Source organism: Epinephelus fuscoguttatus, linkage group LG13 (genome assembly GCF_011397635.1).
Source record: "Epinephelus fuscoguttatus linkage group LG13, E.fuscoguttatus.final_Chr_v1".
Classification (NCBI taxonomy): Eukaryota; Metazoa; Chordata; class Actinopteri; order Perciformes; family Serranidae; genus Epinephelus; species Epinephelus fuscoguttatus.
Window position 1 is genome coordinate 3,622,797 of NC_064764.1, and position 72,089 is coordinate 3,694,885.

The window sequence follows — 72,089 nt, forward strand, 5'->3', positions numbered from 1 at the left end:
CAAAACCCACGCGGTTATTTTGCGTGCGGTATTTATGTAATTTCGCCTATTCTATTTTATTATTCCTGTATATTGGGGTCCTTAAACAGTATTAGAGTTGGATAATTTGGGGCTGACTGGAAAGCTGTGACTCTTGTGGAGTCAGTGAGCCCCTTGTATTCATGTGTGTGCCATGTGTTTACACTCTTGCCCCATAATAGGCATATCATTGCAGTAATTTCACTGTGTAAGGTGAGCTGTTTTTGATATTTTATACAGGTGAATTGAATCGAATGCCTGCTACTGACGACACAATAAAACATCCATTACTTAAAAATAATTAATACTCTGAGTAGTTTTTGAGAAGAGTACTTTGTACTTTTACTTAAGTATTTTTTAAACACCAGTACTTTTACTTGTAATTGAGTACAATTTAAGCAATGTAACAGTACTTGTACTTCAGTACAAATTTTCAGTACTCTTTCCACCTCTGCCTATTTTTAATAACTTCCAGTGCTTGTTTTTTTGTTTGTTCTGAATATGTGAAGCACTTTATGTTACATTGCGATATATGAAAAGTGCTATACAAATAAAGTTGGATTGATTGATCATATTTCTGTATGTCTGTCTGTTGGGTTTACATGGCCTCGACATACAAGCTTGGGCTTGTTACTTAGAATACATTATATAACATATAGATAGCAAGAATTAGATGTTTTACTGCACACAATAAAACATTATTTTGCATCAGTACTCAACCCCTGTTGCTTGGAATGGCCAACAAAAAAAGTTATATTCCATAAATAGCACTGGAGCCATCAGCTCCTGGGCTGTAGGTAGAGGAGCTACAAGCTACAGATGTAAGGGAGGATGGTGTTCCTGAGGAGCCAGCTGCATTAATGGTTGAAAGGGTTAAACTGGTTGTTGTACTGGTTTGTGAGGTGCCAGAAGTGTCGTCTTCTCTTTCTTCTAAAATAGGCCCAGTAGGCTGCCTTTAAACGAACGAGGACCATTTAAATCAGTCTTGGGTTGAGGCCAATGGTGCATTCAGGTGCTCCTCGGATGCTCATTCTTCCGAGTTCAGGGTGTAAATGAGTTTTGAGTTGTAATGTGGAAATACCATGGACGTTTCAAAGACAATATGCTGTATTTCATTGCTCAGAGCGTTTTAACAACACTTGGATAATGAGGAGTAAAGGACACAGATGAGGTTTGACATGAAATATGATGGGGGACTAATTTTTCAGATTTTTCTGACATCACATGAATGTAGCACAAGGCTGCGGAGATTACTGAGACGTCTGCAGTGCTACTTAACCTCAAAGAAGCTTGCGTGGGCTACTTGGGATACAGAAATGCATTACTGATATAAACTTACATGACTGATACTGCACTGAAGTTTTGTGGGGCAGGCAGCACAAGCTGTCGGACATGCATGCACTAACAAAGTGTCACAGAGAAATTGTCACAATGTTTTGCAAAGTGTAACAAAACTCACAAGGTTTGAAAGCTTCAATACATTTACATGCATCAGCTCGAAGGAATCGGAACTAGAAAAAGAGTTGGACCACCCATCACTGCTGCCTAATTTGACAGTTTGTAGCAGTTCACGAATGGCAATTGACAGTACTGACAGCTGCTTTGGAGACTCCTTGGCTTTGATTGGTTGTTGCTGACTGTGCCCCCATCTGATTCTAGCAAATGCCATTATAAGCTTTTTTTTTTTTTTTTTTTTTTTTTTTATAGATTATCTTTCTTGTGTACTTCTTTCAGAGTAAAGTGACATTTTCTAAAAAAATATGATACAAAGTTATTTTCATAAAAGTCACAAGTTATAGCTTTAATAAGGACACAGTTTTACAGGCTTGGATTGATGACAGGGAGTATCTCCCATAATTTGGTCAGCAACAGCCTAAAATCATACAGTGTAGAGGGATGTTAACGGATGCTTAAAAAAAAAAAATTCTACTGCAATAAATCTGAGATCCAATTACTGAAGCTAACTCCCTCACCATCACAACCCAGAAGTTTTCCCTCAACATCATCTCCCTCCCTCCCATTTTTCCACAATCTCAACTGGCTTCCATGAACATTAGAAAATCCTCCTCATGACCTACAAGGCCTTCAATAACTTAGCTTCTCTACTCCTTCTCATAGCCTCAAATCCAATTATGCAAAGCTCTTAAATATTCTCAGGACCAAGTGCCAAACCTGGGTGACAAGGCATTTTCCTTTCTGCTCCCTTGCACTGGATATCCTACAGTAAAGAAGCCACCCTTTCAACATTTAAAAGATACCTCAAAACTTACTGTTTCAGCCTTGCCTTCCCTGCCTCTCTTTGTGTTGTAAAGCTTCCTTAAGCTCTAGAAATCTGATTTATCATTTCTCATATTAAGATGTGCCTTTTGAGCAACAGGCACAGAACTTCAATTAAGCATCTCGTTACACATTCAGTATGCACTACCAAACTACTACCAGCCTGGTCCCATCCTCCTGGCACCTGAGAGCTAACTGGGAGTTGCGTGTCATTGGGAATCATGTGAAGTTGTTAGAGGTCGTTTTGTCTGGTTGGTTGGTTGTGGGTTGGTATTTGCTGGGCGGTCACGGTGGCGATGTAATCTGGTCTCTCAGTGTGTGGGAGCGAGTGATTTATGGCCTCCGTGTTTGTCTGTGGAATTACCGTTTGATTGCTTCATTCCTTCCAGAGCCCTTGAATCCATGCTAATGAGTAAAGTGCTTATCTATCAGAGCATTAGGGGGTAAATCCAATTGAGCCTGTTATAAAAAAGCCAAGGGATGCACAGAAGTACAGTTTCAGCAACTCTGCTCAACTCATTAAAAATGATGGTACATGATGTATCTGGAAATATCTTGTTACATCTTTATTATACTGAAAGTATGCCTGCGCATGTGCACATTTCTATGGACCTGACCTCTCTGTAGATTCTGGTAATGCTATTTGAACAAGCTGTTTTCATTACCCCACATACAGTGTTTGTTCGATCAACAGAGAGGACAAGAGAGCAAGCCAGTGGAGAGATGAGGTAGGAGAGAAAGTCAAAGAGCAGCGTGCAGGACATGGATCGTTAGTCCCTTAAAGAAGAGAAGCTGTCTCACTGTTTGTAAGAAGCATTACCCTTCAATTACATTTAATCTGGACAGCAGGACATCAGCCTCTCACTGCAAAGACAGGGTCAATATCAAGGCTAGCTGCCGAGATGAGCCTGTGACTGACTGATAGTCAAGTTTGAAGACAGACCCCTCTGCTTTAAATTCCTCATCATGTCAGATACAATCACATATGTATCCTAATGCTGTTTTCTATACTGAACGAAATTTAAACTTGATTCCAACACCTGTAAACTTTCATTTGGAGTGTTTTTTTATATCTATTTTTTATTGTGCTTTCATATTTTGAGTCTCCAAAAGACTTAATTACAGACACTCCTCAAATTAAAGTGCAACAGAGCCTCACCAAAATGTTGCAGGCCAAGGCATTAATCTTTTTTAATCAGGGATAACTAGCTATAATCACTAGCACTTGTTCAGGGCACGTCTTCAGAGGAACCATGCCAAGAATCACTGCACCAGCACTGTGTGCTGACTGTCGGTGTTCCTTGGGCAAATTGCTTTTCCACTTTGGAACCTTTCCAGAACTCATGCAGGGAAAGAAAAGAAGTAGAGAATGGAACTTGAATGGAAATTTCAGATAAGGATATCAAGACATTCTTTAAGAGCATTGCTGCTCCTGTTTCACTGACACCCTCTGTGTTCTGTGGACAGCTCCAGGTGTTAAGGCCTAGCTGTCAGTCAGGATTAGCAGGTGTTGGCTGACAGGTACTGCTGTCGGAGAGAGGCCCTGCGTATGTATTCAACCTCAGATCCTTGTTATCATTGTCTCTGGGCAAAGGCATGGAGAATTATTAAATTCACTTGTTGGACATAATAATTCCTAATTAGTCATTTTTTAGAGACATATCACACCCTTGTTTCCTTACCAACAGATTTAGGGGAGAACTCTTGGGTTGATCTGATCACTGCGGTTGATGTGGAAAATATAATTAAAGTAGGTAACACTGGTAAAAACCTGGGCACCCACCATTCTGTAATTTCAGCAGAAAACTTTGTTGGCAAACACTGTTCGCCCAATGGTCTGCAAAGCAAAAATGTACACACTGGACATGCAAAGTGCTCCCCTGGTTGACAGTTTGTCTTTGTTTGACCCATCCACCTTGCCTCCCTCCCCCATATGCAGAATTTCACTCTATATTCTGGGTGTCAAATATTTCCGCAGATGGGTTTACATTGGAGTAAGCTGAAAGCCTGGGACATAGGGACACAAAAAGATGCCTTTGGTGTCCATATCACATGCTGAGGGTTATGACAAAACATTGGTATTTGACAACCTGGGAATGAGAACAGGCTCAAAATCTTAATTAAACACAAGCAGCCCTACAAGAAATCCTAATTAACTTGATATCCCAAATGAAATATAGTCTGAAATGAAGTAGCATTTACATGTTGTTGTTTTGTTGTTGTTATTACCATACTACAACTACAAGTACTACTACTGAAAAAAAAATAGCATTAATAATAATAATAATAATAATAAAAATAATAATGATGATGATAATAATAATAATAATAATAATAATAATAACAATAGTAAACTGAATCAGAAGTAAGATGATTCTGGAAACTGATCTTTTCAAAATCAATGAACTCAAAAGCCAAAGTGGTGCCACGGTGTGGTGCGTCATTTGACGCATGTTACATGCCACCCCTAGCCCACAGTGGATGCATCGCGCTACAGCTTGTCAACAGATGACCACACAAAGTTATTACTACTCTTACTGAAAGATCTGTACTTCCTTCACCTCTGCACTGGCTTTAAATCATGTGTGGAGAGCCCCTAATTAAACTTGATTTTTTCACCTGAAGAGCTGATCTCCAGAGCTATGACTCGCTAGGCAATATCTAAGTATGTATATTAATACATACTTTCAACATATTGTACCGCAGTAGTCAGAACTATTGTTGTTGTAAGCTACTGTCATTACCTGCATCTCTATCTCTCTATCTCTCTCTCTCTCTCTCTCTCTCTCTCTCTTTCTCTGTCTCATTGTGTCATGTGGATTACTGTTAATTTGTTATGCTGATCTGTTCTGTACGACATCTATTGCACGTCTGTCCATCCTGGAAGAGGGATCCCTCCTCAGTTGCTCTTCCTGAGGTTTCTACCGTTTTTTCCCCGTTAAAGGGTTTTTTTGGGGGGAGTTTTTCCTTATCCGCTGTGAGGGTCATAAGGACAGAGGGATGTCGTATGCTGTAAAGCCCTGTGAGGCAAATTGTGATTTGTGATATTGGGCTTTATAAATAAAATTGAATTGAATTGAATTGAATTGAATTGAATATTTCTCGACAACAAGAAGTCTCCGCTCATCCATTCTTTGTCACACACAAGACACAGCAACAGCAACAGCATTCTCTTATACATCAGTGGTGAGGAGAGGAGTCGAGCTGCCATAGGACCAGAGAAAACGAGCTGCTGCGGGAGCTGGTATGTACAAGCAGAGAGCAGGTGAGTGAAAAATGCATTTAAATCTAGGCAAGAGGCTAGAAATAGGACAGTGGTGTGATGTGTCACAGGGCAGCGCATCCAGGAGCACCAACGTGCATATAGCTGGCGCCAGTGTGGGCTGGTACATTGAAAATAATAGGGGTGTATTTTTTGACGTGTGGTGCAGCAGGTCTGTTTTGGTCTTGAGGCCCAATTTTTATGCCAGTATGGGTAAACTCCATCAGCTGCTGTAGATTATGTGATAGGCCTATAATAAGCTTCAGGGCAGTTACTAAATGGACCTTGATGTGAGTAGGGTTGCAGCGATATACTGATTTTAAGGTATACCATGATATAAAAGGTGATGGTTATCGCACCGTGTATGTTTGCTTAACTACAATATTAGGGGAAAAAGTAACTGGATCAACTGGATGGAGAATCTTCTTTTCTAAAGGGAGGCTTTGCATATACTTCCATTGACAAAATGGTTTCAGGTTTCAGTTATAGTAATAAAACATTTGTTCAATCAACAATGACCCCTCTGTTTCCATTCCTGTAAGGGTTATTCTGATTGATGATAGTATAAATCCTGTACTACCATGATACCCTGAAACCACAATATTTACTGAGACTGTTATTGCACTGTGAAAATTTCATACCATTGCAACCCTAGATGTGAAGCATTCAATTGTTAAATATTGATATAAATCAGATCAGACATTCAGTTGTACCTTACTTTGCTGATCACTTTTTAATACTCCATGCTAAGGCTTTGATTTCTTCTGAAAACCGAATCGAAGATAATTCTAAAAAAAAAAAAAAAAAAAAAATAGAACATAAATAGCCAACATTAATTGCTGATCTGTGAGAAGACAAACTCTAACGCACTGTGAACATAACTAAGATTGTACTGAATATTTTTTGGTGTGTTTCTGAAGCCTTGTGTAGCCTTTCATGCTTGTACTGCTTTCTCCTTTTCAAAAGAACAGCATGTACATGTTATTTTTAAACATGCATTTCATGTAACCTATGGCAACTGGTACTACGAAGGGAAGCAGGGATGAAGAGCTGCCACATAGGTCATACAGTGAACAAAATACCCTCACTGTGTGACACAAGAGCAACACTGGAGGAGTCTCGGCCTGGAATTTGGGTCTGGGTCCATTGCGTGACAGCCAGAGAAAGATAAGGGAGAAAATGCTTAACCTTGTCTGTGCGGCTGGAGCATTTATCAGCGAGGCTAATCACTGTGATTAAACCTCAACATTCGACCGGCATGTAAGGGAAATGGTCCAAAATTTCAGCCAAGCTATTACAAGCACACGTGTGCTCTGAGGTGCACAGGAGGGGACGCGTGAACCTGCTATCTTGTTTTTCCCACTGATTTTTTAATTTCCTGATCAACTCTATCTCTGGGGTGAGATTTTTGACTAAGCTGGTAGACTGTCCTGCAGTTTGGGAGCCCATCAAAAGCTGGATCTCCATATGGCTGTAGTAACTCAGATTGTGACACAGACAGCTGGGGCAGATGTTTCCATCCATGGCTGAGTAACTGAGATAAATCAAATGCTGACACTACATTGGGCCATTGTGGATGAGGGGTCTACCTCAATTCCAGAGTGTGAAGAAATGTTTGTTACAGTGGTGTAGCAGTGCTGAAAGTGACACCACAGATATACAAAACCAGCACAGAATATCTTACAGATCACAATGCAACGCTGCATAGTCTGATTCTAGTTAAATCAACGTATATATGATTCATAAAGCAAAAAAAAAAAAAAAAAGGTGTGATAATATTGCCTCTTTCCATGTTTTTCAGTGACACATTACACCCACATTTGTTAATATGTTTTATGCATTTTCTTACAGCAGTACTGATCAATATTTCTATATGTACAATGGATCACATGAAAGAAAGTTTATGATGTCCAACATGTCACTGTGTAGTCATGAACCCACAGAGAACTCTGCAGTTCCCTTTAGCTAGCGTTTTAGCATCACTCAGCTAACTGTTTTGGTTTTACATTGAACAACTTTACTGTTTGGTTTAGTTTCACCTCATCAAATTCAATTCATCAAAGCTACAAAAAAAGTAATAATAAACCCTCTGTGCACTATTTATTAATCACCAAACAGCAGCGAGACACAGTTAGCCAACAGCTGGTGAGCATAGTGGAGTATGTGTAAGCTAATGGCCCAAATATTGTTCTCTGAAGTTGGTGGAGACCAAATCAGAGCTAAAAGAAGAGTAAATATTGGACATTCAGCATATCTGCAAATTAGTATGATGTTCACATACTGTAACAACCTTCAGTGACAACATATTTCTTTTGCTTTCCGTACAATATCTGTTTGTAGAAACTATACTATCATAAACAATTTAATGGTTACTTTTGAGTAACTCAAAATACTTAAGGCCATGTGTCCACATAGAGTTTTTTTTCTTAGTAACAGCATCTTTTTTCAATTGTTTTCAATGAGGACAAACATATGCGGCAACCTAAAGAACAAGCGCTGCATCCAGTTTCTTTTTCCAGAGCACTGTGTCTTTTTTATGTGGTCGCTTCTACCACTTTAAGTTGAAAATATCTGAACTCCTCAGAAATGTCCCAGTGATGTCACTGCCACTTCTTGAGATAGACTGCTGTATACTGTAACAATAAAGACAGAAAAGGCTAATTTTTGGGGGGCAGATTGTAGGTGAGTGATAAGTGTTTCTTTATTTTTTGTCTGAGAGAAGTGTTTATTGAACCTCCTGTGGTGGTTATATCTTGAAATGGTCAGCATTAATGGCATGAGGAGTATAGCTTTTGAACAATATGTCCTATGAGTAAACCACTTTAACAACAACAGATACAGCTGTTACATATCATAATCATCAAAAACAAGTAAAGAGGGCCCTCATACAGGCCGTTGGCTTTCCAAGGGGAGCATGACAGAGTATCAGTATTTAACCACCTGGAAATGAGAACGGGGGCGGCACGGTGGTGTGGTGGTTAGCACTCTCACCTCACAGCAAGAGGGTTGCTGGTTCGATCCCGAGCGTGGGAGCCCTTCTGTGTGGAGTTTGCATGTTCTCCCCGTGTCAGCGTGGGTTCTCTCCGGGCACTCCGGCTTCCTCCCACAGTCCAAAGACATGCAGATTGGGGACTAGGTTAATTGGTAACTCTAAATTGTCCGTAGGTGTGAATGTGAGCGTGAATGGTTGTTTGTCTCTATGTGTCAGCCCTGCGATAGACTGGCGACCTGTCCAGGGTGTACCCTGCCTCTCGCCCGATGTCAGCTGGGATAGGCTCCAGCCCCCCCGCGACCCTCAAGAGGATGAAGCGGTTAGAAGATGAATGAATGAATGAATGAAATGAGAACGGGCTGTAATATTTAAGAGGAAGGCTTAAGCCAATTCTCCATTTGTTGCTCTCATACCAGGTTGCAAAAAGAAATAAATGAATGTCATGTTAAAACTGTTTCGATATTGAATATGCTATATAATGCATATTTATTAAATATGTTCTATACTGCATTTTTTTTTCTATCAACTTTTTGTGTTGTGTTCTTTTAAATATGACCCACAAAGTTAAATAACCTGACGGGTGAGCAGAGTTGATTCTGATTGTAGTTGTTTTATATTCTATTTGTGTTGAATCCTATTATTTCTGTCGCAGCCCAATTTCTCCACGGGGATCAGTAAAGCTTCATCTCTTTTACATATGCCATTTGGTGGATACTTTTATCTAAGCCGCCTTTTATTTCCATGAGTGCGTACATTTTTAGCATCAAGGCCGCTGTAACCTGGTAGTTCAAGCTGGGCCGCATTAGTCTGTTGTTAAATTCTCTGTGGATTTTTGTGTCGGTCCGTGTTTTGATTTTCTATCTGACTGACTGAAAAGTTTGCCTGGAAACCTCTTTAGATTCAGATGGTGTAGCAGGCAGACAGGAGGGGATATCCAACAGGTGGAAGTGAGATGGAACGGTAAACAGAGAGCCCGCAGAGACAGCCTGAGGCTCACCAACATTCCTCAACACTAAAGGCCCAGATCGGGAGGTTTTGCGGAGGAGCTGGTAGGGAATGGAAACAAGGGCTCAACTTTGAAATTATTCAACATTTTGACTGCTTCTCTTGCTGTTTTTACACCAAGCTGCTGCAAGAAATGCTGTGATTTTCCTTCAGTATGCTGGGAATCTAAGGGGATGTCATTCATGAGGACTAATGCAGTTCGCCTCAACAGTTTTGGTGAATTCTCTCCCTCATGATGCTCTGCTTTGGCGAGAAGAATTTCATCAGCTCTGTTCAGTCTGTTAGTGCTGTTAACAACAATGGATTTTACTGTATAGAAACCAGCGCAATTGCTTTTGACAGCTGATGCAAAACATGAATCATCATGTTTGAAATTTTGTCCCGCTTTGCTTTTAATCCCTAGTGACGCTGCAGTGCAGAGAATTCTTGTCCGAGTGCTGTTTCTCCTCCCCTGAGCTTGAACTTTCAGATTCCATTTTAACAAAAACATTTCCCAGACAAATCAAATCCTCTCATAATTCAGACTCGTGTAGACTCCCCGGTGTATCAAACCTAATGTAACCATTGCCAAGACAATGCTTTTGCCTATTTATCACCAGTAATGACGAACCAAAATGCAAAATGGCGCTACAAAATGAACATAAAAAAATGAAACAACGTGATTGATGTCGGATCCTCTGCAAGCTGGCACGCTGGGGAGCAGAATAAATGAACGTCAAAGATTCCTTCTGGGCAGAAGCACAGAGGGAAGAAATCTAAAGTACTTTAATGTCTCCGTCTCCATTTTTCACTAACATCAAGATATGCACACACACATGCGGACACACACTCATCTCCTCCGCCTTATCCCACACTCTTGCTCCCGCTCCTGCTCTCTGTAAAGCTTCAGACTTTAATGTCTGTGCTCGTCATTTGATTTGCAAGCCAAATTCATTCCTCTCCCTTACAATGTGCTGGAGGGTTCACCACCCTCCTCCTCCCCCGACCCTGCCTCCCCCCGCCACGAGCTGCACATGGAAGCAGCTCCAGTAATGCTGTTGGCAGACATCTGGAAATGTTTTGGCCCCATGCTGGAGGTCACTGTCTGGACCAATAGAGACCATACCTCAACCTTTGCAATGTGACAAGCCGTCATATATCTCCCCGACCTTGTGGACTGTATGGAAACACCCCCCACCAATGAACCCCGTCCCATTTACACGCCACCACAACCTTTTACCTCCCCTATCCCTCCTTTTTTTCCTCTCTGCTCATTTCCTACCTCCCACATCCACTGCTCTAAATCTTCTCTATCTCCTCTCCTCCACCTCTTGGTGTAAAACACAGTATTTTCTTTGTCTCTCTTTGTCTACACCTGGCTCTGCGAGCTACGCATAGAGACACAGTAGACAACTACAAACTCTAACCAGGCCAGATCAATTTAGTCCAATCAAGAGTCAAAACCAAGATCAAAGGGAATCAAGATCATTCCAGTCATAACTTTCCTGAGTTAGTCTGACATGAATGATGAGGTCCATTCTGTCACACTAACAAAGCAATATTAAACCAGCTCTTATGTGGTGAATTCATTTGTTTTCATTGTATGTTTTGTACTGTGGTTTGCTTACAAAACCTCACAGTGACTCATCACCCAGAACTTAACTAAATGTAATACTTAATTACATAATATTTTTGCAGTACAAATTACACATTACATAATTTAGTAGTATATCTTTAGACATGCACATTCATATGTCAGCTGAGGTACACGCTCTGGCTACCCGCCTAAAGAGATACACAAGAGAAGCAGAAGCCAGGAGAATACAAAGGATGTTCTCCATCGAACAATCCTAAGTGTACTCTCAGTGGCAAGGTAACAACACGAGAATAGATTCACCCAGGGCTGAAACTGAACATTGTCAGAGCACATGGGAAAGGGAGGCATTACACAACACTGATGCTAAGTGGCTGATTACCATTACAATGGCAGACATTCAAGAAAGAGTATCAGGTATGAAGAACTGGACAGCACCAGGCCCTTACATGATCCACACCTACTGGCTAAATAACTCCATGAACACCTGGCAGCACAAATGCCATTCAGAGTGGATGACCCAGGGATGGACAGTCCTGATCATGAAGGATCCCCAGAAGGGCGTTGTCCCATCCAACTACCGACCAATAACCTGCCTCTGTGCAACATGGAATCTCTGTCAGGCATCATAGCGGCTAAGATGACTAGGCATATGGCCCAATACATAAGCAAGGCCCAGAAAGGAACTGGTAGAAATACCAGGTAAGCCAAACACCAGCTACTTGTCAATAGAGCAGTCACCCAAGACTGAAAGACCAGGCAGACCAACCTGTGCACCACCTGGATTGCTGACAAGAAAGCCTACGACTCCATGCCACACATGGATACTGGAATGCCTGGAAATGTACAACATCAACAGGGCACTAAGAGCCTTCATCAAGAACTCAATGGGGCTGTGTAAAACGACTCTGGAGGCCAACTCAAAGCCAGTTGCACAAGTTACCATCAAGTGCGGTATATACCACTGTCCCCAAAGTGGAGGAACCATTAGTCACCTCGTCTACGTAGATGACATCAAGCTGTATGCCAGCAGTGAGCAAGACATTGACTCACTGATCCATCTCACCAGGATCTACAGCAATGACATCCGAATGTCATTCGGACTAGATAAGTGTGGTCGGATGGTGTACGAGAGAGAAGACAATCAGAACCAAGGGGGTTGAACTACCAGAGGGCAGCACTGCAGATGTTCAGGACAGCTATAAATACCTTGGGATCCCGCAGGCAAATGGGAACCATGAGGAGGCAGCAAGGAAGTCAGCCACAGCCAAAAACCTAAACAAAGTAAGGCAGGTCCTGAAAAGTCAGCTGAATGAAAAAAACAAGGTCCGAGTCATCAACACGTACGCCAGTCACAAGATACCCCGCTGGTATTATAAGCTGGCCAAAGGAGGAGAAAGAGGCCACTGATATCAAGACAAGGAAGCTTCTCACAATGCATGGAGGGTTTCATCCCAAGTCCAGCACCCTGAGACCGTACACTAAGCGTAGTGAAGGGGGCCAAGGACTGGTGAGAGTCAGAGCCACTGTCCAGGACAAAACAACCAAGATCCAGGAATACATCAGGAAGATGGCCCCCAAAGATGAGCTGCTAAGTGAACGCCTCAGGCAGCAGGAACCAGAGAATGCAGAAGAGGAGGACAAACCATCATGTAAGGACAAGCCCCTGCATGGCATGTACCACGGATTGAAGAAGTGGCCGACATCAAGAAATCCCACCAGTGGCTGAAAAAGGTTGGACTGGCACTAGTTGCGGCACCACAGAACATCAACGGAAGATGCAGGAATATACCCATCACGCAATATGTCAATGTGAAAGGCCACTGACAAAGCAGCAATAAGTGATGACTTGGGATGAGAATTTTTTTTTTTTTTTTTTTTTTTTTTTATAAAGTTGCAAATATTTTAGAAAAGCAATTTCTGTACACACCTGCACACTTTAGTTTTTAGCAAATCTAATCCAGCAGGAGAAATAATGAATTTGTTTGGGGCTATTTGTATCCATGGGTTAACACATGTAGGGCTGTAGTGAGAATTTATGGCGCCAGAACAGTAGTGGGATGGACTTAAAATAAACTACAATGGCCGTGCTCATCTGCTTTGTTGCTGAGAGTTAGATGTTGTCGATACCACCCTCATTACTGTCCATTAATTTTAAAGCCCCAGGCAGGAGACAGTGAGCTTAGTATAAAGACTGAGAAGAAGGGTTAACAGTTAGCCTGAATTTATCCAATGGCTTAAAAAAATTACTTCTACACCTCTGAAGCTCACCAGACATCGTGGTCCATGTTGTATGTTCAGGAAAAAAAAATGTACAAAAACAAAAGTGTATGAGTCAGATGGTTTCTGCAGGACTACTTTTGTTTTGCTGGTTACAGGGGCTTCTGGAATCAGGTTGGGAGAAGAGGGAGTAAGTAACAGTGTGCATCCCTTGCCTCCCATGTGTTTGGTGAATATTATGACCAGGCCCAATGCAGACATTCTCAACTAATGGGCTTATTGGTTTAAAGGTCCAGTGTGTAGGGTTTGTGGGGGTATATTGGCAGAAAAAAAAACTAGGTTTTCATTTATGTTTGATCACCTGAAACCAGGGCAGAAATTTCACGAGGGCCATGGCCCTTGTGCCCTCCTAAGTTGGTGCTGTGCCCTTGAAAACAATACCTGCCCTAAGGCCAGAGTGGCCTTGATGCCCCACCCGCACTGCCCCAGGTGATTTTGCGGTTTTCTCCTCTGCCTCTTTCCTGTCAACGCAGCTTTGACACCTGCGTCTTTTGAGAAAAAAAATGTATCTTTTGATGACATTCTGGATTCTTATTTGGCAACATCAAATGAGACGATGTGTACATCACCAGGCAGTGGTGCATTTGATTCAAGCCTGGCATGAACCGCTCGGACGGGCTATAACGACAGTTTGACACCAATCTACCAGGAGACTTCATTAAACGCCCGGGCAGGGATCGGTACCGAGACCCGGTATTAAAGAAACCCAAGGCAAGTTTAATCAAGACTGTAATAATAGTAAGTTCTGCCATTATCGGTGTTACTCTTTAAAGTTTTGGTTTCATCATCATTCTGCAGCCTCTCTCCTGCTCTCTGCATGTCAGGGCTGACCTCCTCCTCACAGTGGGTGCGCGCACACACACACACACACACACACACACACACACACACACACACAAAAACTCAACAGAGTGAAGTCAGACAACAGCAGAGAGGCCGCGGTGCAGATGAAGGGAATATAACTTCAAGATCACTCTAGTTAACGACAACTACGCTTGTTACTGTAAGTGTGATAAAACATCAGCCAGCCAAGCCAATACTTTATCAATACATGTGATCAGCATGTAGAAAGCTATATTTCAATCTGCACTGTCCGCAGTCTCTCATTCACTGCTATCATGATTTATGATCGCGGTCGACACAAGCACATCGCACAAATGAAAGCTGTCTGTATGTAAGCTAACACTTCATCTGAACATGTACCTGAGACAGCCAACCTGCAGACAGTGAGAGTCCTCAGTAGAGGGGGGACAGAGAGCAGGATGAATGACTGATACTGATGTTTGTCTTCATGCTGAGATAATGTGACTTTCTTCACTCAGTATTGTGATGTCAGGAGGAATATTTATATTCCAGTGAGATATTATTGGGTTTAATAGTGACATTGTTGTAGTAAACATTACTGTTGCTGCCATGGACTGTATAAAACTATATCCTGTGTAACTGACCTATAAGGAAAGCATCAGGAGGTGAGGTGTGTGCATGTGTGTGTTATTAGATACTGTTAATGTCACTTATTATGCTTCTGTGCATTGATAGCTCTTTTTAGTCTGTTTCTGCATTATGTTGAGGAGGGCCATGCCCGTATATGTGTGTGTGTGTATATATATATATATACATATATATATACATATATATATATATATATATCGACATTATCTGGTTTTACAATGCGGCCCAGTTGAAATAGTAATTGAATAGCCCTGCTGTCGTTTGTTTGTATGTTAGCTATCTAACAACACATCAGAAATAATTGTAAGCCAGTCTTGTTCAGTGAATCAGTTTATCATGTACAGTCAAAAAATATTTATGATAGTAAATAAATAATATTTAAGATTGTTTGTTTATAAATACATAAACCTGGTTGTTCTATTTTTAAAACACATTGGGTTTATTAGTGCTATTAAATAAATCACATTATTACTTATTATACCCATTACTCTTACTTGAGCTTGTTTTATTTATTCATTTCACAGATAGTTATACATCCTTAGTCCTTAAATTAAATTCATTATGGACGTGGACTTAAAATCATTGTTTTGTTTTTTGGCCTTGCTGCCCTGGCTATTGGCCTTTGTGCCCTCAAAAAATTGACAGCATGAAAGGCCAAGTGGCCTTGCCCCTAAAATGACGAAATTCGAGGCCTGCTTGAAATTATATACATATATATATATATATATATATATAATTTCTGCTTGAAATTATATACATACATACATATATATATATATATATATATATATATATATATATATATAATTTCAAGCATTTTTTTTTTTTTTTTTTTTTTTTTTCTTTCCTCAGAGTGAGCCCTTTATATCTACATACAGAGCAGGTTGTGAATTTGTGTTTTCTAAGATAGGGAAGGCATGGCCCGTCCTACTTTCCCTCTGATTGGCTAGTGCTCATTGCCTTTGTTGGTTGGGTGGGTTAGATTTAGGCAAGAGGAGTGAGATAGGTTAGGGTTAGGGTAAGAATGTCAGGGTAAACCAATCAGAGGCAGAGTACGGTGGAGCATGGCAGTCATGTCTTTACTTTCTCAGGAAACACAAATTGAGAGCAAGTCTTCTTTCATGGAGTCCACCATGTTGTTTCTACAGTAGTCCAGAACAGACAAACCAAACACTGGCTCTATTTGGGTTTTCACATTTTCACGTCAGCTGCCATAGTTCACCTATATGCTTGGCACATGGGAGTTTCAGCTGGTTCTAATCTGCAACCTTGCTGCTAGATGCCACTTTATCGTACACAATAGACCTTAAAGGGATAGTGCACCCAAAAATTAAAATTCAGCCATTATCTTCTCACCCATATGCCGAGGGAGGCTCTGGTGAAGTTCTGGTGAAGAGTCCTCACGACACTTGCGGAGATCCCAGGGGAGAGGGGGTAGCAACACAACTGCACACCTAATGGCTGACAGCGACCCAGATTAAAACGTCCAAGAACACATAATTGAAACCACAAAGTATCTCCATACTGCTTGTCCGTAGTGATCTAAGTGTCCTGAAGCCCCGACATAAAAAGTTCTTTGGAAAAACGTCATCTGAACTCTGTTTTTATCCTCATTGTAGCCTGTAGCTCTAACTGCTTCTGTGTACACTGAGCTCATGTGTGCGTGCTTACGCTGGGCTTCAGGACACTTAGATCACTACGGACAAGCAGTATGGAGATATTTTGTGGTTTCAATTCTGTGTTCTTAGACGTTTTAATCTGGGTCGCCGTCAGCCATTAGGTGTGCAGTTGTGCTGCTACCCACTCCCCCCTCTGATCTCTGCAAGTGTTGTGAGGACTCTAAAACTTCACCAGAGCCTCCCTCGGCATGTGGGTGAGTAGATAATGGCTGAATTTTCATTTTTGGGTGCACTATCCCTTTAAAATCTCTGTGAAAATGAAACAACAATTACTGCGCTTATGACCATGCCATTTGAGCGAGTTTGGAAGTTACTTTTGTAACAAATAAACAAATAAAAAAGCTCCTGAGAAAACAGGAGACCTAATTATAATTATTTTACTTTATTTTAGAGACAACTTTTATTCTCAAAGCCTCAGTGTTTAATGCTCATCTAGGTATAATCAAATACATCAACTTTAAAATTGATTTTTAAACACTAAACAGAATAGATATGTAGATAGCTATACAGTGATGATCCACTGAGATGATTTTTTTCTTTCATGCATATGATTTCATTTAATTTAACTATTTGTTGTTTTTACTTCAATGCATAATGGTGTATTTGTTCTGATAAGCTCCTAGGAATTAGTCTTAGTAATGGGACATTGTTTTAAGATCTTTACAGCTTGGTGTATGTATAATATTTGTATTTACTTTCTTCTTTAAGTTTGTGATACATTTAAAATTAACAATGGAGGCAGAACAATTCCATGTGGCGTCTTTCATTTAGGAAAAAGGAAAGTGGATGGATTTATTATAATCATAGACTATTCCGATCCACCACTTAGACTTCAAAGTGAGATCTGACTTGACCGTCTCTGGTCCCTTTCCTCCTTGTATTTGTCCATCATGGCTGCCTCCATCACCTCCCACCTCATCCAGATCTCCCCTTCTCTCCCCTTCAGAAAGCATGCCAATGTCATATTTTAAGAGGCCATTTACACTAAGCTATTTATCTGCACACCCTTGGAGGAGCGAGGCAGGGTGGCATCAGAGATTAGCGGGCAGAAGTAGACATATTTATTTGGCTGTAACAGCATGTGGGAAGCAAGAATGTTGATGGCGCCACGGTTCGTTAAAAAAAACAAAACAAAAAAAAAAACAAAACAAAACACTGACCTTGTGCAAAAGAAAGTGTGTTCTGTGTGTCATGTATCAGCCTTCAGTGCTGATATCAGCCTGAAAAAGCTTATTTTGTCACATTACATGTGATTTCATGCATCACATTTGCATAGGCATGTTATTTTTCACTTTCTGTGCACAGGGAATTACAAAATATGTATGTTGCATGTAAAGAGAGAGACAGAGTGAGCAATAGAGAGGATGTGAGAGACCTCCAAACTATTTCCCTCAGCTGTTGGTGTAGCAGGCATATTTTTCAGGATGTAGCAGCATGTGGGCCCAGGCTCTGTTTGTCCAGGATGACACCCTTCACATTCATTCATCAGCGTCCCGCCAGACCTCCACTGACCTTGGGTCCCTGCCTGTGTGTGTCTGTGTGAGGGAGAAAATGAGGGACTGACAGGTTCGAAAGGAGTGATGGAATGTAATCAGTTGTATGCTCTTGGGTGGTATTTTTAATTTCTGTGTGTTCGTGTGTCTCAGCAGAATGGCAACCCCTGCCAGCTGCACACTCATGAAAAAATAAAATCCATTGGCAGGATTCAGGACAAAGGATCATTCCGATCAAAGATGACTAGAGGAAAACCATGTCTTAAGTGATGCATCTTTATCTGCTAATTTAGTTGAGCAAGAGGTAGTGACACAGGAATGTTCATCACCTTGTAAGACGTGTGAACCCAGACCTGGTCTGTGTGATTGAGAGCCAAACATAGCCAGACATTTGTTATTCCAACATCTTAATGATTTCGCCTTTTAAGCTATACAAGACTCAAGTCCCTACAGGTGCCCAGGTGACAGATGGCTGGCCCGGGCGGGGGTCCCTCCTTCTGTAAGTTATAGATGGACACCTTGTCTGAGGCACACACACACACACACACACACACACACACACACACACACACACACACACACACACACACAAGGAGAAAAAGGCAATTAGGGCCAGTACGGATGGGAAAAAAAGCTTGATGAAGATAGAGTCCTACGTTCTACACCTTGTGTCCTGAACTTGTTGGTGCACAAAGGGACAAGCTTTGATTTTTTTCAAGGGCAAACATGGGGAAGATAAATTAGACCAATTTGTATGTATCACCAGAAATCAGTTGATTTAAAGGATTTGGAGCATTTGATTCTATATGTATAGGTCATGCAGACACATGGTTTTGATTTATGGATATATATCAAAAGCCTACAACAGGAAATGATAAACCCACAATTCCATTAGAAAAACAGCTGTTTGTAGGATTCTGGACAAAAAAATGTATGACACATGATCATGCTGGAAAAGACGTCAGCTGAGAGACTGGGGAGTTCAGTGATACTGGAAACACAGCAAGCTGATATTTTGCTGGAGGTCTGTTGAATCAACACCTAAAGCATTTTGTTCTTTTTGTCTCCCAGCTCAGTGTCCACTTTATGTTATCAGCGTCAATCTCTTGGATAGTAGGCTAATTCAAGAGCAACACGATCTCACAGAAAAACATGGCACGACAATGACTTCTGAACACATGACATCATGGTAACACCGGATGTGTTAATTACGTGGTGGCAGCACTGTTGTGTTTAAACACCAGGGGCCGTATTCACAAAGCTTCCCAGTGCTAAGAGTTGCTCCTAGTGACTAAGTGACTCCTAGTAAGTTAAGACTAGGTCCTTGTAAAGATAAAAGTTTCTGTCCCTTCCTTGCTCAGAGTTGATCTTAGAACTTTCCTAAATCACTCCAAAGCTAAGACTCCTTACTAAAAGTTTTTAGTCTAAATTAGGAGCTCTCTTAGAGTACTCTCAGAATGTTTATGAATATGTCCCTAGAACTATTTGGTTAGGTTTAGAAAAAGATTAGAAACTACGTTTGTTACGCACAGGAAGTAAGTATGCCATAAAACAATATTTCCTTAAATTTAGGCAACTAAAGTCCCTGATAGGTTTAAATTAAGTATGATTCTTACTCATGTAATGCCACTAGTATGAATGCTACACACATATAAGCCCACTACAATGAGATTAATATGACTCCACTGACTTTTGTTTTCACATGAGAAATTAACAGTGGTTCCCAGTTGAAAGTCTGGTGTGGCAAATTGTGGCAATTTTTGTGTTAATTTGTCTATTCAGGCACTCTAGCAGCAATACTCCAAAGGCTGCTAATGTTGGTCAGTCAGTCCACAACTTTGTTCCAGATGGAAATGTCAAAAACTGTTGGATGGATTGCTGTAAACGTTGGTACATTCTTTTTTCTTGTAGCTCCATCATCAGGTTTTTAATTTTTGTAACTATTTGGTTACGTCGGAACACATGTAAAACAAAATCCCATCAGCCTCAGCTGGACATTGTGCTTGCCTCAAATAAACAATAGCAAACATTAGCATGCTAACACGCTCATCTATGATGGTGAACATGATAACCATTGTACCTGCTAAATACATACACATTACCATTGTCGCAGTGAGCATGTTTCCACATTGACATTTGCATTTTGCTAAGAGCAATACTGGGAAAGTTTGCAAATTTGCATGTTTAGAGAAATGTTTAATTGTTATGTAGTAAAAAAGAAAGATAGCTCAGGTGGCTTTGCATTTCACTTAAATATATTTGCTGTTGCATTTTAGTACATAAATGTGATGTCTGGGATATAGAAATGAGCCTTTCGCTATGAAAAGTCAATTCCTTGATGTAAGGAATTTATGACCTGAGTATGCTTATATTTTTATACATGGGAGAAAGAAATACATGTGGGACTTGTTCTTGAGCATGCTGGATTCTTTGAGTATTTCCTTCAACTCCTAAAATATCATGGTTTTAACAGTCATCAGAGAATCAAGCTCTGACCTAACATGGCCTGCTCCTTCTAGTGCTCATCGGAAAACTGAAGTGGAACAGGTTTAAAAATCCCATGAAAAGAAGATGAGAAAAATAACAGACTACAATCCAACTTGCAAATCATTCATGGTTTGCTTTCTCCGAGCAAATAGACATCCTGATTACCTAATGGACTGAGTTATTTTGATAATCAAGACTTCACTTGAAGAGGATATCTTGGATGTTTTCACAGTGTGCTGTCCGACGCGTGTCTCTCTTCTTTCTCTTGCTCCTCTCATCTCTCTGTCATTACCGGAGCTGCTCTCAATTCAACACAGAAACACAGATACATTGGTCTCCGAGCCTGAGCCTGATTGATTAAAAGTCCCAGCCCACAAACAAATTAAAAGACTTTCTAAATCTCAATCTTGATCTTGGATTGTCTTGAATCTTTGAAGTTTATCAGCAAAACCCTTAAAGCGATAATCTACCAAAACCCTTTCATTTTAGATATCAAATACCCACCCTGAGTTGAACGTATAAAGTTTGTTAAATCAAACATTTCATCAAATGAATCTAAAAAATCTAGTTCAACAAAAACTTAACTTTGCAGGGAAAGCTGCACGTAAGTCAAGAGAAGGGAAATGCTTTGATGAAGTTTTTAAGCCTCCTGGGGGTGTAAATCACGCTGGTGCTGACCTGTATATTAGCTCTTTATGCCGTGTTTACGACCATAGACAAATCAGTTAGCCCGCAGGATATTTACACCAGGTCCCTGACAGCCTCTCAGCTTCAGCGGTGCTTAAGCTCACTGCAGGACTGCATGATGGTTAACCCTCTTCGCCCCACCCCCTGCTCACCCCCCGTCACACACATACACTCTCACTGGGCCCAGTTATTTATGGTATGAGTGTATAGCCACCTTCCATCCAATTAAAGCTGAGTGCTGGCTTTGTGCAGCCCCATGTTCATCACTTTCCTCACGGGGGCTGTTGGAGGGGTGGGAGGACTGTACTCTTGCTTTCCCTCTAACCTGTTCTGCGGGGTCTGGAGAGTCTGGGTTTAAGGGAAATGCCACTGGATTTCATCCTTCAAATATATTATCCCCATGCTGCTCGACAGTTCAATTTGTAGAGTGTGAAGTTGAAAGGAAAATCAACCCGATGCATTATTTGCCTGTGTATGTCAACCAGTTATTGATTGTGAGCTTCAACAGAGTAAACAGACACATGACCACAATATTAGAATAAAAATAATTAACACATGCGTTTGGTGATGTTGTTGAGTTGTAGCTGTTACTCACAAACTTTACAGCAGGAAACAACACTTCAAAATAAAAGCTGTAAGCCAGAAATTTACTTTACTTAAAAATAAAGTGTGTTTTTTACAAATTTGACACATTTGAGAGTCACTTGTGGTCCATGAAGAATGGCCCCGTGACCCATTTTTGGACCATGACTCACCAGTTGGGAATCACTGATCTAGAACATCTTTCACCATTCATTGTCTGTGGAGCAGCTCCAGACTTCATGCCATATGACATCATAGATTTGGGTTTTAGCATTCTAATATTTGGATTTGGGGAGAGAGTTGTTCATGTTTACTAATATTTTTGGACTTTCTTAGACCATGAAAACAAAATGTATGAAATATGAATTTCCAAAAGCTAAAAAAAAAAAAAAAAAAAAAGAAGAAAGAAAATGTTTTGAATAGGCTGCTTGCTACTGAAAATGTCTGGCCTATCTATATTTCCTGGTTTTAAAATTTGGTCCAGATAAATTTGTAATTGAATAACCCTGATTTAAAGCTGTTTTTGAGAAATGACCATGCCGTTTACAAAACAATCCCACCTCAAGGTCCATTTAGTAGCCAGATGATCTGTGAGCTTGTTAAGGTTAGAATGTGCCAACTGCTCTTTCCAGGAATGAACTTTCAACATATGAACTTCTCAGCCAACATAGATGAGAAATTCCTAAAGTGCACAGGAAATATATGGAGATTTGAACATTTCCGTGAGAAGTATGCATACTGCATCTGCTGATGACTGTCATGTGATATGGCTGAAAGCTCCAGAAGAGGCAGTAAATACACCTCATGGTTTGACTGTTTTGTCCATTGCTGTTTCCAAGGTCAAGGATACATTGTGAAACTCAACTACCATGCCATTTTCTTTCCAAAGAGGACTCTGGCTGTGCCAGGTCATGCTGTGGCTCACTTTTGTCCAGGTTCTAATGTCCCGTGGAGGTGTTTCAGAAGGAGAACACTGCCTTCAGCCGAGGTCCCTAATAATAGTAATAAAAAGTTATTATTGTATTATTGTTATTATTAACAATACCCATTTTTAAAGATTTACCAAAAAATTTGTTAAAATCAAAAAATTAACCCCAAAACTGCCAAAATGGGCTCTCTAGCGCCACCTAGACACACTAAAATGGCCGCTGTGGCATGTAGGAATGATGTAGAAAGATCAAACCAAAACTGGCTTGTTCGTCTCATCGAGACCTATGAATCATGTGCTGACATCCCTGACCTAAATCCAAGAGGCCAACTCCTGCTGAACAGATCTTCAGTATAACTTTGTCATTACTCGAACGGTTTGGATTTTATGGGTCTTTAAAGGACAGCCTAAAGCAGCACAATCTTCATTTGAAACAGCATCTACACATTATATATCAGTGTTTTCCATCTCTCACATACTACTATAGTCTTTATTACTGATAATACTGGTGCTACTTTTTGTGATTATGACTGTTAAATACATATTGTTACGTACTTTAATATAAAGTCCCTCTATTGCCAAAAATGACCTTGCGTACCCTTGACATTGCTTGTTTTCTCGACATTTCCACTCTTACGAATATTTCGCACTGTCTGCGTGAGCTGGAGGCCAAAACGGTGAGAGTCTGAGGTCCCACCCAATGCTGCTTGCAGCTTTAATTATTATTATTGTTATTAGTATTTCCAAAAACCCCACACTGCTGGGAACTGTATTTTTTTTTTTTTTTTGTAAATATATCTCAAACAGGGAGAAATAGTGTGTGTATTAAGGACTATTTTCAGCAGCAGATGAATTCACATTTAAGGAACCTCTGGTAAATATTTGGGGCAGCAGAATAATGTTTGTTTTTTTCAGACTGAGTCAAAATAAACTACAGTGTGTGTGATCATGGCAATGAAGGAACATGTCACACTCTGGCATCTACTGAAAGTGTATATGAGCTGCAGACCTTCTGTTTTAATCCCATTGGTTTTGTTTTTATATGGATGATATCAGAGAATTATTTTGTCTTATACAGGTCTATTGGCTCTACTTGTACAGCTTTGTAAAGCCAGTGTATAAACAAACAAGAAAAACATAACAAATAAAATGAATTAAATGCATCATTAAATTTATATTTAATGTAACTTATCAATAAATAAATTTATGTGAATGTTATGCTCCAGAGACATGAGCTGCTCCAGCAAAAACAGACCCATGTAAAGATAACTGAACAGAGAAACAAGCCACGTCACTGGCAGACATTGGCACACTGGCTTGAATGGCAGCAGATTCTCTGAAGCAGGAGCTGGAACACAGTGCAGCCGTATTCATTGAATTAATAATCAAGGACAGAAATTGTTGTCTTTCTGCCCATACACCTACCAGCTCACATTACTACAGGCCCAGACTGGCATCATGGCAAAAATGTCTATGGAGCATCATATTTTCCTATAAAGTCTCAAATAATACCTTTTCCACATGATTTCTAGTTCCATTAGCTCATCCTGTTGTGCTACTGTTCCCTTGGATGTGTGCACTGGCACTTTGTTTACACACAGTCTGTCTGTCTCCTTGTAGTTGCATTACTGAAGGAGATACTCTAAAATAGAACAAGGCTTCTTGTGGTGTGTGGGTGTGGACATACAGTTTTGCACTTTAATCTCATTTACCGATCCAAACATTTAAATCCAACACTTTTGTTTTTGCTCATTTGTCACAGGTTTAAATTGAGGACTTTTTCCACACACAAGATTGTCATGACATGTCAGCTTCATTAAAAGCATAGCTGTAAATTAAAGCAACAATACAGGTAAAAACATAGAGAGACAATACATTTGTGATCAGTTCCCTAATTTAATTTTTTTCAATCTTTTCCTCTTTTCCAATTTCTCGTTTTATTTACTTTTTGTTTCTTGTCCTTTAAATTCAATAAAAAATAAAAGCTAACAAAATAAAGGACGCCTGTTACATTCATTACAGGCGTATCAGTTTGTAGAACAAGTTTGTAGAACAGTTTTGAACAGTTAGAACAAGAGGCTGCACTGTAACGTGCAAATCACTGCTGCAGCCAATGTGCGGCCGGTGGGAGCTGCAGGACGACTCAACCACCATGATCAGTTTTTAATGTTTTATCAGGCAATAACTACTCCAGACTCTGTTCTAGTGTAATTTTTGGGACAATTAGGGCAGGATTCGGGACAACTGCTTGGATTTCAGGACTGTCCCAAATTTTTCAGGATGTCTGGTCACCCTACATATCAAGATGCAGATTACACAGCATCATTACTTCACAGGTGTGCTTTGAGATGGTCACAATTAAAGGCAGCTCTAAAATATGCAGTTTGATGTTGAGGTAAGATATTTATTTGGATTTTTCATGACTGCATTTGTTTTGTCACATACTCCAAAGAATCCCTCAGTATCTGGTGTGACACCCATTTTTTTTCTTCCTTCAACAACAAACTCAAATGGTTATGTTTTACCAAGACACACACGGTTGGGCTTAGGCAACAAAAGCATGTGGCTGTGTTTAGAAAGAAAGATCAGGGTTTGGCTTTACAATCTTACGGGAAGCAAACACCGGCCTCCAGGGTGAAAGTCAGTGGTTCATGGACCCATCCACCACCCCTCCTGCCCGCCCTACTTGGATTTTCCCCCTCATGCCACCTGGTAGCCTACTGTTAAACAATAATAGCAACTGGACGCATATCATGCCGATGTGAAAGGACCACTCTTTTCATTGTTATTTGATGCCGGAAGTGACTGACCAAGCACCAGATTTTAACGGCTTAGAATTAGAACATGTTTGGAGTAAAAATGGGCTGGATTTCCCATACTCATACAACATTACAGCTAACTGTGACAACTAAATGGATAAAAATAGAAATAACTCTTATTTAGGTAAACAAAGACTTTTAGGAGATGAAGATAAAGTTTGTGTGGAACTGGATTTTCACTTTGAGGAGCTTTGTGTAGTACTTATTTCAAGGTTGGAGGAACATGTAAAAGTTAGCGGTAGATCAGGAAGTGCCTTCACTGAAACCTTGACATTTACAATATCTCATTCTTACTTGTGTTTCTTTAACATACACTGTAGACCACTGATTTCACCACCCTTGAGTATCACTCACTATCTAGAGAACAATTCCCCTCTTGTTTGGAGCAGGCAGACATTTTGGAGGTGAATGCAGCTGGTCAAGCCTTAGACCATTAAAATCAGCATGCTGTCTGGTTTATGCTTTAGCGAATGGATATCCACATAAACAATGTAAGGCCTGCCTCACCCTGATGGCCTGTTATATCAAGGACAACTGTCTAAACTGACAAAATCTATTAAATACTGCAGAAGAGCGCACTAAAACAAAAAAGCTTGATGATGATGATGATGATGATGATGCACACAGGAGCCTGTCAGAGCCTAGAGGATCAGAGACCAGCACGGAAAACCTGACTCTCGGGTTCAACTTTTTAATGACAATTAATGGATGGATGGCTCGTCCAATAGGTTTCCTGGCAGTGTTGAGGTGAGAAGTCGCTTCCCTTCATGGAGTGAAGGGGATAGCCAGAGCTAATGCTGAGTACCGTTACCACGTGCACATATATCACAGTGACATGCTAAACCAGAGCTGTAGAGCCCCCGGAGGGCACGACCCACACTGGGAGGATGCATCAGAGCACTGAGCATGTCAGCACCATAACCTGGACTCTGGAGGCTTGTGATGGATCTGTATTTTCCTTCTCCTTTGACTCGTGCTCCTTTTCCCAGGCTTCTTTTCAGATTCTTGTTTCTCATGCCTTCTCTGCATCATTGTCTTTGCAAGCCGCAGAGAGCACATGGAAGTTTAAAATAGATGGATCCCAATCTTTCCTCCAGAGCTGTATTCACTGTTTGCTTTCTCACAAATATAGCTGGACAATTTTGTATATCAGGAAATAGAATAAATATCCAGATTATTAGCATTCCCCGTGTCACTTACACCCGCACACATAAACAGGGCTTTTCCGTTAAACCCTCAAACTGCAACACACATTTACACAGACCATAAAGAAAATACACAGTGTTCGTTGGGCCCACTGTTTGTCAAACAATCCCCCGGTAATCCCCCTGAGAAGGCACCAAACATTTCTGTTCCTCCAGGGGCAAGTTAAAACTTTCAGCCAGCTAAACTCTTGTGGTCTTGGGTGTCAGAGTCAGAGAGGTGATTACTGCGAGAGCCAGATGAGCCACAAGCCATCCAAGCTTTTGGGCGGGCTTAAAAGCCTGCTCGATGATGCACTGGAGCCATTCTTCACATAGTCTTAAGACTGGAAAGGTGCTATACAATTTGGCCCAGCTGCAGAAAATGTTCACATTACTTGACTAAAAAATATATATGCATTTTAACATCAGTTTAGACCACTCTAGCTAGTAGCTACTTCATAGTAGGCTGTACATAATCCTATACAGTAAGGTGATCGTTTTTCTATGACATCCTACCTTGTACTAGTAGGTTCTCTTCTCTCTCTTCTCCACTGTGATCTCTTTGCTCTCCTGTCTTTCCACACAGTTCTCTGCTCTGTCCTCTTCATTCTCCACACTTATTTCTATCCTCTTCTCTCTTCTGTCCATTCTCATGCTCTCTGTCCTCATTGTCACATGGCTTAGGTTTTTTAAACAAATGAATCTGATGTATTCTGGAGAAAATGTTTTCTTTTGGACATCTTTCTTTCCCTCTTTCTGACTTGTTTTTTTTTCGGGGGGTGGGGGGGGGTCAAGGAGGTTGATTAGGCCTTATTGATTACATTACATTATATTGCTTGAAGACAATTTGGAATGAAGGGTTTGAATTATTGCATGTGATTACTATCAAATTCTAGGCTAGCAAGAGTAAAGTGCAACACACACCGCCGCCGGTGCGATGCTGTGGCTGTCAAGGGCCGCCCCCCAACACACACTGGCAGCGGCGCGCAGCGGCACCGTCAACATGTATTTCCCACCCCAGCCCGCTAGGTGGCTGTACCTACACTAGTTGCCAACGGTTGTCAACTGCTAGTAACAGGAGAAGAAGAGGAAAAACTTTGAGGCAACAACAACTTGAATTTCACGGGTGACTTTCTTATCAAAGTCGTCTTATTAAAAATTTGAAACAACCGGAGTTGATCCTATGAGACGAGACGTACATAAAAGGCTTTTCCTGCAGCACTGCCATGAGCACCAGCCACGCTGGAAATAGAGCAGTGGGCTGAAGCAGAGCAGGCGCAGCGCGTCGGCCAGCGCCAGTGTGGGTTGGTTCATAGAATATAATGGAGGCGGGCGTTTTGACGCGCGCCGTATGGCAGCGGTGTGTGTTGCACTTAATGCAACAACAACACATAAATAGTAGATGACACAAACATGTGAGGACATGTACTCTTCATATAAGTGAATAAAGCGCTACATAATGTAACAACATTATTTGATGTGGTTTAAGGCTTCAAGCCACTGAATAGTGTTCAGATAGATAGAGGGATGCTCTTATTGCCAAGTGCATTATATATGAAATACCCACCTCAATACATACATGCAGGTGCATCACCATAAGTTCAGTATTTTTTGTCATAAATATATATATATATATATATATATATATATAGTTTCTACACCACCTAAACTCTTGTAATTTTATTGGGTCACCTGCATAATGTTAAATAACGTTACCTTTGGGAGCATGGCACTGTCTGAATGAGCTCACATCACACATGATTAGCCAGTAGCTTTCAACTCATTGTGTCACAAGTAAAGCTTCTAACATTAACGTTACTTAGCAAGAACTTAACTTTTTCTTAAACTTTAACTTACACTGCGCTGCTTGGTCATCGCTAAAATAAAAAAAAAAAAAAAAAAAATGTCATTCACTCACCGTGTTTGTCAGCTAGCAGTATCATTGTCTTCCTGTCAACTGAATTCAAGTTTTCCGCGTTCCATCGATACATCAGATAACTTCCTGCGTATTGTTTCAAAATAAAAGCTGTCCGGTGTGTTAATATGTTTACCATGCTGTTTGGGGCTTCTTCTATTTTTTCTCTTTGAAATTTTTACCGAGGTCCGGACCTCAGTGACCTCATAACTGGCTACAGCCATGGTTACTATGCTACTAGGGTTGCTGGTAAGGAAAGTCTCTTGCTACAGAGTGGCTTGTTTTTCAGTTTGGGGGTCATGTATGTTACTGTGCTATTGTTTTGCCTCCTTTCAAGTGTCTGTTTTTCACAGCAACTATATCTTTATTTCTAATCTTTATTTCCTATCCCAAGTTGTCAGATATCACCACATATACAATCTTGCAAATAGTAACTCTGCAAGATACCCAGTTTTTGCAAAATCATATTTTGCAACTAAAATGTCTCTGACTTCTAAGTATTCTAGTGTATGATAGACATTTATCACTTTTGAAGCAGCTTTCTTTGAAATACATTAAACAGTGTTGCCAACTTTGTGACTTGGTTGCTATATTTAGCGAGTATTCAGACCCCTCTAACGGCTCTTTTTCAAAAAAGCGACAAATGTAGCGACTTTTTCTGGGGTTACTGGAGACTTTTGGAGACTCTGACGTGAAAGCACATGGAACGTTCTTACTCTTCTTAACAAACAGTGGGTGCTGCCGTGGGCCCCTCCCCCATCCCAAAGCACTCACAGGTAGCCCAGTCTTCATACAGCACTCCCTCCAGAGCAGGATATGTTCACCCCTCTGTGTCCAGACTGCAAATGAATTGTGCATATGTTAAGCCTCTTTCCTCACTGAGGAGTTGGCAACACTGACATGAAAATGCATCACTTAGCACCAATAATGAAACCTTATGATGAAGCATGTATTATTACATCAATAAGTACACAAACAATGACATCTTAGGATTAGGCTAGTGACAAACTGCCAAAAAGGGCTTTAGTTTTTGACATACCCCTACCGGAGTTATAACCAATCGCCACAATGTTTTTCCTCATCACAAAGGTCTCCTATATGAAATGGAGTATGGCATTTGAATATTTTACTGCAAACCTTGTTAAATTTACACATATTGTTATGCACCCCAAAACAAAAAAGGACCAAAATAGAGCCTGGCCGTCTGGGACTTAAGACATATAAACTGATGTAGGCCAGTAACCCAAGCCTGAAAGGCACTATGTGTAACAATTTCAGTTGTTCTTTGAGACAAACAAATTTTGCAGTCAAAAGTGTGTCCTAGCACATGTGTATTTACCTCCATCTAAGTATGTCTGTAAGCTCCAAAATTCTCATTTACACATACATTGCGACCTGTGTCTCATCATGTATGTGCGCCATCTTGAAAATACAGGTACGTACAGGGACATACTTAGAAATATGGAATCGCCTTTCGCATTTTCACTTGTTTGTTTCCAGTTTCCACCTGCAGGTAGAGTGACGAAAAGCAGCAGCAAGCGGGCTAGTCACAAGTGCCGGTGCATTTGAAAAAAGGCGAAAAGGCGAAAAGGCAAAAAGGCAACGTGACCTGCGATTTCAAAAACAAGGGTCAACATCGGGTTAGCCTTTCCCAGGTGGAGAGAGCTGCTGAAGGAGAATCACAGTTAACAGCGGCTGCTAACAGCGCCGCTAACAGCAGTGTTGCGAGGAGAGGGATGAGGTGTGTGAGGTTGAGCCACTTGTCAGTTGTCAGAAGACAAGACATGATTGGTTTGTTTTGATTTACACCCACCCCAACAGTCCTACGTTGTAAACACAGCCAGCATGGTGAGGAGGGGGTTTGTCAACTTGCGTCGTGTGTGTCTGTGTAGGAGCCTGAATGAATACTCCATTAAGTATCGGATGACATGGTTTCATCAATGTTATCGTAGCTTTTTGGTACACAGCAGCTACCGTTGTTGCAATACGCGTTTGAAACAGTGAGGCGCTAGAGTGCGCCATCTGTTTCAATGCAATATACAATTTCAACACTGTATGGGAGAAATTCCTACACAGTGCCCGTTTAAGGAAAGATTTCTCCCAGTCTGTTCAATCGCTGAGATGAGAGCTTAGTGTCACTTTTTGTGCGTGTTTACCAGCATACCATGCCATTACAGGTTGCGATACGACAAGCAACTTCTACAGGATTGGGAAGACCACTGCCATCACAAGACTGAAGACCCATCTTAGTAACTTGAAGGATATGGTCAAGTTTGGACTATCTGAATCCCTAGAGGAAGCTTTGCCTGTGGCCAGAAAGTATGCTCTCCTGCTGTTTGGCCAAAAGAAAAATGAGAATGGCCGTCCCTGCACCACCCTGGATGAGCTGAGGTACACACTAGCATGTACAACAGATTTATCAGCAGCAAATCTACCCCCACAGAAGATGCCTTCCAACAACATGTCTTGAGAGCCTTATACCAAACTGCTTTATGGTGTCAGTGCGACCTGACCAGGCCTCACCTCTGGGACCCAGATGGTAGGGGGTGGAAGCTCAAAGAAGACGGATCCATTGAACCTGTGATGTTCCTGAAGGCACCAGCACATAAAGAAGTTCGAGACATCATCCACCTGTATTGTAAGGATGGAAACTGCAATGATAACAGCAAATGCCAGTGTCTTTCAGTGGGCTTGACTTGCACTGAGTTTTGCTCTTGCTCTTTCCCAGACTGCCCAAATGTGACCCACTTTGTCACTGATGATAACGTGGATGAGTGACATTGATAATTAGCAAAAGTAGCCAATGAAAACCCCAGCCAAAGAGATGGCGAGTGCTAGGGGAGTTTTTACTGAGTGATGTAAATAGTTTTATGAGAAGGATCAACAAGAACAAGCTGAAATGGGTGAGGGCATTGAGGATTGAAATGGAGGAACTAGAGGCCATTATGTCAAGTGGATATGGAAGAATATCAGACCAAGAAGTGGAAGGAGATGGAGGAGGACAAATGGAAGGAACTGGAATCCCTCTGAGGACACTGATGACTTCAATGCCAAACATAGCTCAGCCAATAAAAAGCCAGTAAATAAATGATTAATTAATATCATTAAAATTGCTGTTCAAAGTTCTTGAAAAAAGAGAAAAACATCATTAAGGCCAAACCGCAACCCTGTCCCCTGGTGCTATTGCTGAGCCTCAAGCTTTAGCTAGACTCACTCACTGTTTCTATGACATTAGGCTATTCATAAGGTATCTATTAATATCTATTAGTTTCCTATCAGTTTCAATCAGTTCACATTGGAACCGTACAGCAAAATGTGTCACATGAAATGTATCAAATGTGTCATATATGGCAGACCATACTTAAAGTAACTTACTTTATAGTCACATTTAACTGGTCAATATTCTTCTCACCACTGATAATGAGCTTTTAGACAGAACACTTGAGTAAGCCTATACATAAATCATTTTCATTCATTTGGGACTCCTCATACATTGAGTTATGTAAGATTATTAACATACATGCTGTACATACAAATGTGGTATTGCTGGATTCAGCACAACTCTACCTTTCCAACAAGCTATATAGGTCTTTCTATGACAATCTTTGGCTAAGCAATTACAAAGTAAATGAGAACATTCTGCAAATATATTATTATTATATATCGTTTTTTTGCAAGTCTGCCTATTTTAGGTATATGTTTTAAGGCCTATACATTACATACACCAAGATACTCACTTCCAGTTTTTTCCAATAGGTAAAGCAACTTCTTGGCTGTAGGCACGCCAAGTTTCAAAGCTCTCAGAGCTTGGGTTATTGGCCTACATCAGTTTATATGTCTTAACTCCCAGGCGGCCAGGCTCTATTTTGATTCATATTTTGTTTTGGGGTGCATAACAATATGTGTAACTTTAACAATGTTTGCAGTAAAATTTTCAAATGCCATACACCATTTCATATATAGGAGACCTTAGTGATGAGGAAAAACTTTGTGGCGATTGGTTATACCTTCGGTAGGGGTGACTCCAATTTTGGGGGGCATTGTCACTAGCCTAGATACTGCATGGACTGTTATACCATGAGTCCTTGCTACAGCTGATTGTCGAAGCGTGTATAAGTGAGTTTAGGTATTCATAATGCATCATAAGCTCCATCAGTGAACGTCTAATCAACACATGCACATGGTTGAGTTTAGGAAAAAAGAACAGGGTTTGGCTTTCTAATCTTACGGGAAGTGAACACCGGCCTCCCAGGTGAAAGTCGGTGGTTGTTGGACCCATCCACCACCCTTCCCACTGCCCTGCTCAGACTTCCACCATCTTAATAACCCCTTTATGATGATAATTATATTCAGGTTTTAGTTCTCAATTGTTTTGCCTGTATTCATAATAAAAGTCAAGGTGTTTTTTGTCTCTGGTGGTATTCTGTGAAGCAGTTCCTCTCCAGCTGCAGACAGAGCCCCGCATTGCACCCCTCACACTGGGGTGCTCCTCTTGCACAGAGTGCACTGCCTTGGCCTGTGGTAACAGGGAAGTGATTTTCAGAGGGGGTCCTCTGTGGCCTGCCGTCCAATAGGACTCCAGGGAGAAATGCAGGAAGATCCTCCTAGATTTGCTGGCGTGTTTTGGGCCTTTGCTGCTGTCTGGCACACTTGTGAAGGATGTAGCTGTTCGTGACAGCAATGTCCAGAAAATGCTGGGAAACCGTGATACTCTCCATTGTCGATAAGTCCCATAGGCCCCAAGTCCCTACTGGCCCAGGTGACAGAAGAGGAGGGGGCTTGTGTAAAAGTTGTTACAGTAAATAATGTATCCAGACCCCAGGAAGTCTTTATTTGCTAGTGACGCCACCATGTCTTAAGAGAGCCCCTTCCCTGATGCTGTTGTTGACTTCCCTGTGTACAGAGAGAACAGGGGTAGCCATTCACATCAGCCAGCACGAAGAATTTCAGCCCCCACTTGGTTGGCTTGGCCTTCATGAATTGTTTGATGGCAATCCTGGCTTTTGTGGCAACCATCCTCTCATCCACTGAGATGTGCTACTTTGGTTGGTAAACTGACATGCAGCAATTCCTCAACATGTCCAGGAGAGGTCTAAACTGGTGGGGACAGTCATACTCCCCTGTGCCCTTCTTCTGGTCATTGATTGCATCCTCTATTGGATCACTCATATGCAGATTGGACAAAACTGCCATGAACCTGTCCCTGGACATGACGGTGGAGGGGAAGGCCACATGGTAAACTGAATTTGTCCTCCAAAAGTCTGACATCTTCAGTAGGTCCAGCAGGGAATTTTCTCCCTCTCTGCAGATTTCTGGCTGCATTTTTATTGGTGTTGGTGCATATCATTTTCAAAATTTCACCTGGAGTTGAGAGGTAGCTGAACTCCAGGAGCTCTTTTGGGATTGACCTTCAGTGGGCAAGGGATGATGTTCGGGTTGACCACGGTTTTCCACGCTGTTGCTGCAGGACGACATGGTGACCGGCTTCGGACAGCATCTCCTCCACCTCGATGACTGCGCACATGACTGTGGCCTCGTCTGTGACCATGGCTGGGACTGGTCTCTGGTGCACTGGATGGACTAAAAGTAAAAGAAATATAAGATAAGATAGAAATTCACACATCCCAGTGGAAATTTTTTGTACCAAATGAAGTATGTAAATGAATAAGCCAGATAAAAATAGCAAAAAACAGATAAAAAACAGCATTCGAATAAAATGTGAAAGTAATAATATTGCATTACACATATTAATGAAAAATAATGTTGCAGTGAAGTTGAATGTAACTTTTAGCCAAGTAAACATCTACTATTCATTGATAAAACAATAAAAAATAAAAAGTTAGCATGTACAAACTTTTCTACATACCCTGGTTCGCATGAAGTCTCTTCCTCTTCATGGTCACTGTCATCAGCAATGAGCTTCCTGGGAAGTTTGCTCACTCTGGCTGACTTCCTTGACATGTTGTTTTGAGACTCAGAAACTGCTCTCCAAAACTTTAATAAAGCTCCAAAATGTCCGCTGTTCCTCTCCTCTCTCCTTTGCTCCCTTTCGCTCAACTCAAAGCGGCAGGTCAGTTTATCCCTCGCTCAGCATATCTTTATGTCTAGTGTCTAGTGTTTCATACCATACACCAGGAAAGCTCACGTTCTCTACTTTCAGAAACCGTTTGAATTTTTTTAAATTGTGCCAACCATTCAGGAGTTTCGGTACTGAGAAGCTCATGTTACAAATGTGCGACACACTGGTGAATCTTGTCAGTGATTGGACGGTCTGCGGAAGTCCTGGGGGCCATCGTAATGACTAGTATATGGTTTCTCTGCTTTCCGGTAGTGTTTTGAATTTTACAGATATCATAAGCAGTCTAGGAGTTATAGTTATGAGAAGTACATATGCCAAATCCTGTCGGCGGCGACAGGATAGTTGTTGTACCACCGCATTTCCCCCTGAGATTGACGGGCACTGTTCAACAATAACAGTGATCATGCAGATGTCTTTTTTGTTGATGTCTGACACCAGAAGTCACTGACCAAGCACCAGTATTTTACTAAACCTGGAGTTTAGGAATTTTCATGTATATTTTCCATTGTTTCAGTGCACTCTCTGTGTGTGTATTTGTGTGTGTGTGTGTGTGTGTGTGTGTGTCAGTGAAGTTAGGACAGGCCATCTGACACCTCTCTGGGACACACATTATCCATCAATCATATCTGGGAAATGAAATGTCTTTTTTTGCCGCTGTGGTTTAATTTGACACAGTAAGCAAACACACAGTGCGCACTCACACACACACACACACACACACACACACACACACACATTTGACCTCAGTTTCATCATGCTTCAATGCTATCTCCTCTCTCACCCTGCCTGTCAGCAGCCTGTATCCCACAATTATTCTCTCTATTTTCTCTCTCTCTGGTGTATTACACTGACTGACAACATTCTCTCCATCCCTTCTCTCACTTCACTCCCTCTCCCTCCTTTCCATGTCTCCCTCTTTCATTTTTTAGGCACCAATGTCCCCTCCCTTTTTTTCTCATTCCTCACTACTCTTTCACCTCTCTTTCACTTACCCCATCTCCCATCTCTTCTTGTTCTCCTTTATCTCTTTCCTGTCTTTTACCAACTTTCCCCCTTTTCTTTACTTTTCTTTAGTTTTAATTTATTGCCTCACTTGTCTTCTTACTCTCCATCTTTTTCTCTCCATTCCTTCTCCCCTCTCTTCTTTTCACTCCTCTCTCTCCATTCCTTCTCCCCTCTCTTCTTTTCACTCCTCTCTTCTCCTATCTTCTCCATTTCTCCTTTCATCTCCTCTCTCCTTCTCTCTACATTACTCCTCCCCTCTCCTCTTCTTTCCTTTCCTGTCTTTTCCCTCTCAGTTCCTTCTCTTCTTCCTTGTCCTTTTCTCTCCTCTCTTCTCCATTTGTCATTTCCTCTCCCCTCTCCTTCTCTTCTCTCCTTTTCTCTACATTACTTGTCTCCTCTTCTGTCATTTCTTTTTCTGTCCTCTGCTCTCCATTCTTCCTCTCTGTTTAGGTTCTGAACCAGCGCTCTCTGGCAGGGCTGAAGGAGTCAAGGTGGGCTGAGTTCTTTGGCCCAAAGGCCAAAGGCAGCTGGCAGTACCTGTACAAGATCCCTTTGGAGAAGCACACAGCTGACCCCCAGTGGATCGTACATGGGGCAATAGCTACGAACAGATACAGAGCACTCCTTGATCTGGAGCTAGGGGAGGTGTGTAGTTTCTGTTTGCACACAGAGACTCTTTTTCATTTGTTTGTTGAGTGTCCTCGGCTGTCACAGCTCTTTGACCTCTTAAGGAATTGGTTGCATGGTTTGGGGGATGCCTTTTCTTTTCCACTGTTCATTTTTGGTCCAAAATACAGTGCTAAAAACAAAAAAGTACACACTTTGATAAACTTTCTGCTGGGGTCTGCCAAGTTGGCTATCTGGCTGACTTGGAGGGTGCTGGCAGCATGGAGCCGGTGCCGGTCTTAAGCTGCATTCACACCAAACATCGTCAACATCAAGATTACATACAAAGTCAATGCAAAGACGCGATTAGACGCGAATTTGGATGTGTCTAGCGCGACGCAATGGACGCGACAGATGTGACAGACGCGACAGACGCAAAATTCCCGTCCAACGCCTCATCGCTCAAGTTGAAAATATTGAACTTTTGAGGTGAATTCACGTGACGCTGTGCCGCGAAAGCTAATCAGCGTTGAGATTCTCCCGACGTCACTGGCGTGTGTCAACAACGTCCAGTTGTGCAATGGAGCGCCTGTAGTTGGTGTCCTGCTGGGAGATCCTGGCATCAACCCTCACCAACAGGTCCTCAGACTGGGCCCCAGTCAGCCTAAAGTACCGCTGAAAGCGGCTTTCATCCAGACGGAGTTCCTGGAGGAGGTGGTCTACTTGGTAAGTTCTGTAAATATGTGTCTTTAATTAGTTTGCAGAATGGTTGTACTATGAACGTTAGCACTAGCTTAGCTCCAGTTAGCACAGCCGGCTTCTCCGCACGCAATAACACAAATTAACAAAAGGGTCCAGCATCCAAACTAATTCGCTTCACTCGTGCCCAGTGTGAACGCTACATTAGAAGGACTCTTGAGATCCTGGCTCAGAGTGGAACATTGTTACTGTCAAACTGTGGACAATTTACAGGACTTAAAGAAAGATGGACAGTTGACGGTGTCCTGTATCTGTGTTTGCCCTCTACTGCAAATCAAATTTCCCATCGAGGGACAATAAAGGTCTGAACTGAACTGAACTGAACTGAACTGTGCTCTGTGTGGGACTCATAGTAATGTGGGCAATATAAGCGGACACCCCCCATTCTTAGTTTGTATTATGTGTGTACTATTTTCTCATTATTTGGCTGTCATTATTTGTATTTATTTGTAATCTTATTTTTGTGCATAAGATCAGCTAATATTTGCAGTGGGTTAGAATGTGTATAAAATGAGTAAAGCTCTTCACAGGCACTTTGAGGCAGCCTAAGGGTCCTTTAAGTGAGGTGCAAGCTAGCGCTAATTAATCAGTGTACCCCCCAGCCAGCCTGCATGTCGCGATGTGGTCGTGCTGATGTGCTTGTGTTTCTGTGTTTACAGAAGTAAAGGATCTTAAACTCATGCACGCCTGAGAGTCTTCTTTGTGCTCAAGTGTGCAACATCTGTAACGGGATGGAGAGCTGGTGTATAATTTCTGAGTAGTTGTTAAACGTTTACTGTGTCTGGCAGACTGTTTATTCATTAGCAGCTTTTGTCTGTTTTTGTTTGTTTGTTTTGTTTTTCATTTTTCTTGATGGTTTGAACTTAATAAGTTTTCAGTCATTGCTGAAATGATTTAATAACGGAACTTGAAAACCAAACCAAACCTCTTTCCTTCTCTTCTCTTGTTTTCTCTCCATTACTCCTCTTCTCTCCTGTCCTTTCCTTTTGATTCCTCTCCTGTCTTTTCCCTCTGCATTACTTCTTTCCTCTCTCCTCCTTTACTCTCTTCTCCCCTCCTATCTTGACCATTTCTTCTTTACTCTGCTCTCTACTTATCCACTCTCTATCTCTTTCCATTTTCTCTTTCTCCTGTCTTTTCCTCCTGTCTTATTCCTTTCCATTCTTCCTATCTTCTCTTCTCCATTTCTCCTTTCCTTTCCTCTTTCCTTCCTCCTCTCCTTTTCTCTCAATTTAGCCCCTCCTGTCCCCTCCTCTCCTCTTTTTCCTCTCTCTCCTCTCCTCTCCTCTCCTCTCCTCTCCTCTCCTCTCCTCTCAGTTCTTCCTCTCCTTTCTTTCTCCTCTCCATTTCTTCCCTCCTCCCCTTGTCAGTGAAATGAGCTGTCAAAGCCACAGATGATTGACGAGTCAAGGTGGACTGGACTCTTTCCCCTGGTTGTCACTCAAACAGTGCGATTGTGTGTCTGTTTGTGTGTGTGTCAGCAGAGCGGTGGGTAATAGCACTGACACAGCAGTCTAAGTATGAGAGGGGAATATCGTCTCAGCGACAGCTGATGATTAGATTGCCTCGACTCAATCAAAAAGCGGATGTTGTCCTCAGCAGTTGAGGAAATGATTCTGCCTCTTGTGTATCTCCAAAAGAAACTCTTTGGAATGAGAATATAAAAGCGAGCCAATAATTAATTGAGGAAGTAGAGATAGAGGGTAGTGGTGGGGAGGAGGGGGGGATTACAACCAAATGTCACTGACAATTAATTTTCCATTGCACAAAGGCAGAAAATGAAGAGAGGCATAATCTGTTCAAGTCAATCAGATCCTAAATCCCTGTGACAAGCGCTATCTATGATTAAGTGGCTGCCTCGACGCCGAAGTACCTTAATTAATCTATTTTACCTTGTCATCAGTTTTGCTTCCTGCAAGTCGTTAAGAAGGTACCTTTAATGGAATAACGAGCCGCCGTTTAGGAGATCCGTGCTTTCCATCACCATCAATGTCAGTCACATCAGAGGGAAACCAAGGAGAGAAGTCGCCTCAGTCCAATCTATCTGCTGGAGTTGGAGAAACACGCAGTAACTCATCCTTCACTTCACACCACATCACTTTGTCACCGTTCTTCATCTTGACTTTTATAAAAGATGTATCTTTAGTCTCTTGGGAATGTCATTTTCCTAAAAACTATTACTCAAGTTATGTGGTACTTGTTGCAAGGTGTTTGCCCAAGATAAGTCATCACACACACACACACACACACACACACACACTCACACACACAGCTCACACAGAAAACTTCCCTCCAATGGTGATGAATACTCCATTGTGACTGTGTGTCATTATTCTTATACATGGCATGCACACTACAGGGGCTCAAAATCTGGAATGCATTGCAAAAAGCAGACTGACCTGCACACACATTCACCACTTTCTATATCTAAATACACACTGATGGGTCTTTTTGTGTAAGAGAACGTGAGAAAGTGATTCAACAAATCTCCTGTCACTCCCATCTGGAGGCATTTAAACGATAAAACAGTTGAGCAGCAACGAAAGGAAACCTTTTCCACTCTGAGTTCAGCTTTATTTACCCTGCTTATCTCCCCTCAAGTATCAACACAGCCAGGCCCAGAGCAGCACTGTTTATTCAAATGGAGCAAAGAAAAATACAGCTCCAGCCATCAAATCCAGAAGCCTGAAGTCATTTGTGTGTGTGTGTGTGTGTGTGTGTGTGTGTTGGGTGTTTCTAATGGCTTTTCAGTTCAAAACCACATGCTTCACTTTTGCTCAATCTCTCATCTTCCAAAATCAGGTAGTGTAGCCCCCTCCCCCATCCTCACCATTTCCTTCACTGACGCTCTCTCTTCGCACATACACACAGAGATTTCAGGTGACCTAATCCTCTGGCAGGTATTTTGGACTTCTTACTTCTTTTGCTGTTAACTTTTGTGAAGTACGAACTATAGCCCCTTTTACACTGCCTCTTCAAGGCCGAGATTTCACGCCATTGTTCCACCTCACCATACTGTGAAAAAGGTTTGTACCTTGTGCCACAGAACAGGGGGACAGAGTTGTCTCACCTTTAAGCTGGCATCAGAGGTAGTAACAGTGCCAAAATGAAATCTGTATAAGTGGGACAGCCGGCAGGACAGGATCATTGCGATCCCAATAAGCTGGGCAGCCAAATGTTAGCTGCCAATTTATAGCATGCTGTGCAAAGCTACCCACGTGACTGACTGATAGTGTTTACCCACACACCGTTACCTCCTTCTTTCTCTCTGGTGTCATCTCTCGGTACCTCCTCCTGCCACAGCTCCCCCTACAGGCCCCAGCTGTCACTGTCCCCTCCTGCTGCTGCTCTGTCAATGTCCCCACCTGCTGCTGCTCTCCCCATTCAGTCTATCATCTCAGTCAGACCCCTCCGTCCCTACAACAGGTTCAGCTCTGTGAACAAATGAAACCTCTCAACAAAACACATCAAACGGTCCAATCCCAACCTCCGCCAACTCCCCCATTCCTCACAGCCAATCACACAGCAGCATTTCCTCAAACTGGCACTGCTAAACACCCATTCACTCAACAACAAAGCACTCATCTTAAATGAATTCATTACTGACAACAACCTAGACTTCCTCTGCATCACAGAAACCTGGCACAAACATCTGGACTATTTTTCACTCAACCAAGCCACCCCCTCGGGATACACTTACATTGACCAGCCCCGTCTCACTGGAAGAGGCGGCGGTGTGGCCTCAGTCCATAAGAGAGATCTGAGAATCACCATCATATCCACTCCCTTCTTTCAGTCGTTCAAACATATTGCTTTTAAACTCCCCGGCCCCACTCCCCTGGTCACTTCTGTTATTTACCGCCCTCCCAAGCCCATTCCATCTTTTCTCTCTGACTTCTCTGATTTTGTTACACAGCTCTCAGACATCTCACCTTCTGTTCTTCTCCTCGGCGACTTCAACTATCACATTGACAACATTAACTGCAAACATGCCTTTTGATCTACTGGACTGCCTCAGTCTCACTCAACATGTCAACTTCCCCACTCACAATCATAACCACACTTTGGACTTAGTCTGCTCCACCGGTCTCACCATCCAACAACTCTCCAGCATCAATCGCCACATCTCCGACCACTTGGCTATCATCATGGACATCCATCTCCCCAAGGACAAACGCATAATATCATTCAGAAACCTCAAATCCATCTCCCCTCAAGATTTCTCAGCTTTTCTTTCCAACACTCTGTCTACACTGAAAAAAATTTGGAGTGCTATTTACTTGGGAAGGCCTAGGAAAGTTTTTGCACTTAGAAATTGTAAGTAACTTCTACAAGGGCGAACATCAAGTAAACTTTACTTGTGGATCTAAGTTTCTTTTACTAGCAAACCTCAGGTAATTTACTGATGATTATTAATATGGTCATTGAATTTTACTCTCTCCTTCTTTGTAAGTTTTACTTAGACTCTTGACCGCATCATACCGAAAAATCTCACCTAAAACCAATGGCTTTTCAAGGTAATTTTAAAATACCTTTTCTAATTTTTATTTATGGACTATATTTAAGTAACATTTACACAACATTTTACATAATTTTTCTTCAGTTTAAATTGCCTAAATTTGTTCTTAATGTTTTTGTTTATTGAAACAATGACTTTAAAAAAAATGAGGCAACTGTTTAATTTAATACATTTGCATGATCTGTAAATGTATATCCCCCAAATTTTGCGAGGCACGTGCCACAGACATCACCACCAAATCCCCTTTCTGAGCCAGGAAAAACCCTGATGCTAATTATTACAATTAAGCTAAAGAGGAAGCTGTCATTTTTGTTATTTTGCAGTGTACTCTTAGTTTGTCACTAAAAATCTAAAATCTTACTGAGACAGAGTCTATGCATCTGCAGAGCAAACAAAGGACAGGAGAGATGTTCATTCCCACAAAATTTCACTCAGTTTATCATGTTAAATATGATTTAATTTATTGGCATTTCAGATTTGTTTCTTACTGTGGCTGTATATTTTATTCCATATATGAAAATAGTGTCTGTGTGTTGCATTTCTAAATCCATTAAGAAATAGTGTTTGTGAAAAGGAAAAAGTAAATAGCATAATCGTACCTCCTTTTTTCAGATCAAGGAGAAATTCAAAAAATCACAACGGTTCCCTTGGAAAGAACTTTTCTTGCTAAGCTGGACCTCTACACTCCAAAATGCAGGAGATATTCAGCAAAAAAGACGGAATAGCTGGGACCAAAATACGACCACTCCTGGATTCACTCAGCCAGGTAAAGCAGGGATTCAGCTCAAGACCGATTACAGAAATTTGATGTCTTGCTAGGACCCAAACTTGATCTTTCTTTGTCACATGCGCACACATACACACGCACACAGGGAGAGAAAGAGAGAGGGGGAAGAAAAAGAGGGAGAGAGGGGAGAGAGAGAGAGAAGGGGAAGAGAGGGCGAGAAATACAGGGAGAGAGAGAGGAAGACAGGGAGAGAAATGGAGAGAGGGCAAAAAAGAGCGGTAGAGAGAGATGCACCTGAGCTGAACAGACAATGAAAAATCATGCTCTCTGTCTATTTTAATTTGGAAAATAAATTCACAAAATTGACATTTCACTCTGCTAACTGGCAACCCAAGCAAAATCGGTTGGCGACCCACTTTGGATCCCGACCCAAAGTTTGGGAAAGGCTGAGGTAAAGTTTCAAATGCATACAGTTACTTTGAACTGGATTAACCTACAGCAGTTAAGAGTAAAGCCCTCAGAAGACCAACCAATGTAGATCCAGGATATCATAGTTTTGTATGAAGTTTGATGTTGCTTCTATTGACAACATGTATAGATTAGTGAATTCATATGGTACTTCCTACACAAGTATCTTCTGTCTGTTAAAACAGCGACACGTTGAAGCGAGACGGGAGGCCATTACTCGTGCCCTGATTGAATTCCTGGGGGAGTCTTCAGGGGAGCTCATCAAGGACTACAAGGTAAATTCAAACATTTTCAGATCACAAAGTTGACTTGAGTACATTATATTGAATTCTTATTCACTTCCCCTTTAAATGCAACTTGCTTGAACCATCAAATAATTGTCAGAAAATTCCAGTTTTTAAAAATGTAGCCTTTATTGGTCCCTTTGAACAATTTTTTTTTCAAATATTTTCCATGAATGATAAAATAAAATAAAAAGACTATATCGCTTGATGAAATTTTGTTTGATGCTTGAAAAGCAAAAAAATGAAAATTGACAGAATTAAGCGAAGTATTGGATGCTCAAAAAAGCCGTTTGAATATTCCTTCTAAAAATAACTCATAGGTTCGAACCATTCAATTTTTTTTTTTTTTTCACATTATGTCCACAAGAGGGCAAACTAATACAAGGAAACATACTTCTATATGTAGACTATTAATACAAATACAAATACAACTACTTGTAGGTATTTTTATTTCAACATAAACGTCTTTGAAAACATTTACATACCTACACCTTAAAACACATAAAACAATTATCTATGGCATTACGTTAGAAACGACCGCGGACCTCTCGCTCGCCCCCCCTCTCTGACCCGTCAGGTCACACCGCCCATGGAAGCGCTGCGAATAGCCTCAAAGCGCTGAGAAGCAAAGCCAGTTTCCTTTCGGCGCCCATATTAACCGATTGTGTCATCCACACCGGCTGCGCCACGCAGCTCTGTGGCCGGCTCGCGCCCTACAGCGATTGTTTCGGCGTTTGGTCTATTTTCTGCACGAGCCGCAAGCGAATGTGTCACGCCAGGGCCACAGTGCCCATGGAAGCGCAGCACACCGAAATTCTCGCGCGCGCCGGAGCACCTCCGTTCACATCAGACGCGCATTTCTCCACGCCGTCGACAAGCGATTCTGCTCCCAGCTCTTGTTTTTCACTGCCTGGCTTGTCAGATTCGCTCGCGGCTCGTGCAGAAAATAGACCAGACGCCGAACTGATCGCTGCAAATCGTGAGCCTGCCGCGGAGCTTCCCGGCGCGGCGCGGCCAGTGTGAACGACACAGTCGGTTAACATGGGCGCCTCTCGGTGCTTCGAGGCTATTCTCGGCGCTTCCGCGGGTGATGTGGCCCTAGCGTCAAGCCCTGTGACAGAGACAACAGCTGGGAGCAGAACCGCTTGTCAACCAGCGTGAAGAAATGCGTGTCTGATGTGAATGGAAGTGCTCTGGCTTGGGCAAGAATTTCAGTGTGCTGCGCTGCGCTTCACAGCACTTCAGCAGGCAGTGTGGCCTTATGCAGTGCATTCAGTGCAGTGGCCCAGGCCAATGCCCACTCGCAAAGAGGACAGCTGCGGTGGTATTTTTTTTTCTCCACAATCGAAGGTTGTGAAGGTTTTTAGAATTTAGAATATTCGTTGACAGCCCTATTGCAAAGTGCATGAGTGGGAATGCATTCCTAAAAGTCTCTAAATTAACTCAGTATCTCATAAGAAATAAATATAAAATGTCAATGAATTAAATCATATTGCTGACATGAAAAACGGAGTGAAATTTGGGGTAATCATTATCTCTCCTCGCTTCTCTTTTCTCCTCTCTCCTCCCTTTTCCTGTGTTCTTTTCTCTCTCCTCCCCTCTCCTTTCTCCTCTTCTTTCCTCTCCCCTCCTCTTTCTTCCACTCTCCTCTCCTTGATTCTCTCTTCTCTGCTCTCCTCTCCCATTTTCTCTCTTCTCCTCTGTCCTCTCACCTCTCCTCTACTCTCCTCTCCTTGTTTCTCTCTTCTCCTCTGCTCTCCTCTCCCATTTTCTCTCTTCTCCTCTGTCCTCTCATCTCTGCGTGCTACATGCATCTGTATTATTCAGTGTTTCCAATAATGAGAGACAGGAAATAAAGTTCAGGAATCACTAGAGTTCTGCATAAGGTCCATAAGGCCTGATTTACTACAGGTTGTTTGTGCATGTAAAAACAAGTGAAAACTTCAGCTGTTATTGGTACTGTGGAACAAGAATATTTTCAGAATCAGAAAAATGTATTTCAAACTGAATATTCACAAGACACCAAATTCCGCAGCAGACAGTACATAGTACTACAGCAGTTTGAAAAGGGGTTGGAATAAGCAAAGCTTATGTTTCCAGACCCTAACAACACAAATGCATACACAAAAGAGACAAGTAACAACAACATCATCATCATATAGGATGCACTCTTTAGTTCCCTGCTCCCCCCTTTCCTCCTCAGTTGGCAGTCTCCTCATTTTTGTATGATTCAAAGACTCAATTTCTAAACTTCCTAAACTTAGTGAAATTATTTCAAATGTTTAGGATCAATAGGTATTGAAATATTGATATTTTTGACACTAGTCTATAACTTGAATAAAAAATAATGCTGTACTATGCACCTGAACATGGATTCACATATATTTTACAGGATATCAGCAGAGAGGCAGCTCAAGAGGACCAGGCTGAGCAAGTCCTGAGGATCTGTGTCTTCCACACAAGTGAAGAAGATGAAGGTGCATCCGACGCTGATGTGTCAATTGTTGTTGAAGGGACTGAGGTACCAAAAGTGAAGTACACTTCTGAAGTTGAATAATAAGCATGTCTTTTAAGATGGACTGAAGGTTCTTGAAGCATGTAAAATGTTTTTTTTTTTTTTTTTGAGTTTAAGGATCCAAAAGATATAGGCTATGTATGCTCTATGCAAACAGTTCCTGAACTTGTCCTTGTGCCTTTAACAAGTTTGACGAGATGTGGATCTGGATTTTGTGGATCTGGATCAAACTTGTTGGAAATTTTTTTATTGAAAACACCTTTTTTAAGGTTTAGTTGTGAACAGATGTTTTTTCACTTAAGAAAAATAAAGATGTTGTTAAGCATAACTGCATTTGATATTGGCTATACAGTTAACAAGATTAAAGTCATCTCGCTTGTCACCAGACTGATTGGCAGACTGTGGCAGTGAGTAAGTCAGAGCTTGACGCTAACTTTTTTCCCAAGGAGCACATGTGCTCCAAAGTTGAAAAAGTTAGGAACACATAAAGAAATTTAGGGACACAATGAAAATTGATCACATAATGTGTTTTCCGTAATAAAAAGGGATACATCAAATCCTCATCTGGGTCGGGCTTTTCCTACTTTACTTCAGTGCTTCATCCTCTGAACACCACAAGCTGGCGAGAGCAACACACAACATGCTGTTAAGAACACCACAAGATGACGAGAGTATCGTAACGTTAACACACAACATGCTGTAAGGAAGGTGCTGCCCCTCTCAATTTAAAAATACTGTCAAATTATAATTATGGTCACTGTTTGTCTGACCATATGCTGTGTTACTGACTCTGAATCTGGCTAGTATAACGTTAGCTTTCTAGCTTATAGCTGAGCCGGACTGCGGGAAAGCGGTGAGGTCTGGTGGAGGCTGCTGTGAAGCTCTCGGCCTCTCCAAGCTGACCTAGAAACGATATTTGAAACGTTTATTTCTCCTCCCTTTCCCGCTTCTATGCAGGAAAAACCCTGAATGACTTACCTTCAAGATGATTTAGCTGCTCCTGCCTCCATTAAACCTGACCACCGTTGTCTTCTTCTTCATTGTGTGTTTTGGCAGACAACGAAACACATGTCACAATGCGCATGCGCGGATTCAAAACATGCACAACACTATTCAAACTTACTTGGTATTTCTAAGTTCATGTGCAGTGACTATGAAACCTTTTAATATTATGTGAAAATACAGAATAAAACTTACTCTTCCCACATAGTTTACTTATTACATGAATGACATATATAGTTTTACTTGAATAATTCCAGTTCTCACTGATACTTACAATTAGAAAATAAAAATGTGACAGTTAACCTAATAAATATTACTACACCACAAAATCGTTTTTTTCAGTGTACCTTCCCTCCCCCACTGTCTGATGACCCCAATGGGCTTGTCAGCTACTACAACAACACTCTCTCCTCCTGTCTTGATCAACTGGCCCCCATCAAAACCAAATCTGTCTCATTCACACACTCAGCCCCCTGGTACACCCCCGAACTCCGCCAAATGAAATCCCACAAGCGTCAGCTCGAAAGACTACATAAAAAGACCAGTTTAACAGTTCATCGCCAAGCCTACACAGACCACCTCCTTCAGTACAAAGCCGCCCTCAATACTGCCCACTCTACCTACTACTCCAACCTCATTCATTCCAATAACCAAAAGGCTCTTTTTTCCACCATAAACAAACTCCTTAATCCCAGTGATAATATTTCAAACTAATTCACCGTTGAAAAATGCAATTCCTTCCTCTCAATTTTTCAACCCAAAATTGATACCATCTACAGTTCTCTAACCACCCCCACACCCCCCACCCTCCTCACCCCCCCTCCACCCATCTTATCACCCTGCCCCTCTCGAAATTCGCACCTGTCTCCCCAGCTGATCTGTCTAAAATCATTTCAACTATGAAAACTTCCACCTGCATGCTAGATCCCATCCCATCCGCCATTGTTAAGCACTGCTTCCCCACCATCCCCCCGCTTGTCTCCAAAATTGTCAACTCCTCCCTCAGCCTTGCCTCTGCCCCTCCTTCACTCAAACTGGCTGCAGTCACCCCCATCATTAAAAAACCTGGTCTCAACCCTGACATCATGAGCAATTTCCGGCCCATTTCCAACCTCCCATTAATCTCAAAAATCAATCAAATCCCACCTCAACAATAATGACCTCTTTGAACAATTTCAATCTGGATTCCGCACACAACACAGCACCGACACTGCCCTCCTTAAAGTCACAAACGACCTCCTCCTCTCCTCAGACTCCGGCCTACTCTCCATCCTCATCCTTCTTGATCTCACCGCCGCCTTTGACACCATCAACCACTCCATCCTACTCTCCCACCTGCAATCCCTCCTCAACATCACTGACAATGTCCTCACCTGGCTACATTCCTATCTCACTGACAAAAAACAATTCATCTTCATCAACAGCTGCTCCTCCTCAACTGCCCCCCTGTCCCAAGGCGTCCCCCAGGGTTCGGTGCTTGGTCCTCTCCTCTTCATCCTCTACCTCCTCCCCCTTGGTCAAATCATCCGTCGTCATGGTGTCTGTTTTCACTGCTACGCTGACGATGTCCAGCTATACATCTACATACTTCTACATTAACCCACTCCATCCTGTCAAACTGTCTCTCTGAAATTAAATCCTGGATGCAAGCAAACTTTCTTAAACTCAACTGTGACAAATCAGACATGATCCTAATTAGTTCAAATTCCCTCACCCAAACAGCCAAAGACTTCCACCTCACCATCAACAACTCCACTCTGTCCCCCTCCCCTCACTGCCGCAACCTTGGTATCGTCTTCGACAGCAACCTCTCCCTCGATCAACACATCAAACAAGTCACTAAAACAGCTTTCTTTCACCTTAAAAACATTTCTCGCCTCCGCCCCTCACTCTCTTGCACTGCCGCCGAAGCCCTGATCCACGCCTTCATTACATCCCGCCTTTATCCTTTATGGCACAACCTCACTACTCACAACTCCTCAATAAACTCCAATACATCCAAAACTCTGCCGCCCGTCTCCTCACTCACACCCGCTCCCGCGACCACATCACCCCTGTCCTTCAGAACCTCCACTGGCTCCCTGTCCCACAACGCATCCACTTCAAACTCCTCCTACTCACCCTCCACAACTAGGCCCCCTCCTACCTCACAGACCTGCTCCACCCTTACACCCCTTCCTGCAGCCTCCGCTCTTCCAATGCCAATGTTCTCACTGTCCCCAAGACCAAGCACAGAACCTGGGGGGACAGAGCCTTCTCCGTTGCTGCCCCCACCCTCTGGAACTCCCTCCCAAAACACATCCGTGACTGCACTGACCTCCCATCATTCAAATCACTACTCAAAGTAGAAAGCGCTTTATAAATAAAATGTATTATTATTATTATTATTATTATTATCATCACGGGCGGCACAGGTATGATATTTTGATGGCGTTTTGTATGTGTGACCTGCCGTTGGAGATTTAAAAAGTAGTTTGGAGCAGTTAGCAGCTAACTCAAAGAAGAGCAGCAGCTGATGATGTCCACAAATTAGGAAAACAATGATGTTCTGGAGCCTCTTACCCTCGCAGAGGATGAGATCAGCAGCCTATAACAGGGATGGTAAATGATTGTTATTGCCATGTTAATTTCATTTATTTATTTAATTTATTTGTTTTTTATGTACTTTATTAATCCCCCTGAGGGGAAATTCAATTTTTTTCACTCTTTTGTCATTAACACACAGGTCCGAAAGACACACACATGCACAAACAGGACCTATACATGCACAAAGTGGAGAGCTGTCCAAGGGAGGGGGCTGCCTTGGTCAGGCACCCCGAGCAGTTGGGGGGTTCGGTGCCTTGCTCAAGGGCACCTCAGTGCCGCGGTGCCCAGGAGATGAACTGGCACCTCTCCAGCCACGAGTCCACGCTCCATATTTGGTTGTTTACAGACGATGCCAGAGCGTATATTATATGTCACACTTCTTTTGCTTGCACGATGCTGGCATGCTGTCTAAAATCACACACTGGAGCGACATGATGTTGTTTGGTTCTGTGTAAAAATGCAAAGGAGACGTAAAGACTGTGTGAGGGTCCTAAGATGTGACCTTTGTGCAAAAAAGGCCTTACTATTCTAAATATGGCATCCTGGACAGGGATGACCATTTTTAAGCGTATAATGATCATTTCACCAAAACATTTTCCTGTCTGTTTAGCAGCTGTAGTGCCCATTCCAAAAGTATCTCATTTTTAAACTAGTTAGCACACTGTAGCCTGTACTCTCATGTTAACATTAACATAGGGTGCTTTGATAAATTAGCTCAGTGGCTAGTTAGCCAGCTAATGATGCAAATGTGCTCATTAAGTGTAATGACTTTTGTGGAATGAAGACTAGGATCAAGGAAGGCATTTGTCACAATAAAACAAATCACCTCACAACAACCATGTGTATCACATTTGAGATGCCTCCAAATTAAGTCACTGAAACTTGGCACCCAGATGAGTATTATGTTGTGCCCTGCATGAAAAATCTGAGAAACTAAGAAGATGGAGGGAGGGAGGTTGGGGTGGTGGATGGGTCACAAAAAACTGGACCTTTGCCCAGACCCAGTGATTTAAACCGATAAAAAAAGAAAGCAATTTCATTTTAAAAATCGGTGTTTCTCCAAAGCCTTTCAGCTTGGGCTTGGCTGACTAAAATCTTTCATCTGGTTAAAACAGAAGGTTAAATATGGCCAATATCTAAAAAGTGTATCACAAAAATGTCCAAATTGGGGTTTGGACATTGTTGGTAACATTTGGGATATCATAAGTACACAACTCAACAACATTGGTGTATCTGTTTTTCGACATTCCGATTCAAAAAAGGTTTGTATTATGTTTTTTTTTAATATGGCTGTAAATGCGTATAATAGAAAAATCTTTCAATATTTTCAGAAAGGTTTAAACTGCCTCAGTCATGGTATCTATTGGACATGAATATTTTGGATCAGATCTAGTATTGGGTCTCTTAAGATTTAAAAGGAATAAATAAATAAAAAATAAGGTCTATGAAGGTATATTTTCCATTCACCAACTCCACTCGATCCATTCAACAAAGTATCTTAATCTAGGCTAAAGTACACATCTCTCATATAGATCTGACTTGAGCTTTACATACTTTGGTGATAACAGCTGTATTTTTTTTAGCAAGATCTTAGTTTAGTGGGTCTGCTCCAGTGTTGTGGTTCTAACTGATAAGGCTGGCTGAGGAAGTCCCGTCCCAGCGTCAGAGGGCTAGAGAGGAAACAGGGAGTCAGCCCGTGGAGTCAGATAAATGTCGTCCCCCGTTAGATAACTCCAGCCTCCAAAACTCTGCTGCCAAAATGGCAAACCCTCCCTCTGCACGTCAGGTCCAATCATAACAAAAAGGCTGAGAGTGGAGCAGAGACGGGAGGGATGGAGTTTAGAGGGAGATGCGGAGAGTTGGAATGGGAGGAGAGATGAACAACAACAAATAATAATCATGTGAGTTGCACTGGCAAAAATCCACAGCCATATTGCTGACAGTAGTTTGAACAGGACAACCATTAACATCAAATGATATGCATCTTAGAATCCTCTCTGTCTGTCCCTGCAGTAAAGTAATCATTCATAATCTCAGTCTCTTGCGACGCATAGAATCCTGGAGTTGGGGGTGAGCCTGAGAGCACTCAGCACACTGTTTGTGATGAGCCAATTGTCTGTGACTCATTGCCTCGCTGCACACACTTTGCTGGGCAATACAATACGTTGTGCAGGAGAGGTATCACTTTGATAAAATACTGAATACCTGCTGAGATAGTGGTCATCAGCTGAATCAAAACACTTGATTCTTTAACATTTCTTATCATTTTGGGATTCCAGAATTCCTGCAGGAGCATGCAGAGTCAGCCAGATCGAGTACTCCATACAAATCAACAAAATGCGTACGCTGTCTTCATAACTGGCCCATATGAGCAGTCTTAGCCTCACTGCCAGGACAGAACAAAAACGTTGCATATGACTATTGCAAAAATTATTAATCTGTCCATTTTATTTCTATTTTCTATTTCAGCCCAGTCCCTGCAACAAAATGTTGGCGCTGTATGTATTTGCAAATCACAAATACATTACAATTGCACGTGCCATACATATTATATTGTTTCTAAAATGATGTTTTGTCATCAGGAGGTGGATGGGATGGTGGATATTGTGTCACGTTATCACCACCAGATTGTTGTTCAACTCTAGTGGTAGATAAACCTCACAGCCAACTAAGATGTCCTTACTAAACTATTGTCCTCGTGTTTTTTGTGCCCCTCACCTGTTTTTTTCTGTACTCAGGATTGTCACTCACCTGCCCACCACACTTCCTTCACTGTCTGCCCATGCCAGCTTCATCTCAGCCTCCTCCACTCCTTCCCACAGACCCCAATCCCCTACCATCATTCCTATTTCTTGTGATAATTAACTTTTTTTTCATCATCCCCATCCTATGTCCTGTGCTTGGGTTTCCTTCATGTTCATAACAAAACCTGATTGTTTTTGGTCTTTAAAGCCAAACCATAATCTTTTCCTAACCATAACCAAGTAGTTTTTGGGTCTAAACCCAACCACAGTTCACCATGGCATTATTCAAATGTGATGTTTCAATGTATCCACTACAAAATGTATTGTGTATCTGTTCTATGCAGAGATGTGCAATGCCAACTTTGTTTTCTGGCAATTTGGTTGCATGAAAAGCCTAATAAAGGCTCAGGAAACATGATCATAAAAAAACTTTGTCAGCAGTGTAACTATTTAATAAAAATAGGTGTACGCACTACAAGGTGTGGACCTATTCTGAGATACTGGTAGGTTTTACATATTGCAGAGAGCAGCAATACAGGAGGAAAACATCCAGAGTGAGCTGTAAGAAGATGGGCTGCAGGTGACTACAGTTTTTTGTAAACCAGCACACCTGTCATCAAGGTGAAAGATGTGTTCTTCCTTGCTGTGCTGTCCTGTGGAAAACCATTCCCACCATTCCAGCATGGCTCCAAATGTCGGCTCAGTTCAACCCGAGTATTCACAACAAAAAAAAAAAAATACCCTAAGCTGACCCCTTTCTGTTAAGACACATTGCTTTCACCTTTGCTTCTGACAAAATTCATACAGACAATTGCAGTCTTTGTCAGGAAATCATAAACGTAGGTCATGTTAGACCAAAAGGAAACACACACCAGTGGTGTCTGATGCAAGTCAAAACACCCACACACTTTTCCACCTAAGATCAAATGATAACCTGTGCCAATTTTGCTGTCCTGATTCCCAGTATTGATGCACACCAACTGTCACTGTCACTCACTCCCTGGATCTGCACGTTCGGCTACTGTACCCTAACCTTGCTGTGGACATCAAATGATGCAACACTCCACAATATCTGCCACTGTGTGTTACACATCCCTGGAAAGAAAAGTCTCAGCCAGGTACCTACTGAAATAATTGGCTTATTCGTGGAACTGATCAGTCTCTGCAGGCTTATTAGTACAGTCCAGAATACTTAGCAATGAACCATGCATCAGCAGTAATTTTGTGCCTCTTAGGCTTATTTCTAGCCAGGCTTATCAGGTGATTATTGATGCATGCTTAAATCTCATTACTGGCCCCTGGCTGTCATCTGACAGTTTTCTAGACAACATCTAATTAAATTTACCCTTTTCAAAGTCATGGATGTCCATAAAACTCAACTTCACTAAAGTCAGCAAACCAAGCAAACAAAATCAAAGCAAAAATACCCGAGGGACAGTAAACAATATTGTCATGTGAATGAGGGACAGTAAACAATATTGTCATGTGAATGTTGTGGCATCAGAGTTAAAGGTTTTCACTATTCTGGGAACATTTTGACGCACGACATTTGTGCGTAATGTGCCTTTAAAGCCACTGTCACTGTGTAGGCCAAGCACAGTGGAGGTGAAGGACAGTGCAACCCTGCCAGCTGCCCCTCCTTGTTCCCAGCATGACCCAGAGCAGCTGTGGTCATGGGACAATAGCACAGGTGATTCATTCCTCCTTTCCTCATGTTTTGTTTCTCTCTGTCTGTCTTACCTAAGTCTACATTCATTCATATGGACTTTTTGTCTTATTCACTGAGAAACATATTTTAATGAAGTCTGTCACAAACAAGGCCACTGCAAGGAAATTACATGTTTTAATACAAACTTAGGCTGACTGTAAAAAAATCTTTACAAAAACTAAAATGCACAAGTGAAAAAAAATAATACAAAGACACAATAAAATATCATCTTTTCATTTAGGATTCTGGGAGAAAATCCTGTCCTTTGTTTGCCTGATTGTGGCAGTGAGACCCATGTTTTGCAGCAATTATAGCAGTCAGTCTGAAAACTCTTCATGCCTCCTCTCAAAAGATGTGCATGCTAAAAGAATTTGTGTGAGTTAGTGTTGTGAATTGGTAGTAAATTGGGTGCAATCTTGATTTCTTTGGCCTCGCTCTGAAATACATTAAATTATAGGTGGGGAGAATCGTATGATTCATATACAATTTACCAATGCATGACCATAACTGGACCACAAAAAGGGTGTATTTTTGACAATTAGACAGGCTTTCACTAAGAAAACATCACAGCAGTCTGATTGATCTCTCACAAACACGAGTACACATGAACTGCAATATTTTTAAGTATTTGTACCTTTATTTCATATTTCTGTTTCTACATTTTAGTCAAACACCTACTCACTTGTAGGTTTCTATAAAGGCATATGTAACCAGCCTCAGCATAATGATTCTATTGAAAACTAGTTTTGCAACCTAATCACAAAGCCATCTCATACTGGCAGAGAGCCATCAGTGTAAAATAAATAAATAAATAAATAAATAAATAAATAAGCACTGTTGTTCAGCATGTTCAACATATTAGATGATGAAATCCATGTTATTATATCTGGTGTGCCATAGAAATGCTGATTGAGGTTGGAGAACATTATGGGTACATTTTCAGCTTGTAATGCAGTAGTGGCTGCTTGCCACTTAATAGCACTTACACCTTAAAAAAAAGTGCTGGGTTAAAAAACAACCCAATTATAGTGTGACCACACTGCTGGGTCAGAACACATGCTGGGCTGTTTTGATCCAAGTAACCACATTGCTGCTTTTACAGCTGTATTAATATAACCTCAGTATTAAATTGTAGCATGTTTTCTATGTGACCCTGTGTTTGGTTATTTGAAAGCCAATATTATACACAGTAATAGTACAAAACGCAAGGAGACACAGGGGAATAGGTTTCACTTCACATATATAACGAGGGGTTTGGTGGTCCTTCAACTTGACAATTTTGAGCATCAAACACTTAGTTTCTTGCATTCTGGTGAATCATTATGCACCAGTGTCATCAATGCATAGGCAGCTAATGGCTCCATGCCCTCATTGCTCAGAGGTGGTGAGCTCAAGTTTTGCTATACTCAAAGTCTTTCTTTTCTCTGCTGTTGAATTTTTAACCTTTACTCTGTCTCTTATCCTCGTGAAATCCCAATAAACCTTCCTGCATCTTCCTCTATGCTTTATCTGCACATGAACTCTTTCCTTCTTTCACTGTCTCTGAGCAATCTACTCAGCCCTCTTCTTTTTTCCTGTCTTCATGAATAATGAATACAAATGTAGACTGTGCATTTCTTTTTAAGTGTAATGAACCTAATTCAATGGGGTTGTATTTAATATTTAACCCAGACTGAAGGAAAATCAGTCGTCATTTTTACCATAAACATAGCCTGAAACAACCAGACAGCTCAGGGGATTGCCATGCCACATCATCAGGTAAGGAAGTTAAATTTAGTTTACGTGGCTCTGAAGGAAAGGACACCACAACAAATCTCATGTCAGTTGCGCTGTGGGTTTCAAAGATGGCTCATCATGTGTATAAATCAGCACTAAAACATCAGACAAAATCAAATAATATAAAATGTATTTATAAAACACTTTTAAAAACAATTGGAGTTGACCAAAGTGCTTTACAGTAAAATAAAATAAGTAAAATAACATAACATGGTAACAGCAAAATGTAAGAGAAATAACAAACCCAAGAACATGCACAAATAAAGGAGTAAACACATAATAAAGATCTGGTGATTAAATATAAAATATAAAACAGAAACTTCATAAGGACAGTCAAAGGCCTTAGAAAACATGCAGGTCTTCAGCCTAGATTTCAATGTGGATGGATGTCAGGCCACTCAGGTGGAAGGAAGTTCAGGAGGTGGTCAGGCTTGCAAAGGCTTCTTCGGCCCCAGGGCCTAATGGAGTCCCCTACCGGGTTTATAAAAGTGCACCTGATACCCTTAAATTTTTGTGGAAACAGCTAAGGATAGTTTGGGAGAAACAAATTATCCCAAGAGTATGGCTAGGGTTGGGACTCATTAGAATTTTAACGATTCTGATTCCTTACCGATTCCCTCTTAACGGTCCGATTCCTTACCGATTCCTCTTACCGATTCCTACATTATATTCATGATACTTGCTATACTTAAACAATTATATAATAAACACAAATGCAATCATACAAATACAAAAACTTTATTCTAACTGTTGCACAGTACAATTAGTTGAAAATACACGTTTGTGTGTGTGGTGTGTATTTCAGATTTAGAGCTTGTATCATCTCCCTGAGAATATATAACAACAAAAAGTGATTCTCTGATTTCTACAGTAACACTATTACCTCAAATTAACCACAGCAATGTAATAAAAAATACTTATATGCATTCATGCTTGGGCACTGTTATTTACGTGACAACACCTGAACAGAACGCACACACGCACATATTGGCTGTTTGTTTCTACCGCTCCCCTCACTGGAAGCCTCGGACCTCCAGCCGCCAGCCTCCGCCTTGATTAAACGCTGAAAATTAAATAAAAGAGGGAGACAGGTTTTTCCTATTTTATCTTATTTTGTTGTATTTCTCCCTCTCCCCTCGCTGGAAGCCTCGGACCTCCCGCCGCCAGCCTCCGCCTTGATTAAACGCTGAAAATTAAATAAAAGAGGGAGACAGATTTTTCCTATTTTATCTTATTTTGTTATATTTCTCCCTCTCCCCTTGCTGGAAGCCTTGGACCTCCCGCCGCCAGCCTCCGCCTTGATTAAACGCTGAAAATTAAATAAAAGAGGGAGACAGGTTTTTCCTATTTTATCTTATTTTGTTATATTTCTCCCTCTCCCCTCGCTGGAAGTATCGGACCTCCCACTCCCATTTGAAACACAGAGGTCTCCCTCTCCGCAGAGCACCCACAGCGCACGCCCGGCCTGTTAAATAGCCTGTCCTTTAGTAATTAGATAATGTCGGGCTTAGTCGGGTTCGGACAGAAATATGCGGCCCGTGCCGCACTCTAATGGAAATGCATGTGACGTTGTTTTTGTTTGTTTGTTTGTTTTTTTTTTACAATCTAGGAACCGTTTTCAGGAACTGTTACTCCAAATGTGATGGAACCGGTTCCAGAACCGGAACTTTGGACCTGGTTCCAAAAAAGAACCGGATCCGGATCCCTAAGCATGGCGTAGGGCAGGGGGTGTCCTCATTCCTAAGGAGAAGTCTGTGGACCTTAGCCAGTTCCGGATGATTTCTCTCTTGAATGTAGAAGGGAAAATTTTCTTTAGTGTAGTTGCGCAGAGATTAGCTAGCTACTTAGAAAGGAATAGCTTAATATATACTATGGTGCAGAAGGCAGGAATACCAGGTTTTGCAGGGTGTTTAGAGCATACTAGCATGATCTGGCACCAGATTCAGGCAGAGAAGATTAACAAAAGGGACCTGCATGTAATATTTTTAGATCTTGCAAATGCGTTTTGTTCAGTACCGCATAGCCACATTTGGAGTGCATTTGACTACTTCAAAGTACCACAGGTAGTTGTTAACTCAGTGCAAGCATACTTTCAGGATATTAGGTTGTGTCTAAGTACGGCATGTTTCACAACAGGTTGGCAGAGGCTAGAAATAGGCATCATGGCAGGGTGTACATTTTCTCCATTAGTATTTACTATGGCAATGGAAGTAATCATCAGGGCTTCTAAGTGGGTGGTAGGTGGGGAGAGACAGCAGAACGGGTTGCATCTTCCATCAGTAAGTGCTTACATGGATGACATGACACTGGTGACCACAACAATGCCATATACAAAGAGGCTTCTAGAGAAGGTAAATAAGAACCTCAAGTGTGCCAGCATGACGATCAAGCCTAGTAAGTCTAAGATAAGATAACATAAGATACACCTTTATTGATCCCATAATTGAGAAATTCCAGTATCGAGAAGCATCTCGATACATAGAGGGAATTTAAGTGATAGGAAGTTTGTCATAGATGATGAGGAAATCCCAAGAATTAGGGAAAAGTCAGTAAAGAGCTTAGGTAGGTGGTACAATGTGGAGTTGAATGATGAGGAACAGGTGGTGAAATTTAGAAAAGAAAGGCTGAAGGACTGGATAGAATAGATAAATCAGAACTTCCAGGAAAGTTGAAGTTGTGGTGTTTGCAATTTGGGCTATATCCTAGGTTAATGTGGCCATTGTCAGTTTATGAAATTCCAATATCTGTTGTGGAGAGAATTGAAAGGTCAGTTAGCTCCTATATTAGGAAGTGGTCGGGTGCTCCTAGGTGCCTAAGTAGTGTTGCATTGTATGGAAAAGGGATACTTCAGGTGTCAGTATCTAGTTTAACAGAGGAATTTAAATGTACCAAGGTCAGGACAGAGCTCTTGTTATCTGGGAGTAAGGACATGGTAGTTAGGAGTGTGGTTCCAAATCCAACCAAGGGGAGGAAGTGGAACCCAAGATCGGCAGTTCAGTAGGCAGAGGCAGCTCTTAGGCATGCAGAGATTGTAGGTAATGTTCAATTTGGCCGGGGAGGCCTGGGGCTTGGCTCAGGCAAACCGGTATGGAATACAGCAGGTCTCAAAGACAAAAGAAAGCTGGTTGTGGAACAAATACATAGACAGGAGGAGAAATTAAGGGGTGAAAAGGTAGTGGCCCAGGCTAAGCAGGGACAGTGGTTGAATTGGGAAAGTGTAGAGAAGAGGAAGCTTAGTTGGAGGGACCTGTGGAGTATGGAGTAGAATCATATTAGATTCCTGGTAGGGCCTACATACGATATGTTTACCAACCCCCCAGAACCTACAACTGTGGGTAAATGGGGACCCATCATGCCCATTGTGTTCAGGTACCACAACCTTAAAGCATATTTTGTCAGGCTGTAAAGTTAGCTTGTCACAAGGCCGATATACATGGCGACATAACCAGGTGTTGAAATGTTTAGCTGCAGGCATCGAAGGGAAACAAAGACAGGAAAATTCAGAAGGTGTTAAGAATAGGGGCTCTAGTTTCGCAGACCGGGCGCGGTGGAGGCGCAGCGCACCTGCACTTCGCCAACTGGGTGTGGCCAGGCGGATTTTATAAGTTTGGCACACCGTGCGCCCTGGCGCAGCTACTCCTCTATGCCACCTCCGTCCCTCCTACTGGCGCAAGTCGGAAAGAGAGAGAAGGCATGGAGTGGGTTTTACACAGCCCATTCACATCACACCAATCAAATGAGCCCCTCTCCTCGCCCTTAAATGCGCCGCGCAAAGGCGGAATGAGAGTTTACTCAATTCGCCATGGCGGAAGAGAGCAGCAGCGTCAGACGCCCAAACTTCTCCCAGGAGGAAACTGATGTTTTGGTCCGGGAGGTCCAAGCTTGCAGTGTCCGAATATACGGAACTGCGAGCAGACCCCCACGGGCTGATGATGCAAAGGTAGCCTGGGAGGAGGCCACCACAATTGTAAATCAATGTTTTTTCTCGTGCACGCGTGCACGCTCTCTCTTTCTCTCTCGCAGTCTCACTTTATTTCTTTTCTTTTGACTTTTCTAAGACGACAGTTGCTGAATATATACTCCTAATAATAAAATATACTCCTATCTGATGCTGTGGCTGTTTGTGGTTGGCTGAGAGGGATGTGAACTCATTAGTTTGCAGCTGTGTTAATCAAATCAGGTTGGGTTTCCATTATGCATGCCAAACATGCCAAACGGTGCCAATCCCCTTTGATCTGACATCAGATGTGATGAGACAGTCGATATAGAGATACATTTATGTGCTGATTGCAGATAGTTGCATTGAATAGTGGTTTTGTGGCTATTTATTGCATTGTTAATGTGCCTGATATTCTGGAAACTTGCCTGTGAGGTTTTGGTGACACGTGCGCACTGTCCGCCGGTCAGCCAAACTTCGGCTTACACCGGCTGCGCTCCGCCTGGGCTGACAGTAGACATGGTTTCAGTTGGCGAGCTTTTAGCGCACCTTCGGCGAAGCCTTTTGGCACGAAACTGTCACTGTGCCAAGCTGGATCTGTCGACACCTCCCCCTGCTGCGCTGCCACACCCATCTCAGCGCACCTCGGTCTGCCAAACTACCAAACTGAGCGCGCCTAGGGTTGCGCTGCTCAAAACTAGCTCTGCGTGGGATTCGCCACCCTGCGCCACCCTGCGCTGCGCCGAGAAACTAGAGCCCTAGGAGTTTAGCAATTCACTTTGTCCGTGAGGGGGAGAAATACAGAAGGGATAAGTTAGTAAGGAGGCAATGGTGTGGCCGCCTAGAAGGTGCTTGGGAATTGGGAAATGCAAGTAGATTTAGGGGGAAAGCTTGTTGTTCCCCAGGAAATAGTTTGTACCAAGCAGAGGCCTGACATAGTGTTGTGGTCAGTGAGTCAATGGATAGTTTATTTCATTGAGCTGACAGTTCCTTGGGAAGACTCAGTGGAAGAAGCCTATGAAAGAAAAAAAGCTCAGATATGCAGACTTAGAAGCAGAAGCTGAGCAGCGAGGGTGGAAAACTAGAGGCCCATTTCCACTGAAGAAGTTCCTGGTACTATTTGGGGGGCAGGAACTACTACAGGAACGTCCTCTCGTTCGGCCCTCTCAACTGCGTGTCTCCACTGAGTGGAGTACGAGGACGGTTCCTATAAAGTTACGGGCTGCCTCTGGATGTGACGTAATCGTTGCGCGACCATTTTGACCCGGGGCGATGCAGGGACGCCGTTAGCCGATAGCCGATAGCGGTGTCTGTAATAACTCACTAAATGGCCCGTGAAAAAAATATTTTTTCCAGCGGATGTCTTAGTTACAACAGTTAGCTCGATTGAGCTAACTGTAGTAGTTTCATGTCGTTTCCGACAATGGGAGGCTTTTAACAGATGACACCCTGATGTTAGCTTTGCTGCTGCTGTTAGCTGATGCTTTCTAGACATCATGATTTCCCAAAACTGAATAAATACCACACATATCAACACAAAACTGCTTTGCTAGCTCAATCATGTTGTAACTAAGATATCCGCTGGAAAGAATATTTTTTTCATGGGCCATTTAGTGAGTTTTTTTTACATGGCGGCGAAAGCTATATGAACGAGCTAACCCTCGTCTGTTGAGTTTTAAAAATGCCGGCTATTTTGTTGCTTTCTGTTGATGTCACATCCCTCGTTGAGTATATCCAATCAGCACCAAGTAATCTCCAAGCCCCAGCCAGGAGTCTTTTGGGGCCGTTCTGAGTACCTACCCCGAGGCAAGGACTTGTTTAGCCCCCGTAAAAGTTCTGGAACTCTGTCCTTCGGGGGTGGTTCCTGCGGTGGAGACACGCATCAACTGGCCCGACCCCGTAAAATTACCCCGAAGTCCCTGCGGTGGAAACGGGCCTTAGGATTTGTCCAGTGGAAGTGGGGTGTAGGGGATTCATAGCAAGATCAGCTGTCTTGTTCCTGGGGGAACTCAGAGTGCGGGGACAGAGTTTGAGGAAGACAGTGAAGGAAATGTCAGATGAAGCAGCCAGAGCTAGCCAATGGAGCTATAAGAGAAGAAATAATGTCAGTTGGGGGCCAGCAGGGGGAACTAGTAAGCAGGGTACATAACTCCTTTAGATCAGGTTGAGAGATCCACCAATCAGTCCTCTCAGGAGAAAATCCAGGAAGAGGAAGGTTAGCCTGGGGGTGCTGTTTGGGCTGAAGACCACTGTCTAGCCTCCTGCAGGTGTCGTGGGACCAACTAGACGAAACACTGGTGAACCCGATGACCCCAAAGACATGTTAGTTATCACTGCTCACTGGTCTGTATAGTTAAGCGTTGCCATAATAGCTTATCATAGGAGATTATTCACTGAGTGCTGATCCTTTCTCTAGAGCACAAACTTCTTGTGTTTGTTTGAATGAATGTCTACAGAGGGGGAGCACTTAATTGAAAATAAGCTGTTCCAAAGCTTTGGGGCGACTACTGCAAATGCACGGTTGCCCTTCCCCCTTTGTCAGGAGCAACTGGTCTGAGGATCTGAGAGATCTAGGGTTGGAAAGGGGGCAGAGGAGCTCAGAAATATACTTGGGTGCCAGACCATGTAAGGCAACCAGTGCAGGGAAGCCAGTACAGGTGTGATGTTGTCTTTTTTCCGTGTACCAGTTAGAAGTCTAGCAGCAGTGTTCTGTACAATCTGCAAGCGAGATAAGGAGGACTGGCTTATACCCAGATATAGAGCATTACAGAAATCCAAATAAGAGGAAATTAGGACACTCATGACTATCTACAGGTCATGAAATGAGAGGATTGGTTTGAGTTTGGCAATGTTTCTAAGTTGGAAAAAACAACCTTTCACACATTAATTTGTTTGTTGAATATTTAAGCTGAGTCAAAGATGACACCAAGAATTCTGGCCTGGGGATGAAGGTTAGGTGCCAGGGGCCCTAGGTGGTTTACTATACCCCAGATGGACTTGGAGGGGCCAAATAAGACCACTTATGTGTTACGGTCATTTAGTTGAAGACTGTTTTTTGCCATTCAAGATTTCACATCTTGGAGGCAGTCGAGGAGGGACCTAATTGTGACGTTATTCTTATCACCCTCTTTGAATGGGAGGTAAAGCTGAGTATCATCTGCATAGCAATGGAGCCTAAAGGGAGCATCTAAAGGGCAAATAGAATGGGTCCCAAGATGGAGCCTTGGGGTACACCCCAGGTGATGGGAGCAGAGGATGAAAACATGTTTCCAGTTCTGATGGAGAAGGATCTATTTGTAAGGTAGCCGGTGAACCACCTAAGGGCGCTACAGTAGATACCGACATGGCGCTTAAGACGGCTCAGAAGAATAGAATGGTCAACTGTATCAAAGGCTGAACTAAGGTCTAAAAGAATTAGCATGGCACATTTACCTGAGTCAAGGGACAGTTGTTGGACCAATCCACCACCCCTCCCATCCATGCTAGTCAGACCTCCAATGCCTTAACTTTCGTTGTTGTCCCACCATGTTTCTCCCTGATATTGCAATGTGTTTTTTTGTTTTTTGTTTTTTTTCCCCATGGGTGTCTGACACCGGAGGTCACTGCCCAAGCACCGGTTTTCGACAACTTTGGAGTGAGACTGGGTTGCAAAAAATACTTGGTTATGATTAGGAGGTGTTGGGGCACAATTGTTGATATCTCTGTAAAAAACAATTGTTTCTTATGGCACTATCCCCGCTACAAAAACAGCATTGAGTCACATAAAAAAATACCTACATTTGGTACCTCAAAAGCTGCTGGAAACACAGCAATGACTCACAAAAATAACAAAAATAACAAAAAAAAAACAGAAATGTTGATATGATACGTATGAAACTGATGTAACATACATGACATTTTCTACTGCCAACTAGAAATTCAGCTGTCCAGCAGCTCCTAAAAGACCAAAAACAACAATCACACTTCCCCTCATTAACAACAACACAGCGGTATTAAAATAGACATAATATATATATTAAAAAAAAGTTAAGTATAAGTGCCTGAATAGAAATGAAATTAGAATAAAATTGTCCATTCCACAGTCCAGTCCAGTTGTTGCTAATGTGATGTGCTTCACTTGTAAAATTGCTAACATCCGGTCCGCTATTTCACCTCCTGACTATGACCCTCCTGCGCCCCCCCTGCTCTATTGTCCTAAGCAAGTTTGAGCCTGTGTCCCTTACTCACATTAAAGACATCGTTTCACACACCAAGCCATCTACTTGCCCCCTCGACACTGTTCCTCCCCGTCTGTTAAAGGATGTTTTTGACACTGTTGGTCCCACTATCTCTCTCATCCTTAACAGTAGCTTAGCCAATGGTTCTGTTCCTTCTCCTTTTAAACATGTGATTGTACAACCCATTATCAAGAAGCTGAACCTTGATCCCTCCATTTTAAATAACTTCCGGCCTATTTCAATACTGCCCTTTCTCTCCAAAGTTCTACAAAAAATGGTTTATTCTCAGGTCTTGCCTTTCTTAGGAGACAATAGCATTTTGGATAAATTTCAGTCTGGTTTCAGGACACGTCACAGCACCGAGTCAGCACTACTCAGAGTCACAGATGATCTCTTGTTGTGCATGGACTCTGGTAATTGTGCCCTACTAGTGCTACTAGACCTTAGCTCTGCCTTCGACACAGTTGACCACAATACTCTCCCGCAACGTCTGGAGCATCAAGTTGGCATTCGAGGTTGTGCCCTCCAGTGGTTTACATTTTACTTTACAAATAGATCGCCCCCATCACCTGTGGAGTACCTCAAGGCTCCATTTTAGGACCCATTCTGTTTGTCCTGTACATGCTCCCCCTAGGCTCCATTTTTCAAAAATACAATATCTCCTATCATTGCTATGCCGATGATATGCAGCTCTACCTCCCGCTAAAACCCGGTAATAACAATAACAGCACAGTTAAGTCTCTTCTTGACTGCCTCCATGAAGTTAAATGCTGGATGGCCTTAAACTTCCTCCAACTTAACGACAGCAAAACCAAAGTCATACTTTTTGGTTCCCCCCACTCCTTCCAGAGTTTAACCGATCACAGGTCCGCTGTCACCAAACCTCCATGCCTATGCAAAAAACCTTGGTGTTGTCTTCGATTCTGCCTTAAAATTTGACCGACAAATCAATACTGTTGTCAAAGGGTCCTTTTTCCAGCTACGAAACATCTCCAAAATCAAACCTTTCCTTTCTTCAAACCACTTAAAAACCATCACAAATGCCTTGACTGGACTATGGCAATGCATTATATCTGGGTGTCCCTAAATCTTCCTTGTCACGCCTGCAGCTTGTCCAGAATGCTGCTGCAAGACTGATAACTGGCACAAGGAAAAGAGACAGCATAACACCTGTGCTGGCATCCCTGCACTGGTTACCAGTCAATTACAGGATTGAATTTAAGGTTTTATTGTTTGTTTTTAAACAAACCAGCAGCTTCTGGCTATGCCTCGATCGAGGCTAAAGGGCAAAGGGGATTGTGCATTCGCTGTGGTTGCACCCAAACTTTGGAACAGTCTGCCTCTCTCCATTAAGGATTCCCCATCTGTGGACACTTTTAAGGCTAGACTTAAGACCCACTTTTACTCTAAAGCTTTCGAGCTCTCCTGAACTCTTATCCCCCTTTTTTTTTTTTTTTTTTTTTTTTTAGTCTTTTATATTTCCACTCTCCAATTTGTTCCTCTACTTTTGGACTTGTGTACATGGGACTATACATTACTTTGCTACGTATATCTTGATCTCTGTACTTTGTTATTTTGTGATTTTACCTTTACTGTACAGCACTTTGGTCAACCTAGGTTGTTTTTAAATGTGCTTTATAAATAAATTTGATTTGATTTGATTTGAAGTGTGTGTGTGACTGGATTCAGGAGGTGTTAAACAGTCTTATTGCCATGGGGGGAAGGATCTCCTGAAACGCTCTGTTCTGCAACGCAGTAAGATGAGCCGACTGCTGCAGCTGCTCCTCTGTCGCTCCAGGAGGGTGTGGAGAGAGTGTCTGCTATTGTCCATTATAGCTTTCAGTTTGTTCAATGTGCCCCTCTCCACCACAGTTCTTCGTGGGTCCAGTCTCCTGCCGCGCACTGAGCCAGCTTTTTTAACCAGCTTGTCCAAGGGCTTGGTGTTTTTGTCTGTCAAGCTGCTTTCCCAACACACTGCAGTGGAGAAAAGTGCACTGGCCACCACTGTGATAGAACATGGTAGGCTGACGAGAGACCAGATTATGATCTGATCTGCCAAGAAGTGGTAGGGCAGAGGTACTGTAGGCATCCTTGGTATTTTCATAAAACAAGTCCAGTGTCTTATTCTCCCTGGTGGGACAATCCGCATACTGAACAAACCTAGTCAGATGGGAGGAGAGAGTAGTGTTGTTAAAATTCCCCGTTATTGCAATGAATGCACTAGGATGCTGGGTCTGAATCCTAGCAATAGTTTCATGGATGACGTCACACGCTACTGCTGTTGCTGCCCGCAGTGGATTGTAAACAATAATGGCGACAATGTGTGAAAACTCCTGTTGTACATAATACGGTGTAAGACCGATTGCTAACAGTTCAATATCCTGACAGCAGATCTGGTCCTTCACCATGATATGTCCAGGATTACACCATTTATTGTTCACAAGCAGGATCAGTCCCCCATCTCTGTTTTTGCTGCTCGCCTCTGCGTCCCTGTCCGCTCGCACAGTAGAAAAGCCAGGTAGGTTCACACAGGAGTCAGGCACGTTGTCATTCAGCCACGTCTCCGTGAAGCACATGAGACTGAACTCCCTGTAGAGTTGTGGGCTCCTCAGTGCCAGCAGCTCATCACACTTGTTGAAGAGCGAGTTGACATTCCCCATAAGGTCTGACTGCAGTAAAGGCTTGTATCTCCACCTCCTAGCCTTTAGCTTAGCTCCTGCTCTGCAGCCTCTGAACGGCCTACTCAGATTAGCTGGTATCAGGTGTTTAACTCTGTAAGTGGTTCTTCTTAGAGACAGAAGATCGTCCGTTGTGTACACAACTTTACTCATCACATTGGTAGGTTTAAAAATCATTAAAAAAGAAAAAAAAAAAACACGACTCAAAAAAAAGGAGCTACTCAGACTTGCTGCCACTCTAAGCGGTGCATCTTTCAAAAAAAAAAAAAGGTTAAGAAAAGTTGTTATTATTAGATGCCACTAGAGGTAAGTGAATGGCCACCTGAGGGTGGCTTCAGAAGCCAGCAGTCAGTTCCCAAAGACCCCCATGTTACAATGCCCAACTTTACAGCAGAAATAAACATGTTCACAGCCTGGTATAAGTAACAGTGTTGGTATCTACTCCTACTTTCTATTTATATCATCCATTTACATTTTATTAAAGCTTAAAGTTATGCGCAATTAAGCGTGTGCCGATTCAAGTAACAGGCTGTCTGCCGATTGTGTCTTCAGCTTCATAGTCAGATCCAGCCCTCGCTCCTCCACAGCTCCACCCTCACACTCAAATATGGTCACTTCTGGCTCCAATAAAACTAAGATGGCGATGGCCAAAATGCCAAGGCTTCAATACCAGAGTCCACAAAGCAATGGGTGATGTCACAGTAGCTACATCCATTATTTATACAGTCTATAAGGAAAAGTAAGAGTGAGTGAGAAGACGTCAATGGAGGACACATGAGCATGTACTGTTCCTCTAAGTTTCAAATTAGAAAAAAATGCCCCTCTTATGTCAACCTCAATATGTGGGATTGAGTTTTCAACAGGTAATCAACGGAAAATGTGTTCAGTCCATTTTCATCAACAAAAACACAATCATTACACAACAAAACTGAGATTACTTTATTCATCTGGCATTGAACCAGTAAAATTAAAATACTATCTATTATTAATGTGAGAGTGATTTGCTGCTTTGTTTACTGTTTATAATGACTCCAGTCACACAGAGGGAGACGAGACAACAGATGTTAAGAAAGGATAAAGTGATGAATTGGAGACAACATGTGACATAATTAAGAGCATTTAATCAATTAATACGAATTGAAGTTGCCAATCAATCGAATCTGCATGTTGTTGAAATGTGAGAGGAAACCAAAACCTGTCGAAAACACAAAGACAGGAGGAGAATGTGAAAACTCCAAAGAGGCAACAGTGTAAACCACTCTTTGGCTATAAAAAATACAGGAGTTTTAAAACTTTTTAGAGAGAATAAATATATTGTTAATATCAAGAGACTTTTGCATCTGGACCCTTGTACTAATTATTAGGTAGCCTACTGTATGTGTGAGCTGTGATTCAAGATGTGTCAAACACTGACATTTTGGAAAAGGGCCTGAATGACGCGTAGTGCCTCCAAATTCACACCTGTTCTTCTCTATGGATTTTCTCAGCGACCGTTCATCACAGCGTGAAGCCATGCATATCACATGAAACAGCAGAACTGCAGCTTTCCGACAAGTCCGTCGGACTCAAGACTTGTCAGTAGTCTGATGTTTTCACAGCGAAATAATATGATAAAGTTACACTAAAATTATGTATAACAGAGCTTTCATACAGCTTTGCACACACATTACTAGATGGATTACTCACGAATGCAGGCTCGCACAGAAATGCCACGCATATTCACATGAAAGCGCAGGACCAGAGCTTTCCAGTGATACCACACACATCATTGTGCTGTCATCCCATCATGCTATAAATCCAGATCAATTGTCAGATCAAATATAAACCTGACGAATTTCTTACACTTCCAGTACACTTCACCTTTGCGCACCCAGACAACTGTAGCCTAATTATGCATGCGTGACAGGGCAGTAGTCACCATATACATCGAGGGGAACACGTCCCCCCCAATGCCCAAAATGCCCCCCCAATATATAAATGAAACTGAAAAATAACAACAAAAAAACGTTCAGGTCAGGTCAAAGAGCAGCACGGAGCAAAAATAGATGGGACTCAGTGAAAACCCAGTGGCTGTTGTTTTTTCTCCGCTAGTTGCTCTAATGGAGGAGCAGGTCAGGGAAGCGACCAAGCTGGGAATCACAGCCATGCAACTTGGAGTCCACAGTGAGGAGGAAATCCGCAAAGACGGCAACACTGTTTCCCAAACATCATCACAGCTCATCTCCACTGCAGCTTGCTGGTCTGTTTACAGTGGCATTGTGCTAGCCTACTTCACATGTTTTGTTTACTCTGATTGGTTTTTTTCTTCTTTTTTTTCTTCTTTTTTTTTTTTGGTTTTCCATCTTTCCAATTGCATAAAGGGGCACTTTGAGTGACCCAGACCCAATTCGCGTTTTGCAAAAACACACACAAGCCTAAGACGTGGTAAGATACGATATTCCTCACTATATGAAGTGACTGATAACAAGATCTGTATAATGGATTGTAAAGAAATTTGTCAGGTTTATATTTTGTAGACAATTGATCTGGATTTATAGCATGATGGGATGACAGCACAATGATGTGTTTGGTATCACTGGAAAGCTCCAGTCCTGCACTTTCATGTGATATGCGTGGCATTTCTGTTTGAGCCTGCATTCGTGAGTAATCCATCCAAGAGTAATGTGTGTGCAAAGCTGTATGAAAATTATGTATAACAGAATACATAATTTTAGTGTAACTTTATCATTGTTTATCCTTGTGAAAACATTGGACTACTGACAAGTGTGGGGTCTTCTCGGAAAGCTACGGTTCCGCTGTTTCATGTGATATGAGCTTCTCGCTATGACGAACGGTTGTGGAGAAAATCCATAGAGAAGAATAGGTGTGAATTTGGACGCACTTTCCGTTGTGCGGGCCCATAGGGTTAATGAGAGACAGAAATCATGAGAATAAACATTAATATTGCAAAGCTTATTAAAAGTTTTTCTATGAAATAATTTTGGTTTAGAAAATGTGATTTACAAGGGAGACAGGGTAGGCACTGCCTACCTTGCCTACACTGACAGCACGTCACTAGGAAGCCTCCTTCAAGGTTCATCAGGTAATTGAACCTCAAACACACACTGTCCACCAGGGAGCTGAAAAGTTGTGTGTGCATGCATACACATACAGAACTCGCTAATGAATTATCTATGACAAATAATTTAGTCCTGTCATAAACCATGCAGCTCTCCTAATTTAACCAGCAATTATCTATTTGCCATTTGATCAGCACTCCATTCCACCACCTCTACACTTGTGTCTGCTCCAGCAGAAGCAAAGGCCAACAGTGACCTCTGCTATAGGTGCCTGCATCTTAAATTCTGCCTACTAATGAATGCAAATGATGCCATGTGTCAGTCTATTAGCAAAAAGCCATTTACAGTGCATTGGCCCCATGCAAACACAGTCACTCTCTTCATTGTTTGTTCACATTCTGTTTACCTAATGAAGAAGAACTCAATTATAACCCGAACATGTTTGACTCAACCTCGCTCTATCCCTCGCTGTCTCCTTAATGTATATGCAAGATTGGGCCTCATGCAAGAAATGATATATGAACAAATTTTCTCTTATTTTTGTTCGTATTCACCATTTGATTTTACTTTGTTAGTACCCATTGATTTTTTGGGGATTCACCAGTGTTGTTATTTTTACTCTTCTATTAGGTAAGAGAAAATTTTTACGAGTGGTCGAGAGCACTCTTACCAAGGTAAGAGAAAAACATCTTCAATACCGACAAAGTGTTGTCTAAGACAAGAAAAAATAAGTTTTAGAATCGAGGACCAGTTAAAAAAATTCATGAATTTGACATATCCAACCTTAAATTATGTTTTAAAATAATTATAACAATTGGATTATGAAATTCCAAGCCAAAGAAATACTGCTATACTTGGTTTATTAGGGAACTGCCCATTGGTCCGACAGCCCATTGTTCCGACCATATTAAACCCATCGTTCCAAAGTCTGTTCCGAAATCATCATGATGCCCTGTGGTTAAGGTCTGGTTAGGTTTAGGCACAAAAACCACTTGGTTAGGGTCAGGAAAAGATCATGGTGTGGGTTAAAATGAAAAAGAAAGTGACAAACACATAAGCTGTGAGCCTGCTTCGCCTCAAGCCTTTCCCAGCTGACCCAAAGCCGGTCGCGGCGCACCATCAAGGTAGAAATACGCCCACGGACTGTCAGACTAATGGGATGTCGGACCAATGGGCTGTCGGACCAATGACGTGGACTCGGTTTATTAATGCCAATTACTGTAATTTCAGTCACGATGTGTCCCTATAAAAGTACAAATTTGAGGTACTTTTACTTTATTTGGCTATTTGAATTTTGTGCCACTTTCTACTACTATATCGTTCAGAGGGAAATATTGTACTTTTTACTCCACGTCAATTATAACTTTAGTGACTAGTTACGACACAAGTGAAACTGAGATGATTAGTCAACTGATTAGAAAATTAATCGACAACTATTTTTATAATCATTTCAGTAATTTTTTTGGTGCAAAAAATAAATAAATAAAAATAAATCATGGGGATTTTCTGCTTTTTCATTTTAATTAATTCAATTATTATTTTTTTTTAAATTAAATTTTTCTGAATTTTTATGTACGAGTACTTTTCATGTTAATCTTAAATACATTTCCCTGATTGTACTAACGGTAGCACTTTATAATACAGCCCGTGTTTTACGACGTAACTCCCCGTGTCTTACGGCGTAACTCCCCGTGTCTTACGGCGTAACTCCCCGTGTCTTATGGCATAACTTCCCGTGTCTTACGGCGTAACTCCCCGTGTCTTACGGCATAACTTCCCGTGTCTTACCATATACTTATTGGGACTTTCATGGTAACTCTCTGACATCTACATGGCATTTTAGAGGAACCTGTTGTGTAGTTTCGCTTGTCTTACAGTAGACCTGCCGGGGTCTTACAGTGGAACTGCTACTGTCTTAGGCTGTCACTCCCAGTGTCTTATAATGGAACTTCATGCGTCTTACCTTGCACTTACTGGGACTTCCCGGGTGACTCTCTGACATCTACCATGACATTTTGGGGGAGCCTATATGGTTTAGTTTCACTTATGACTTACAGTGTAACTGCTATGTCTTACAGTAAAGCGTCTTACAGTCCAACTCCTGATGTCTTACCATGTAGGCCTACTTATTAAAACTTATAACTATAAAATCAGATATGATTTACAGTTTTAAAATACACGAAAATCATACTGCAATATGTAACCTGTTTAATCACACAATGACAACTTCAGAGTTATAAAATATCTTTATTCTTTACCACGCAGACACCTGGTACTTACATGCTAAGTGCCCAAGACTTCCTGTAAGTACCAGGGACCGGGCTGTATTGTAAAGTGCACACTGTTCACCCGTCCTTACCCTGCAGGTACCTAGTACTTACACTCTACGCACCCGAGACTTCTGCTGTACCTACCAGGGACTTTCCCTGTAATTACCAGAGACCTACACTGTACTTATCAGGGACCGGGCTGTATTGTAAAGTGCACACTGTTCACCCTTCCTTACCATGCAGGTACCTGGTACTTACACTCTAAGCACCCGAGACTGTTTATTTACCAGTATGCACTTTGCCTGGTACCAGGTACCTGCATGGTAAGGAAGGGTGAACAGTGTGCAATTTATAATACAGCCCGCTCCCTGATAAGTACAGTGTAGGTCTCTGGTAATTACAGGGAAAGTCCCTGGTAGGTACAGCAGAAGTCTCGGGTGCTTAGAGTGTAAGTACTAGGTCCCTGCATGGTAAGGACGGGTGAACAGTGTGCACTTTATAATACAGCCCGCTCCTG